General features: G+C 40.9%; 1 long non-coding RNA gene across 3 annotated transcripts; it reads left to right on the top strand.

Annotated features, from left to right (window-relative positions):
* Positions 1-34,492: 34,492 nt before the first annotated feature.
* Positions 34,493-50,178, top strand: LOC120379757. 3 transcript variants are annotated; one of them, XR_005587609.1, is made up of 4 exons: positions 34,493-34,544; positions 47,744-47,856; positions 48,380-48,578; positions 50,028-50,178. It is a non-coding gene; the product is annotated as an uncharacterized LOC120379757 (long non-coding RNA). The 3 variants fall into 3 exon arrangements; XR_005587592.1 differs by having other exon boundaries at positions 34,512-34,691; XR_005587602.1 differs by having other exon boundaries at positions 34,512-34,691; positions 50,023-50,178.
* Positions 50,179-72,089: the final 21,911 nt, after the last annotated feature.

Here is a 72,089-nt window from a genome sequence, read left to right as displayed (position 1 = left end):
GTACAATACTGTCTTAAATGTCTGATGGCATAACAATAAACAGCATTTTATAGGCAAAGCTGGTAGCCCTTTTCTGTGGTGCTCATTATTATAATATCTCAGTGCTTTGCAAACATTTATTAGTTTATTTTCACAAAAATCCTGTAACAAGGAGGTGTTATTAACCCAAACAGGGAGCAGCAGCACAGAGAAAGTAAGGCCAATATTGTGAAAAGTGTACGCTAATGTTGGGTCTCTAATTTGAGATGCCTAGTGCCAGATTTTCAGAGTATTTTGTAATATGCAGTGTTGCCTGATTTTGTATGCTGTAAGGATGCTAACTTGCTTTAGCTCTTTAATGGTCCCTTGCTCTTCTGCTTGGAGGGAGGCCACTTGTTCCAGTTGCCTTCAGGCTTGTCTGGCCAAGGCACAAAGCTGCAGAACAGCCTAGGGCTCTTGTCTCCACCCGAGGTGGAGCAAGGCCCCCCAGGTCCTTTTGTTCCCAGCCCCACAATAGGGCTGGGCACCAGCCAGCCATGGCCAGGCTTTAGCCTGGGCTTGCGGAGGCTCAAGCTGCCAGCAATTAAACAGTCTCCAAGGGGCTGGCTTTAGCCTGGGCGGGGCTCAGGCAGCCAGCAAAGCAACAGTCTATAAGGGAGCTGGTAAGGGAGGCTCCTTCTTCAGAGCAGGAGCTTCCCTGCACAGTGTAGGGAGTCAGCCACCCTGGGGTGGGGTGGCAGGGGGATGCGGGCCCACCCTACTCCATCGTGTCCCAGTCCAGAGCCCCAGAAGGGGAAGGATTGGCTGCCCCTGCATTGGCGGGGATCCAGTTGCAACACGCTGACTGAACCACACCTGGCTCCACAGCCGGCTACTCCATGGCTGCCCTGGGCCACTTTCTGCCTCCCTGGGGTTTGGTACCTCTCGCTTCCAGGGCTTGTCACGCTCCTCGGGGTAAACTGCGGCCAGTAGTCCGGGCCACTCCTCGTCAGGGTCTCCCACTTCTGCAGCTATCAGACAGCCGGGGGTAGGTTCTCCTCCTGGGCATGGCAGTAAGGCTGGAGCATCCTTCTCTGGGGATTTCACCACAACTGGACTGCAGGGCCTTCCTCTTATACTTCTGGCCCCACCACGGCACTTCCAGCGAAGCGGGTGGGGCAGGCTGGGCTCCGCCCACCAAGGGGAGCGAAGTGGATCCTTGCTCTCCTGCTCAGAGGGAGGCCTCTAGGCCTCACTACAAGCTCAACATACAGGATGTAGCCTGTACATTCCTTGCATTCCAAAATACTCTAGTATAAATCTATTATAAGAAAAAATACATAAGCAAGCAAGCAGGCTAGCCCTGTGGGCTACAATAGTACTTTGTATTTTCAAAGCACAGCTCCCACTGACTTCAGTTGCAGTTGGGAGTGCTCATCATTTCTGCAAATCAGACCCCCAAGGCCTTAAGTTGGGCACCCAGGAAGTGACGAACACACAATAAATAACCACTTGTGAAAAGTTTGCCTTAAATGATGTGCTCAACATAGTATAGGAACTGTGGCAGAAGCAAGGAAGGAACAGAATTCAGTTCTTCAGTGTAATATTCAACTCCTTCAATCATGAGATCCTCCTTTCTCTTCCAACAATTCGCTTCCTCACTCGCTACACATCTTCCAAATCTGCAGCAAATGGGGCAGGGATCATGCAGACAACAGCCTCCTGCCCTACCCTGATTCATCCCCAAGAGCAGGTCCATCCTGTGCACTGAATGAGGCAGGGTCCCATGTCAAAAATACTGAGCATGTAATTAAAGATTGTATTATAATGCTGATGCACAAGGAGTCTGAATTAAGGTTGCATAGGCTGCTTTCTGCAGTCCCTGAGGAAACTAGTGAGAGCAGCAGGTGAGAGCAGATTTTAACTTGGATTTGTGGCTAGGTTAATTAGCCTTCCAGCCAAATTATCTAGTGGCTCCTTTTAAAAAGTGAATTTATTATATACTTTGGCATCTGTTTATTGGTATCATTTACAGCTGATACATTTATTTGTCTATTTCATGCCCCCTCAGCACAGAGCTACAGTCTTGTTAGTTTGGCTTTGTTTATATAACAATGCTGGGATGCCTTTTCCAGATTCACGTTGTTGATTTTCATTTGATTTCCGGGCACTGGGGAAATATAAAACTAATAATTTTTTTTATGGCACGATGGTACTAAATTAAAGGAATAAAAGGGATTGCTGGTGAGTCTGCCGGAAGTGTACTATGGGATGGGGGACCAAGGTGATTACTCCATGAAACTGAAGCATTGGTGGAGAAAAGCCTGGATTTAAATGTGGTTCATTGTGTGCTGGCTGCCCCTCTTTTACATGATTGTAAATGTTATTTTATTGGTGTTACAGAGCCAAGAACCCAACTGGGATTGGGGGTGCTTTACGGACATCAACCAAAAGACAGCCTCTATTCCAAAGATCTTATTATCTAAGGCCCCAGTTGGGCAAAGCTCTAAAGTACATGCTTAAGTCTAGCACTATTCAACAATGGACTTAAGCATGTGCTTAAGTCTCATTGGCTTCAATGGGATTTAAGCATGTGCTTAGCTGACCTGCATGAGTGGGCCCTTGCGCTTGTGTGGAACCAGGGCTGGCTCCAGTCACCAGTTCAGGAAGCTGGTGCTTGGGGGTGCCTATTCAAAGGGGCGGCACATCTGGGTCTTTGGTGGGAATTCAGCGGCGGGTCCCTCATTCCCTCTTTGAGCTGCCACCGAAGAGCCGCCGAAGAGGAGGAGAGTGAAGGACCTGCCACCAAACACCCGTGCCGCCATTCGTCTTTTTTTTTTTTTTTTTTTTGCTGCTTGGGGCGGCAGAAAAGCTGGAGCCAGCCCTATGTGGAACCCCCTTGCTAGAACACAGATCTGAGCCTAAATATGCACAAGACACTGCAGACAGGTGTTGACTGCAGATGGGCACAGAATACCATGGAGAGGGAAGAGAAGGATGACAGTAATTGGAGTACAAGGTTGGACATATTAGCTAAAAATCTGATCCTGCTCCCATAGAAGCAGGTGAGTTGACTTCCATGGGGCAGGATCAGTCCTTTAGTATACATTTGGGAGGCATTGTAGTTCTATTTATTTTCTTAATTAAGTGGACAAGAGAGGTTAGCAACTCACTAACCGGCCACCGACTCCACCATTCATATTAGGTAATTGACTGTGATCATCACTGTAGCGGTGGGGATCTTAAAATATGTCACAGCTGTACATCTGTGTTAATGTATCCATATACAACACTGTATGCTGCTCCTTTTCATGGCATGTGGTGGGGATTAAAGGCATAAAGCTCTTTAAAATGTGGTAGTGGGTGCAGTTTGACTGTTGTTCTTTTCATGAGGGAGACAAGATGGGTGAGGTAATATCTTTTATTGAACCAAATTATATTGGGGGAAGAGACAGGCTTTCAAGGTATATTGCACTCTTCTTTGACTGATCTGACAAGCTTTTGAGCTACAGAGAATTCTTCTTCAGGTGACCTGAAGAAAAGCTCTGTGTATTTGAAAGCTTGTCTCTCTCACCAACAGAAGTTGGTCCAATAAAAGTATTACCTCGCCCACCTTGTCTCTCTAATATCCTGAGATCAGCCTGGCTACAGCAACTGCAAACAACACTCTTTTCATTCATCTAAGAAAAGAAATGGTTGATTTTTACCAATCCCTTTCTTGTCTTTGTTTTTATGGATTGAGGTGTTTTGATTTAATTTATTCTGTTATTCTAGAGTAATAGTCCAAAATATTAGGAGTAAAATTCTAGCCCCACTGAAGTCAATGAGACATGTGTGAAAGTAACTCTGGGTGTTTTGTAAAGCACAATAGGAACCTACTTTACAACCTTTCTGCAATAATCTATAGGAGTGGTATCGTTCGAATAATTAATATTCAACTGAGCTGGTCGAAAAGCATGAATAACATTCACTCAATATAACATCAAGGGGAAAAAATCTTATTTTTCCCCAAAAATGTGTTGGTCTAACATTTCCTCTCCACGTGTGATGGTTTAATTAGCTTTGTTAATAATATCTGAATGAGGGTTTTTTTCAGTGCCAGCTAATTACCAGCTTCTGATTTCTGCTCATGAGTGTGACATGTGCTCCAATTCATTCTGGGGGGTATTTTCCTTTTTGTCCTCTTCTCAGATTTCAAAACCTGCAGGGTTAAAGGCAGATTATAATGGTACCCTCAGGAGCAGTCTCCTTTGAAAGTTAAGACCAGGAGCTTTGATTTCAGGTTACCCCTCCCATGTGGCTGCCTTTAAAGTTCATCTAAATTAACATTCAGTGATATTTTTGGCAGCTTTGACTGCCAGCCAAATCATTACGGTGGAATAATAATGCAAATAAACTTTGCATAGCCCCATTAAATCATTAAATGCCACATTGTTCTGTAATGGGAGTGACATTTCATTATTTCTAAAGCATCAAACGCATCCCTGTGCTCGCTGCCAGTTATTATGTTTTCTGGTATTAAAATTGGTGGCAGAATGTGATAACGCTGGGACAAGCGAGGGGGTAATCTGAAGACTTGGGATATGCACTATAGATACCAGAAGTGATTGGAAAAGTACCGAGATAAGAGCATCATAAAAGAACTGCTACACATATCAGTGTGGGGCGTTTCAGAGCATGTTCTGCTAAAGCTTGATCTGTAATGTTAATGACCTGACATTCTGCCAGGCCCAGAATGAAAAGATTATTTGGGGTATATTTTCAAAGTCATTTGTAGCCACAATTCCCATGGACTTTTCTGGGCGCCAAGTGGTTACAAAAACCTGTGCAGCCTTTGAAAATGTACCCCAGAGTGCACTGTAGAGCCCAGGGCTTAAAAAGTAAAGCTGCAGGGCTTGGAAGGAAAGAGTTTTCTAAAGCCCAAAGGCATCCTTTGAGAAGGAGCCAGATTATTCAAAGGGATTTTAGGGCATTATTTGAGACTTTTGACTTGTAATGAATTGAATGGCAGTTCTACTGGGTAATTTTTTTTTTTTAAAAAGAGCAAAATATTGGATATTCCAAACAATGGCTGACCAAATTCTGTGATTTATAGAAAATCAGAAATTCTTATAATTTCAGTATGAACAGTACAGCAGGCTGGCTGGCCCTGAGAGAGCCTACAGAGCAGAGATCACAATCTGCCTGCCATCTGGGTAACGTCCGAGTAAGGTACGGCTGTAGCACAGGAAGGCAGACGTGTGCTAGCTTTGATCTAGCTGGTGCAGGTAACAATAGTAGTGAAGATATGGTGGCATGGGGCTTCCGTGTGGGCTAGTTGCCCCAGTACGAGCCTGCTGGGCATAGTGGGTGTGAACCCAGCTGTCTGTAGCTGCCTTATTGGATCTGGTCCTCCGAAGAACCAGTCCCTGCAGCTGCAGTGCTAAGGGCGAACCCACTGAAGTAAAGCCCCTCTCCACACATTCATCTGAGAAGCCTCCCCACATCTTGGCTCCCAGCAGAGGGTGAGGCTGGGGCAGGGAGCTTCAGAAACAAGTGAGCTGGGAACTGGCTCCTGGTAGGCAGAGCAGTGAGTCCATCCCTTTTAGACCGTGTACCAGCCAGCCAACCTATGGCAGCATGAGGGGGAGGATGTGCCACTTGGTAAAGAGGCGTAGATTAGTGCCCCCATCCCTGGAACAAGAGGGAGCAAGAAGGAATTGTGATTTCCCAGGATTCCTTGGGAGGTGCAGTTGTGTCCCTGTCAGAGGACTGGGCCTAAAGACACAAGTTAGCCCTAAATATCTGCAAGATTCATGCGTTTGGGGTTTTTTAGCTGAAAAGGCCTACCAAAAATAGGCAGCACTTTTACAGTTTTGCACCTGGCTGAGGGATTTGTTGTGGAAGAAAGAAAGATTCTAGGGCTGGAAGGGATCATTATGATAATCTAGTCTGATCTCCTGCATATCCAGACTGAAGGATTTCATCCAGCAATTCCGGCAGTGGAGGGAATTATTCTTTTCAGCTATGCCAGTGAAGTCTATCAAGCCCAATAAATTGTGGTGGAACTAAAGTTTATCTTTTAGAAACATCCAGCCTCCAATTAGACTGGAATTTGCAAAGGAGCTCAAGGGAGGTAGATGCCCAAATCCTATTGAAATGACCCCTTTGAAAATCCAAATCTTCAACTGAGGGTAAATCTACCACCTCCTCCTTGTTAAAAAGTTGCATCTTATTTCCCATTTGAATTGTTTTCAACTTCCAGCCATTGGCTCTTGTTATACTTTATTGCAAGGACACAGCTGTGCCACAGCTGCACCGTCATAGCTCCTGGAGAACTCTGATAGTGTCCTTTCCTTCCAGTGCCACATTGTCAAACTGACAGCGCTGTACAGCACTTAGCTAATGGCACAATTTATTGCACATGAAGAGGTGACTGTCTGTGAACTATTGATTTGGGCTCCCAGATATACAAAATTACTATTATGCTTTTATTGTGTCACAGATGTCAAACTGATTCCAGCATGATAACATCTTTATATTCAGGTGAGTGGAAACTGAATGGGCATTAATATATCCAATTCTCCCACAGGTCTGCTTGGTTCATCTTTTTTTTCTCTGACACAGAAAAATAAGGTGCCTACATTGTTAGCTGCATGAAGGTTCTGGGCTATCCTAGTTAAAAGGTACCAATTTCATCCACACTGTCATGGAAAAGCACCTCTGTGAGGTAACCCAGATTTGCAAATTCGGGAGGACGGGGCAAGAACTGACTGAACAAGAGCATCATATGGGTTTCCCTAATAGCTAATGATGAGGGTGCTGCCTCTTTTCTTAACACTAAGGCTCCGTACATACAACTAAAACACTTTGTCCTCTGGTCTTTGGCACTGTAATAAAGAAAAAGGAACCCTGCTGTGTGTGTTGTGGGGCTGTGCAACAGTCATACAGCTACGGAAAGAGGTGAACACAACAGTGAAAATAGTGCTTGGCTTCAGTAACCAAACCGCAGCTGAAAATCATATCCTAGGTTATGTACCAACTACTTTGGTTTTAACAACTCCAGAAAAAAGTTGGCTCTTGAGAGCTGCAATGATTACTGAGTTCATGATTTGATAAAAATGGAGGAGCAGGCATATGCCCAGAATAGAGCAATGGTATTCAGACCTGTCTGAGTTAGCAGCAAAAGAACTAGCAGCTTATTGACACAGAAAGCAATTTTATGAATTTGAAGAAATGTGGACCCGATTTCGTGATACATTTGGATAAAGCACGCTGAGATAGATCAGATAATACCCGGCTTCCACTCCAAAGGAGCTCTCTCCTTTTTCTCCTCCCTCTTCCTCCCCACACTCTGGTCCCCTCCTTCCCTTTCCTGCCGATTTGCATTTTTTCTTTTATTTTTACACCCAGACTAACATACTATATCAGTATAACATTGTCTGATTTTTGTATTGTTTTAGCTTGCAGCTTTGACCTGTTGTAAAGCTGTGTAATTGAATAATTGTACTGGCTATCCTGTGAAATGTGGAGTTTTCTGGTAACATAGACAAGCTGTAAGTTATCAGGGGGTAGCTGTATTCACCCACAAAAGCTCATGCTCCAATATGTCTGTTAGTCTATAAGGTGCCACAGGACTCTTTGAAGCTGTAAGTTGTTCTTCTTTTTATATTTGTTATTGTTTGTTTCCTTATGAAAATTAATTAAAAACATTGACTTGGTCACTATCACTAGACCTCCTTATTAGCTTTTGAATTGTAACTGTAATTGAATGATTAACTGTACTATATCGTTCAGCCACTAGGCGGTGCTGTGTGTAAGAAACCTTATTTTTGCTCCCCTCAGCCATACCTGGCAAGAGCATTAAAGGATGTTATGATGAACCCATCTGATGTGTATAAACAAGCTCTATGACCAGTCCATATCTGGTACAGACGTGCATGCCATGGTGTGAGTAGTGAGATAGGAATACTATGAGGTGTATGTACACTATATGGTTCAGCATTGCCTTCTTAAGTAACATAACTGACCCCCTAATGAACAGAACTATGCTGTTATCAAGAGGGAATGTTATGTTGTAGTTTGGGCTAATGAACAACGTAAGCCTTGTCTGTATAATAGGAAATTTAAGGTTCTAATGGAAACTCCCTGCTAATATGGTTGCACTGAGCCAAAAGGACCAATTCCAGACCATTATGCTGGAGCCTAGCTCCACAGGAGTACGACATGGATACAGTCCAGCACAACACCTGATGGAAGACAACTCAGAACGACTGTTCCAACACTGGAAAAGAACCTATTTCCAAAGTGGCCAGACATGAAGAGAGGCGTGTAATCAGATAAAAAGGCTAAAAGAGCTTATGAACACTTTTACAACAGATGTCACTCAGAGAACTGCCAGATATAGAATCTGGTGACAAATCTTATTTCAGATTACCTTAGCCAGGCCTGGTAGAGCATTAAAGGATCTTTTGATGAACACATCTGGTGTGTATAAGCGAGCTCTGTGACCAGTCCATATCTGGTACAGACGTAGGTGACAATAATAAATAGGAATTCTACTTGTAGCCTTTAAAGTTTTAAAAAAAAAGAGGCAGTTCGGCTGGTGTTGAATGCATTTCAGTATCTTACATACACCCGTGGGCCCTTGGTAGAAACTAAAATGGGGAACAAGCTGTATGTATTTAAGAACCTGTCACTGTGTATAAGACCCTGATACGGTAATTTACTTTTATTTTAGCCCACTTTTGCTTTGACATTGGAAGGCTGGAGTTGACATTTCTGAGAAATTCTATTGTCCACCAGAAGAAATTAAAAAGCTCTTTGATAGAATTGGACAATCTGAGTGTTATTTAGCCAAAAATTGACCTGTCAAAGTTTTGAGAACACCAGGCTTCTATTAGCCTGGTAATAACAGTTTCAGTGCTAGCAGCAGTGCATTGCCATTTCATAGATCACATATTAACCTTCAAAATCAGCTAAGCTTTAATTTCAGCTTGGCTTCTGGATGCTCCAAAGGAGAAGGAACTTTGCAAGCTTCTGGCAATGAGTCCCTAAGGTTTAAACCAGTGGGTCTCAAACTTTTTTACTTCACACCGCAAGCCTCTGAGTACGACCCTCCTAATAAATTAAACACCCTTTTTAATATATGCAACACCATTATAAATGCTGGAGGCAAGTGGGGCTTTGAGTGGAGGTTGACAGCTTGTGACCTCCCATGTAATGACCTCGTGACCCCCTGAGGGGTCCGAACCCCTGGTTTAAAGCCTGTGTATATGTTTCCATGGAACCTTGGCCTCCATGATATGCTTTCTATGACCGCTCCATCTCTTCTGCAACATTTCCTACCCTGCCTCTTAACATAATGATGTGGGATAATTACAGCCTTCTGAAGCAATGAATCTGTTCTCATAAGCTGTCCCTATCTTTACTTTTTTATGAATGGATGATGCTGCTAATAATGCACCTTTTTTCATCTGTAGATCTCACAGTGCTTTAAGACTAGGTAAGCATCATTACACTCATTTCACAGATAGGGAAATTGAGGCACAGAAATATGAGGTGTTTTGTGAAAGATGGTGGCAGAGCAGGGACTGAATCCAGGCCTCTTGACAACTGTAGATTTCTCATATCTGCCAGTTCATTTCCCTGTCTACTGGTTCACGATGATCATCTACCTCCCTTCTAAAGATTAATGTAGCAACTGAATGCAGAGGCAACCCAGAATTCCAGTTCTTGTATTCCACTGAATTCTGGTGTAACTCCAGGGATTTTATAAAGTAGCATCAGTGTGAGATTAGAATTGGGTCCCACAGCTCTGACAAACAACTGAGCTCTTTAGCCAAGCAGAAGTTTCTTAATAAATGGACTCATTGACTATCAGTCTCATGCCAGTATTTAGCCTTAGATGGAGTTTACCGCCCGCTTTGGGCTGCATTCCCAAGCAACCCGACTCCCAGAAGACCTGGTCCCGGCGTGCCGGGGGCCGCTACCGGCCTCACACCGTCCATGGGCTGTGCCTCGATCAGAAGGACTTGAACTCTCTTGAGTTCAAGTGGGGGACCAAGTCCTTCTGATCGAGGCACAGCCCATGGATAGTGTGAGGCCGGTAGCAGCCACCAGCACGCCGGGACCGGGTCTTCTCGGAGTCGGGTTGCTTGGGAATGCAGCCCAAAGCGGGTGGTAAACTCCATCTAAGGCTTAATAAATGGAGTCAATCATGATCTGTGCTAGGGTGTTATGGAACTTGCAGCGCAATAATATAAAACCCCAAATGACCTCAATTATTAGAATTAGAATTATTATTACTGAGAAGCCTCCTGGTACGGAGATGATATTCAAATTGACCGTTCGATTTATGTTGAAATATTTGACCTGGTCTGTCGCATCATAAAACATCCACTTGTGACAATTTGTCTTTATCCTATCAGACATCTTCTCATGCTTGAGGAAAAGTTGGGAAGAAAGTCCTGCATTGTATCTGGAGGTGGTTAGCCTGTGTTGCTTAAAGAGTGGTTCTGAACAGCGGTCCTTATTCTTCATCCAAGATAAAATAAAAAGATGGAATGTAAGGTTCACTAAGCTACATGTGTACAATTTTCACAAGAATTTATGTGATTTAGGAGTTTTTCCTATTTTCAGAAGTGACTTGGACAGATTCCTAAGGCCCATTGATTTCCAAAGTGCCATTTGAAATTGGGAGTAATGGGAAAAGGAGACCCAAATCCTGCTTTCTGTTGTTTACCTAATCTGTAACTTACTCTCAGAAGCTGGAGTTGAAAGACCATGTTCACTCCAGGCTCTGTGCTACTGGGGAAAGTTGTGATGCAGCCTCCCTTCTCCTGTGTGTCTCATTGGCAGCTAATGTCCTGCCAAAGTAGGCACTGATTGCTGGGGTTAAGCCATGCAATTTGCACTTGTATTTGCCAGTGGGGATGAATCTGGCCAGATGAGGTTTTCAGTGAATGGATCCTATTGTTACCAGAGTTTAATCTTGAAATGATTGGAAACAAAACCCACCGCTTTTAATCAGAACTATCTTTTTAGTCCTGTTGTGTATCCTAATTGGCATGGAACAGACTTAAGTATGGCAGTGGGCTCCTTGTAGCTCCAGTCTATGCAAGAACAATGCTGTAACGAGGTCTCACTGCAGGCTTCTGTGCTTTCCCAAACAGGACTAAGATCAAATAAATAAAAGTGAAATCACTCTCCTACTGTGCTGGGAGTAGGGAGAAAAAGCTGCCACAACAATCCTGCAAGGCACAGAAAACCTTTATTTGTCACACCAATACAAAGTGCATCAGCATCAGACCACCCATTAGGGGAGACTTAAATATCTTTTGAGTATTTTGAGAAATAATAGTAGTATGAGGAGCCCAATGTCTTAGCATAATAATGTGTATTAGCAAGGGACACTTGATGGTTCAGGGGCTTGACAACGGGCCCCAGAGCTTTTCATCTTTCGGTCATTGGTTCAAATGTGGCTCATGTCTGTAGTGACCAAATAGTGTTATCATCCATTTGCTGTTCAGCCGCCCCTGTGAAATAAAATAGCAAAGCCTCAGTCTAGGTCCACATTACAAAACTACTCTATAGCTGTCACTTGAGGTCTTTAAACCACGATTTGAGGACTTCGGTAACTCAGACATAGGTCAGGGGTTTGTTACAGGAGTGGGTGGGTGAGATTCTGTGGCCTGCATTGTGCAGGAGGTCAGACTAGAGGATCATAATGGTCCCTTCTGACCTTAAAGTCTGAGTCTATTTGTCCCCCTTGCTGGCAGTCACATGACCAAGGATAAAGACTGAATCAGCCTGGAGACTGAATCACATTATCACATGCAGAGGAGGCCTTTTAATGTCAGAGATGATTGAGGTCCATTGTTAAGACATGGGGAAAGTTGTTCTGATGCAAATCTGCCCTGTGTGTAGCAACCTGCATGGAACTTGGTGAGAGGATCACAGGTTGAAGGAGGTCAGAGGCTGGAAGAGGCAACAAGGAAGTGTGACCAGATGTCCTGATTTTATAGGGACAGTCCTGATTTTTGGGTCTTTTTCTTATATAGGCTTCTATTACCCCACCCCCACCCCCTGTCCCAATTTTTCACATTTGCTGTCTGGTCACCCTACATTTCACAGCAAGATTTATAGGGCCATATTCTCAACTGGTGTCAATCAGAAGGTAATGGAGCAATGCTCATTCCTGCCAGCTGACAAGCTGACCCACAGTGTCTAATTGCAATGGGGTTGGCAAAGACTCTTTCCCCTTGTTTATTTCCTTTTCAGAAAAGAAATGCACAAAGTTATGATCAAAAGTGAGAATATGACACATTCTTAGGGGGAAAAACGGCACGGCACCAGGGCAAATCTCTCTCCAGAATCCAGCTCTAAGTACAGTGATAACATAATGGATAAGTTTAACTACTCTTAAGTAAAAGAAATCATATTAGCATATTTAATAGAACGTACCCTCCAGCTCTCTTTCAAAATAGGCTCTTCTCCCAGCCAATGTGAGAACAAGGGAGAGCAAATTAAAAAAATACAATGCCTCATTATGCATCTACGCACCTGGGCCAATAGGGTTTTAGTACTGAGAAAATATCTATAGGTAGTTACTGTGGTGAACCAGCTCATTTTCAACTCTTCTTAGAAACCAGTGCTTGAGAGAAATTGTTCATGATAAAGCAAACAGATTAGTTAACATTTGCCTGGTTTTGTTATCTTCCCTGCTCAAATAAACAAACAAACAAACAATGCTTGCATAAACTGCATAGCTGGAAGAAGGGGAAATATGCCTGCAGCCCTGGTTGGTTTACTTGGTAGCAACAGCTGAGTAGCCTTTGAAAGCCTGCTCATCATGAAAGGATTGCTCTCTCCTCTTTGCCTTTAATCCTGCAGGAGAGATCTAAATTAGGTGCACTCAGTGAATCCAGGAGCTGATAAATAAATAGTTGGAAAGCTTTAGCCACTTTGTGGTCTTTCTTTCTCTAAAGATGAAATAGCTAGGCTTAAATGGTCCCTATTTCTACAATCACTGTGAAGGTCACAATGTAATTGTCCATATTAGAGGAGAGTGAATAGATTAATTGGATTTAGAGACTAAAATGTGAAGTCCCTCACAAATGGAAGGTTTGCAAGAGCCACACGCTGAGAAAGTCATATTCCGAACATTAACTGTTCAGCATTTCATCCCTGACTTCCTCACCATTCTTACCCTGAAGAGAGTTAAACAGCAGTGATTATGAAAAACAAGTCTCTGCTAACCCAGATGAAAGTAAACGACCATCTGAAACAAAGGTGAGAAGTAGGCCCAGAACCCAACAGCTCTGGATTAGCCAGCCATGTGCCTCTCACGAGCAATTTCTAGTGACATCTTTCTCCTTTTCCAATAGAAATATCTTCAAGTCATAAGATTTTGATCCAGACCTGATTTCAAACCTCCATATTTAACACATGCAGATTTTTAGCTTAGTAAAATAGATGGAATCCCAAGAGAAACTATGCCATAATACAAACATACTGGTAATTGTATTACAAGGGTAGTTTCCTCTTTGTTTTTCTAGTGACATTTTCTAAATAAGTTCTCTTATTTTCTGCATGCCATTAGATCTCATCTTGTGAACACACCAAAAGTCTGAGGAACAGGTGGTTGAATGGATCCAGTGTTTTGGTTTGGTCCATTATTACAGTAAGAGCCATTTTCAAAATTTGATCTGGAATTTTTGTTCAGGGAATTTTGGTATTTTGGAATCCCAAGCTTGGAATCCCAGTCTCTATTTTTAAGTTAACTTAAATTGCTTCAGGGGGGAGGGATAGCTCAGTGGTTTGAGCATTGGCCTGCTAAATCCAGCATTGTGAGTTCAATCCTTGAGGAGGACACTTAGGGATCTGGGGCAAAAACTGGTCCTGCCAGTGAAGGTAGGGGGCTGGACTCAATGACCTTTCAAGGTCCTTTCCAGTTCTAGGAGATTGGTATATCTCCAATTATTATTATTAGTTATAGTGCAATATAGAAGACAAATCTCTGCCCTGTGGAGTTTACAATATATTGTAATTCATACAAATACAACCAGAACAATAAAAATTGGGCACAAAAATCATAGAACAGCCTTTGCGCTGGTAAGGAATTTAGCACTGTAAAGATGAATGAAACTATTAGGATAGTTTTAAAGAGGGATGTGAAGGAGGAGAAGGCATGTGGGGAAAAATGAAGGTAATAGTGGGAATAAGAAACAAAGGGATGGATATAGGACAAAACTGGAGCAGAGATGTAGGTAGGAGTGGAGTTGAATAGAGCATAGAAAGTAAGAATGAAGAGCTGCGACTTAATATGGTAAAACAGACAATGCACACAGAGCTTGAGAGGGCGAGATAAATTCTTTAGCATATAGAAACAGACTCAACAATATTGAAAGAAAAGTAATTTACCAGGAATGAACAGTCCATATACCCCACAGATCTACAAACAATTTAAAACATGTAGACTGCAAGACCAGTTCAGCAGAGCTGGAATCCCAGTTGGTTCAAAACAGAAACCAGGCCATCAATAGTTACTTTATAAGTCGAGTTGCTCATGCTGTTGCGTGTCCTGGGACCAAATTGTCTCTTCCTTTTACTAAACTTCTAGATTTTGTCCTGTGGACAACTCAGCCAAGATATTCACTGCAGAATCTCACAGAAAAAAAGGTCCATTCCATTTTAGACCCCAGCTACTTTTTGGTCTAAAAAAAAAAAGAAGTAAAATAGTAAACCATCTTGTCCATTTGAAAATAATTTTGTTGGGAAGCCTTTTTCTTTGAAAATCAGCAGCCGATGGACCTTTACACAGATTGAAATATATGGATAAGTTTATGTACTGAATTTACTGTAAATAAGTAGCCGTCCCAGCTGCCCACAAAGTAAAAGCAGAAAACAAAATGAATTCATTAGCATCTTAGCTCTACCCTCAACTGGTAGATAAACTCTAGGGGAAGAATTCAGAAAGAATCATTTGATACATATAAAACAGAACCCAAAGAAAGAGATGGAGGAAAAATATAAAATATAAAATGATCAAAATCAATATAGATCAAATCAGCAACAGAGGTGCAAAAAATACATATTTACCCAGGAAAAACACATTTAGCTTAGCTTAACTTGAAGGGGTATGAGTGCCAGCCAAAATCTAGATTTCAATCTCTCATACAAATATGGAACTAAACTGTGCCCTGAGATATGCAGATGCAAAGACCATTGAAGTCAATTTAAGCTGCCATCATGAATTTAATAGCAGAATTTGCCCTATCACTGATATTCTCTTTCTGCAAGGATTGCTCAGTTGAATGGATCAGTCTGGCCAAAAGGGGGAACATGCTCACATGAAAAGTTAGGTCTGAGTAGAGCTGGTTGGAACATTTTTTGTTACATTTCATTCAATTTAGTCCGGGTGGAAGCATGAGGGAGGACAAGACTGGCTCGCAATGTGTAGCCTGGTGATTAGGACACTGAGCTGGGATGTGAGAGGCTCAGGTTTAAGTCATTCTTCTACCTGATTCAGAGTGCTCTGGAATGAAAAACTCTGCTCTACTATCCAGGCAACACAAATAGGACAGATCTCTTTTTTCCTTCTACTGTGTCAGACCGAACATACACTCCAAAGTTTTGTCGGCATAGATGTGTCAGTCAGGGGGGTGAACTTCCCCCTCTCCACAACTCTTCCCCCCAGCTGACATAGCTATGCCAGCAAAAACCTCAGTATAGATGCAGCTATGCTGTCAGAAAAGTGCTTCTGTCAGGATAACTAATGCCAGTCAGGGAGATGGTGTTATTATGCCAACAGTAAAACTACCAATATAAGCTGCATCTACACTAAGGACTCTGACACTATAGCTATACCAGCAAATCATCTTTAGTGTAGACAAGGCCTTAGTAATAATCATTCTACCAAATATCTAACTTTTGAATTAATTGAAGCTACCGATAGGTGACTCCATCATTCAAATACCCTCCCTACCACGTTGCAAACCCACCTTTAAAAGTTAAGGTGATTTCAGCCTATAAATTTATACTTTCTTTACTGCATAATGTCTGCAGGGGTCTTCAATCATACTTTGTAAGATATGTACTATATACATCCTGACTTTGGCATGAAAGATTCATAGGAAATGGTCCGATTACAGCACAGTCCTTTGTTGTTTAGTCTCCCATCACTAAGGTAACAGTCCTCTTGGAAATCACTAAAACCTGCTGTCATTAAATTACAGGTTCATAAGCATGTTGCTAAATAATTAAATGATCAGCTGCCCCAAAGGAATGATCATGTGCAAATATAAATCTCTGTGTAACATTTAATATCCAGATTCAAACGGAAGAAAAAACACATTTTTTTTTTTTGCCTTTCATGATAAAGCTTCTGTGAGTCTATCATAAAGTAGGAGTGAAGAGAGACCATTAACGTTTCAAGTGACTAAGTGATGTTAAAAAGCCAAACAGAGCAACAAAACCATAGCACCAATAGTAATATCTTGCTCTTTTACAGAGCCTTTTAGGGGAGGATCACACAGATCTTTACCAAGAATTAGACAAAGGTTGCCATTTTCCCTTGGGTAATCATGGTGTCATCATGAGTTTGCGTCAGTAGGAAGCAATGCAACTTGTTGATGTTGCTCACATTTTCGTTGCACACATAAATGTTCTTTGACCAGTGCTGGCTAAGACATAGGAATCTCTTGGAGAAAATGAGGATGCCTTAGAAAAACCCAGAATGGATAGCAGCCTTTACAATGTCTGGGGTGTGGGTGATCAGGCCTAGTGGTTGGAGCAGGAGTCAGGCGTAATGGTCAGAGTGGAGGGTCAAAACCATAGACAGCATCAGGTACCAGGCCAAAGGCCAGAGCTGAAGACGGAGTCAGGGGCCAAGCTAGGGATCAAAGCCAGAGACAGTTTCAGGGGCCAAGCCAAAGGTCAGAACCAGAGACATTATCAGGTGCCAGACCAGGGGTCAGAGACAGCGTCAGGGATAAGGGGAAGAAGCAGGGGCCTGGGGTAGGGCAGGAAGCAGGAACTGGGCATAGACAGGGGTCTGGGATGGGACAACAGGAACCAGGAGCAGGCAGGAATGCAGGGCTCCGGAGTCAGGTAAGCTGGAGGGGTCCAAAGTCGTAGCCAGCCAAGGATTCCTTGGGTTGCTCACACAACTTCCTGTTGTTACTTCTTGGTTTATGTAGAACTCCTTAGTGAAGCATGGGAACCAAATGTTTCCCCCAATTGGGATCTCTGGGGGTGGGACCCTCAGGAGCTAGCCCTTCCCTGGACCCTTATCTAGTTACTCAGTTAAGTTGGTGGGTGGGAATCATGGCCGGAGCACTGCCTGTGGGTCTGGATTCAAGGCCTGTGATCCCTGACAGCCTGTGGGCCAGGTAGGTATTACCAAACACACGGTGAGTAATGTCTTGCTCTGTAAATAGTCCCATTGTTTCTGCTCTCATTCACACTGGTGCAAATCTGGAGTAATTCTACTGAAGTCAACAGAGTTATGCTAGTATAACATCAATGAGAAAGGCGACTCAGGCCCAATGAGTCTAAATGGGAAGTAAGATACTACTTAGGGTGAGCAAATTAGGCAGACTCTGGCCCTTGAACTGTAAGCTCTTCGAGGCAGGGGCGATGTTTTCTGCTGAATCTGTAAAGCACCTAGCCCATGTTAGATGCTAAGCAAAATATGAATCCCATAAAAAGCCTTTATTGGATTTGTCTTAAGAGTGCACTAGATGACTGCAATTTTGAAGAGAAAAATTTGCAAATCAAAAATCTTCTTCTGCCCTTCTTAATACTATTTAAACACTGAAATAATTATGCTGTTCTTTTTAATTATTTTAATTAAAAGTTTTTGTCCTTTACTGAGATCTTAGAAAAATGTTCCTCAACAAACAGAACCTTTCCAAAAGATGTAATTTCAAGTAATCCTGCACTCTTCACCTGCAGGAAAATTGAAAGCTGTACAGGCTACTTTCCATGGCTGTAGGCCCCTGCATATACTTTCCCCTCATTAATTCATTGCCTTTTGTGTAATCATACTATGTGCTCTGTTTAGTGTTTTACTGATGTGGTTGTTTTGTTTTTCCTTTCAACTTTGGCCAGCATTCCATTTTCTTTTTACTTTATATAAAATATTGTTTGCAAATTTTGGAAAAGAATTTTCATGGACTAGATGACCTAATGAGCCTGGTTGTCCTTTTATTTACATTAGTCCACTGACTTGGACTCAATTCCCATTTACTCATGTGCAAAGAAAAGGTGGATCAGTCCTGAAAGCCAGATCATCAAAGGTATTTTGGTGCCCAGAACTCATTGAATTTAATGGGAGTTAGGTAGCTAAATAACTTTACAGATCTGGGCCTAAATGTTATTTTCCCCACACACTACAACAGGACTCCTTTGAAGTCAGAGGAATTACAGCGGTGTGGGAGGGGAGAGGAAGGCCTGAAATTCTAAATCAAATCTGGATTATGGTTTATTTCAAACAAACAAAATTTCTCATCACCCTTTTAGTCAAAACCATAAACCGTGTCAATAAATTCAGGACGTGAAAACCTGGCCCTGTTGAAGTCAATAGAAGTTTTGCCCTTGTCTTCAGTGGGGTCAGGATTTCACTCTTTTGAGACAATGAGATACAGATTCTCCAGATGATGGTTCTTCTTTGAGATGAGAACACTCTGGTGGCAACCAGCCAGATATTTACATCTAGGGACTATTGACTTGGACACTACAGCTGAATTCAACTGGCACAGTTGCATGTGGGGTGAGAAAAATGATCGTAGGTCCTAATACATGTGGGATTTTACAAATCAAAGTCAACCATTTAAATTTCATCTAGAGGCAAAGAGGAAGCCCGTGTAATTGCTGAACTGGTGAAATATGCCAATGATACTAAGTATTTTTGAGGAATAGCCTTCTGTAGCGTGCACTACAAGAATCAAGTCTAGGAGTCACTGTTTCATGGATAACTGAGGCAAAGTCCAGGTACTGAGGGAAATAGCTCGGTCAATTTACCAAAGGTAAGTGTAAAAGATGCCTTGGGCCTCTGATGGCACCTAGCAATCCCCAAGCTGCAATCCTTTCCCCAGCTAGCTGTCAGCCATGTGACTCACCAAATGGCTTCACCCCAAGATCTTAATATAACTGGACACAGGACTCAAGTACAGTATTTTGGTAAAACCTTTATTTTCAGAGAATTACTTTACATTATTTGATAAATAAAACTAAAATGAATGTGCTCAACATTTAGAAGTCTGATCTATTATATATTTATTCATTATTGGTTAAGGGCGGATTATTGTGCTCCCTAAGGACTTTAGATTCTATTTCTAAGGTCTCAGGTGTACCTGTAGGCGCAGTACTGAGAAAGACATGGTCCCAAAGGTCCAGGTAGACCACATGGAGACTTAAAAGGGGCTCTTACTCCCCCTTACGCCCTTGCATGAGTATGCAGTCCAAATCACCGTAGAGCCTTGAAATACCACGTGACAGGATGAAACAGCCAGGAAAGGGTTAAAGGCTACCTGCCTGTCATGTGATTCAACAGGGGATTAAGGGAAGGATGTGGCCTCTTCTGGGACAGCTAAGAGAGTCAAGGGAAAAGTATCTGGCGGCTGCCTTGGTCAGGGGAAGTGGTTTGTTTTGTGTTACTCCTGACTTTTGGTGTGTGTGAATGAGAAATTGTGACCTGAGGCAAGGGCTTGAAATAGACTTGGGTGTGGCACTGGTTCTTTCCTGTGGCTGGTGTGAGAAACAAATGGCTTACAGATCTCCAGACAAATACAGACAAAAATACACTTGGAGGCCAAGAAGTTGATGATAATTTAGGTGCGTGGGATTTTTTTATTAGTATTATTATTAAAAATGGGAGTGATAAAACAATGGCATGTTTAGCTGGGTTTAGGTCAGAAGGCCTGACAAAAGAGGTGAATTTTCAGGAAGGGTTTGAAAGAACACAGGATTAGATCTGACCCACTGAGATAGGCAGGTTGTTCTAGACTGGTGGAGTAGCATGGAAGAATGCATATGTGAGATTGCTGAAACATCTGAAACAGGAAAAAAATGTTAAACTGAAGGTCTCAAATAATTATAATTGCCCCTGCCCTGTTAGCACAGTAATTACATAGTTACTCTCCCAGGAACTTTCTATCAGGTTTTGAAGACACTTCCTGATGAAAAAAATATACACAGCGTCATCGATCATTTCAGGAACTGGTCCTGTTAAGAGTCAGATTTTCTATTTTAAACCATAGCTGAGCTCTTTTGATTTACATCTTGTATCTATATGCCAAGAAGGTACTTCATCCATTGTAATTAGCAGTTCCTTCTTTATCCTGATTTAAGCTCTCTCTCCCATACAGTATTAATTTCAATCTAAATTAAAGTTTTATTTATTTGATTGTACTTTTAATTAGTCTTGTCTTTTGACTTAGACATTTGATTCAACAGTCAGCTTCAACTACAGCTCTCAGAAATGCTTATATTAATAGTGCCATATAACCCAGTAGACTTCCATTTTTTTAAAACATCCAAGAGGTGCAGAGTACAGAGAGACTTTGCTTATCACCGATTTGAACAGTGCAACCTGTCAGGTACTTCCGGGTTTCTCTTGCCTCCAGGCATTCATTCTGGTTGCCAGCTATGAAGGCATTGCTGCTGAGCTTGTTTATTTTTAGAATAATATTGACAGCTAGAAAGGTCTCTGGAGGGAAATATATATCCAGGAGTTGATGTTAAAAAAAAAATCTTTTCTCAAACTGCCCAGATTGCAATGCTGTTGGCATGTAGGTACTTGCTCACTCATTGCAGGTGGTTATGGGCATATTAGTCATTAGAAAAAAGGGAAAAAAAGGCACAAATATGATTCAGGTAGCTTCAAAGTGGCTTGGAGTTATTGGCTCCACAGGTGTGAGCAGCATATGTAATTGCCTACTGCCCAGCATTTAGCAGTTGCTAGTGATTTTAATAATAGGAGTACCCATTAATGTGCAGAATTTTTAGGAGCATTGCAATCTTTCTGTATAAAGAAAAAAAGGATTTAGCTGAGCTAAAGACTTTGGTCGTGACATTTACAATCACCCTTTCTCAGAGTCACTCAGTATTATTCTAAAGAAGGTTGTATTGTTACAGCTTGGGAAAAGATTATGCAACCTTACTAGGATGCTGCCTCTTACTGGAAGTAAAGTGTATTTTTAAGAATGAGATATTTCTGCACAACAGTCCATTAAAAATCAGTTACAAATATATATATTTTTAAAAGGAAGAAAAGAAAAACTTCTGAAACATTTTTGGGAAAAAAAGAGAGAGACTTTTAAAAGGTTACATGAAATAGATGCAAGCAAAAGTGAAAGTCAAATGTTGGGCCCACTATAATTTCCAGTATTCTTTTCCCACTGGTTAATAGAGCTGGTCATAAATTTTGACAAATATTTTCCACTTATTTTTTAAAATGTTCTTTTTCTGTCTTTTGGCCAGCTTTTATGATGGCTGAAACTTTTTGAAATCTGACCAAAAAATTCAGACATTTTTCTGCATCTTTGAACCAGCTCTATTTGTTAATGCAGATGTATGGGAAATAATAGCTATAGAACCAGTTGTGACAGGTTCCCCAGGGTGCAACCTCAAACTGGGATACCGCTGAGCCCTCTGGCTTACCAACCAGGGCTCCCTCTCACACTGTGATGTTGTGACAAGCTGCAAACCTCTCCAGGTACTGCACTTACACAGACATCCACAGGCAGGGACACACCAAACTGTACTGAGCTACATGAATGGTTTGGCCAGCCACTCATGAACTGACAATAGATAGGCTCCAGCCAATTCCCCCAGCTGCCCAGCCTTGTACCCCAGAGCTGTACCAGTGTACGTTTATTACCCAGTCTGCCACTTCTACAAAGAAAAGTGGATGTGCTCCAACCCTTGCAACCTGAGCAGATTTCCCAAGCATTTCAACCAAAACCCACTGTTTTAGGTAAAATATAAAACAGATTTATTAACTACAGAAAGATAGATTTTAAGTGATTATGAGTAATAAGTGTGCAGATGAAAGTTGGTTATCTAAGAAATGAAAGTAAAATCACAATATGAGTTCTATAAACTAGACAGGATTTGAATCAAGCAGGGTCTCACCCTGGTAGATGGTATAGTTCTTTAATAGAGTCTGAGATTGTCCTTTCCAGCCTGAGACCACCTTCCCAGCTCAGTCTTTTTCCTCCAGATATGTTTCCAGGTGTTGAGTTGTAGGGGGAGTGAGGCCAAGTGATGATGTCACCTCCCCTCTTTTATAGCTTCTTCCAGATTGCTGGAAAGAGCCTTTGCTATGACATGGGTCAAGCAGTCTCCATTATCTATGTGCTATCTCTGAGAACTCTCCATTGTATATGGTTCCTGGTATAGTCCTTGGTAGTGTGGATTCCTTTAATGGGCCATAACCACATATAGGTCCTCCATTGATGCACCTAAAAGGCTGGTTGTGGGTGTTCCCAACCTTGCAACATATTTCAGTAACACACACATAGCAAAACTTCATAACTTCACATACAATGAGAGCACATACAGTCCAACAGGATATTAATGTTCAACAGATCAAGACTTGTAAAAGATACCTCACAAGGCATACTTGGTAGAAAACATATCATAAGTATATGACAGTGGTGAATATGGGGGTTCCAGGTTGCTGCTTTTGAAGCATAGTGTGCCACACCAGTGCTAAAAGTTATCCCTCTCCTTACCTCAATATGTGCCTAATTCAGCCAAATATCTATAGCTGGTTTATCACCTCCAAGATTAAAACCAAGAAAAATACATTTGAAGTCAATGAACAACATATAAAAAAAGTCCTCATTTCTCTTTCTGTCCAGGTAATATATGTCTATGTAAGCTTTGTAAGTCCAAGATGATGCTGCATATATCTGCAGTAACCACTCAGCTGCCACAAACCATCTAATCTTTAGCAATCAAGTGGCTGACATGCCCACATCACAGAAAGCCAAGTGAAGTGGCAGGATGGAGCTATTTTATATAACCATGAATAACAGAAAATGGGAGACCTGCTTATAAGGCTGTGTGGGAAGGGGAGAAAACAAATGAACTGGTGATTTTAAAAGGAACAGAACATGCAGAAGCTGCAGTATGAACTCATATAAAATCCATGCAAATTAGACCCAACTACAGGAGCACTCTGCTCAGGTATTAAGCTTCAGATGCCACATTGTGGTAGCCAACATGGAAATTATATACTTTAGTACCATGAAGCATACTTTTAAGCACAGCATAACAAAAGATATTTCCTGAAATGCCCTCTTCATTTTGATACTTCTTTTCACCTCCACAAGTGTGGCAGGAAAGGATCACATGCAGTAACTGAAGTTTGTGCACTACAGATAGCCAAGCCCTGAACTGCTTCACTTCTCATTTGTTTGGACATTGCTAATAGATCTAAAATGATCACATGGTAAAAGTTCCTAATCTAATACTAGAATGTCTGAAATCTTGACTGCATGTAGAACAAAGGGCTTGGATACATACAGAAAATCTCTCTTCCAATTGCTTTCCACTGACAGCTATATACATTCTTCTTTGATGCATGAGCCACACTCTCATTAGTAGTTAGTGGAAGTCTTGGATGTGCATGAAGGGAAAAAAGTTAGAGATGTGTGAAGAGGTTTGAACAGAATAACAAACAAGTTGAACCTTTAACTCAAGTATACACTGAACATTTTTTTAGGTCCATGGAGTTTTGGTTTAATTTTTAAGTTTTACTCCTAAATCTGTTGAGCCAAATCTCCAACTAGAAGAGGCAGATTAAATTTTTTCTATGAAAATGTATGACTCAAATAAAAAAAATTGTGAACATTTTCATTTTAGTTGAAATTTTCTGGGTTTTGGTTTGTTTAGATGAAAAACCAAAAAGGATTTATTTTTTCTGGTTTTGAAAAACTGAATAGATAACCAAAATATTTTTCAGGAAGTTAAAAAAAAATGTCCTGTTTAAAATAACTGATTTTTTTTATCACCTCAATTAGCTAGTATAAACCTGTGTAACTCCACTGAAATGAATAGAGCTATACCAAATTATGCCAGGTGAAGAACTGACCCATCATTTTTTGGTCTAGTCTGCCTGGTTAAAACACTGATTTCAAGGATCTTTTATGTCTTGGGACCCCAGTTTTCCCAGGCGAGTACTCTGAATTTGAGGTAATTATTCCTTGCAATTTGAAAAATAGATATATCCATTTTCCATCCCTTCTCCCCCTACTTCCAATTCCCTCTCCTCTGCCTTCTGGGAAAAACAGGTTGTCAAGGAGCAAAATTGATGTGCATTTTCAGCTAGTTTCCTCCAGAGCATCTGCTGTATTTTAGGTTGAAGACAACTGATTTCCATTCTGTGACTTTTTCCCTTTATTCAATTGCTGTGTTGCAGCTTTCACTATCAGGTAACTTGTCCTCAGTGAAACGTTAGACAGAGATAGTGTATATTGTCTTTACAACCCTTGTGGATTAAAAGAAATTGGCTGCTATATTAAAAATGTTCATCCAATTTGTTACTCAAACAAAATGAGTGGAAGAACAAATGTATAACTAATATCAACATCTGATAAGCCAGTTGTTTCAAGTTAGGAAGATGATGGAATGTAAGCTACATAAAGTAATGCAATTGATGTTCAAATAAATCTGCTGAGCTCTGTTTTCCCCTTTGCCTTGTCATAGTGACATTATATTGTTGACTGATAAGGGTTTAAATGATCATATTAGCAATAAACAATTGAATTACCACAGATAATAAAAGGCACTTTGATTTCTCTGCTGCATTAGAACCTGAGCATATCTTTGCTCTATCACCACATTTTGTGTCTCATTTTATACTTCTCTGCTGTTGTTGTATTTGCAAGAAAACTGAATTATTAAGGAGCTGAGAAAGGTGGGTCATTAGAAGAGAGGATATTTTCCCTAAGTGATTGGTACTTTAAATTATAGAACAGGAAACCCGAAAAGACCAGTGATTCGTCTCTTTCTGTTCAACTTTTATCAGTTATGCTATAGTCATATTGCTACAAGACCTATCAGGGGCAATTTGTTCAGTTCATTAAGCTCCTTTGAATATGAAATAATAATATTTCTATGTGAAATATTCACCTGTTTTGTTCCCCTTTCTTTCTTTCTTTCTTTCTTTCTTTCTTTCTTTCTTTCTTTCTCAGACATGCACACACACATTTTGCAACAAAGTTATGTGATGTCTCTACTAATCACACATAACAATCATTTTTAAAATGTTTTAACTATAGCACAGTTTCAACTACTTAAGTATGACACAATGTGAGATGACATGCAACTAGAATCGTCAAATGCTTTCAGCATTAGCAATGGTCCACAGGCCTGATCCAAAGCCATTTGATGTCTACAGAAAGGCTTTCATTGATTTCAGTGTGCTCTGGATCAGATGGTAAGAGAGTAACCTACATATCACTTTAAAATGTAGGACTACATTGTCCACTACTTTTAGGTAACTCCATTTCTGGGTGCTCAGTTTGAAACACCTGAGCCCTGATTTTCAGAAGCACCAGGCAATTAAAACACCAAATAAAGCCACCGGGAGCTGTGGCTGCTTTCATCTCTGTAAATCAAGTGGTAGAGATCTCAGATCGGATGACCAAAAATTGATACACACCCTAAATTAGTGGAGAATGTAGGCTTCAGTGCTTGTGTAGTCTTCTTAGGTCCTGTAATAGCCATTCTTGTTTGGTTTGCTTCTTTCTGCTTAACTATATCATTGTTAATCTGTTATTACAGCACAATATTACTTCAGTTATACAAATGTTATCAGGGAATTTGAATAATTATGGATAGTAAACGTTTCAAATAATAAAAAAAATTCAATGTAATATTTAGATGCTAGAGTACGCGATATAATTGAGAGTTGAGTTTGGATAAACACTGTGGAGCAGTAAAATATTTTACATACTTTGAGATATAAATTTATCTAATAATATTAAAAACTTTTCATGATCATGCATTTTGGAAAAGAAACTAAGCCAAATAACTATGCCCCTTGTTGTTCAGCTCCATGCTCCAATAGGGCACCACTGTGAAAGAAAACTAATCTTTTGATGAATTCCTACATTATTTATAAATAATAATTTGAACTTAGCGCATATTACAGTAGTATAAACAAAACATAAAAAGAAAGGTTCCAACGGGAGATACATGCATATAAAACAAATATGCATATAAAATCAACACCATTGACTTCTTTGTGGAACCTACAGATTGAAAGTGTCAGGCAATTTAGAATTAAATATGATTTAAAAAAATCCAGTGAATGCAGCTCATATTTTATGTGGTGTAAAGGCAAGCAAAACTTACAGGCATAATCAGTGGCAGGGGAGTAGCATCTCATTCAGTCTGTGGTACTAAGATGTACTAAAGGCTAGTGAACCCGTTCTGGGAATACTTATATAACATTTTAGCCCCATTATCCCAATTCAGCCATAAATTTCTTAGCATCAGAAGCACACCAGAGAAAAATAATTTCCCCTTGAAAACAAATGATGAGTTGATTTTCTGTTAACAGATTCCACATGGGATGCAATTTAAACCACAAAAAGTTATTTGATTTAAATTGGTTTGTTTCAAACAGGGCTCCACATGTAATAGAAGACAATGCCTCACTGTGACTGCATGGCCGTGACTGGAAAAGAATTTGGCCCTTGAAGAGTTAATACATATTTTGGGGTTTTGGTCTCAGTGTTTTGATATTTTTTTTCCCTCTTATGGAGTGTGCAGTTCCTTAAAGGCCTCAGTCACCAAACCTTGTCTGAAGTACATGTAGAACCAGATTCTCTTGTGCCTTGTGCAGCCATTTATATCACAGCCATTGTCCAAAATGGGTATAAAATGCTGCCCTTCTGATACAGTTACTTTTTATGCCCCTTTGTTCATTTGAGACTAATTGCACAATGTGCAAGGCTACAGTGAATCAGGCTGATGCTGATTTCAGTAGAGTAAATGTAGATTTAGGCCCTGATCTGCAAACACACATGTACTTAACATTATTCTCATAAGCATTCCAATGTCCATGATAATGCAGAAAAGGCAGAAGTGTTCAGTTAATATTTCTGTTCTGTATTGGGGGGAGGGGAGATGCTATAGTCAAATTATATGTGATGAAACACTTTCCATTCCAAAAATAACTCAGGAGGATGTTAAACAACAGCTACTATGACATTTTTAAAACAGCAGATCCAAATAACTTGCATACAAGAGGTTTGAAAGAGCTGGCCAAGGAGCTTGCTGGCTTGCTATTGTTGATTTTAAATAATTCTTGGAACACTGATGAAGTTCTAGAAGACTGGAAGAATGCTCATCTGCCAATATTTAAAAAGGGTAAATGGGACAACCCAGTTAGTTATAGGCCTGTCAGTTTGACATCAATCCTAGGCAAAATAATTGTGCAGCTGATGCAGGACTTGATTAATAAAGAATGAAAGAAAATGTGGGTTTATAGAAAATAGATTTTGTCAAACTAACTTATTTTTTATGAGATTACAAGTTTGGTCGATAAAGATAATAGTGTTGATGTAAGATAAAGGTAATAGTGTTGCCTTCATTATATTCTGCCTTTATTATATTCAGCAGTAGTGCAAGGGACCTACAGGCCTGTACCCTGTAAGACATAAGCTTCATCAGTTACCATAAAGCTTGATGCCTATGAATTTTGGCAGAGATAAATGGCCCAATGGTAACTCTCAAGTTTTGGGGTACTGAGAATAGAGTGTATAAGGGGAAATTTTGTCAGAATTTACAATGATGACATCAGCCAATCTCTGGAACATGAGCTAACATCCACAGATCTCTGACCACAGGAGAGCCATGGCAACGAATTGACATATATGGTAATAAGTTGAGATCAATTATATACTAACCTTTAGGAAAAGACACACCAACATTAGTAGGGTCAGGAAATGCAAATAAGGAAGAGGGGAGAAATCATTACTGAATATGCATTAGACATAGTGGTGTCAGCGTAATGTATTATAAAAGTTTTATCCCAGGCTGGGTGCAGGAGAGAGTTATGTAGTCCTTGGGAGCTGCCAGAATGATGGCCACTGATGATGCGGAGGAAGATGATGGTGATGAAGTAGACAATGGGTAACATTTCAGGTTGTTCTGCAAGGGATGGTGTGAGCATATGGATGTTCAGATATACATTCTGCATTATCTGTATCTACCTTGTTGGGTTAGAGTGTTTGTGGCTTTGCTAAATGTATTAATAAACTATTGTAAATACAGAAGGGTTCCTATAGAGTGAGTTTTACAATTGTGCACATCAGGATTCCCAACTATATAGTAGTTTTAATAATATTGGGCCTGATCTTGGGACAAGAACCTGTCAACCCTCAAAGCAATAACTGGGAATTATTAAGTAATCAATATAATTAATCTATAATCTATAGGACTACAGGCTACACTCTTCAATTGGGTTTGTTTGTAGTAGGGTCCCAAAGGGATTGGCTCTTGGCCCTTCACTATTTACTATTTTTATCAGTGACCTGGAAGAAAACATAAAATCATCACTGACTAAATTTTCAGATGACACAAAAAATGGAGGAACAGTAAACTATGAAGAGGACGCTAATACACAACTATATGGATCGCTTGGTAAGCTGGAGCAAAAGCAAACTAAATGCTTTTGAATATGGCCAAACGTAAAGTTATATATCTAGGAACAAAGAATATAGGCCATATTTCCAGTAAAGGATTCTTTATATGGGGAAGAAGTGAGCCTGAAGAAGACGTGGAGGTAATGGTTTGATAATCAGCTGAGCATGCGTTCCTGGTGCGAGGCAGTGGCTAAAAGAGCTAATTCAATCTTTGAAGGCAAAGTAGGGAATTTATATTACCTCTGATTTGGCACTGATGCAACTGCTACTAGAATAGGGATAGCTCAGTGGTTTGAGCAGTGGCCTGCTAAACCCAGGATTGTGAGTTCAATCCTTGAGGAGGCCACTTAGGGATCTAGGGCAAAAATTGGTCCTGCTAGTGAAGGCAGGGGGCTGGACTCAATGACCTTTCAAGGTCCCTTCCAGTTCTAGGAGATTGGTATATCTCCAATTATTACCTTTTTTTTTAAATAGTGTGTCCAGTGCTATACTCACAATTCAAGAAGGATGTTTATAAATTGAAGATGGTTCAGAGAAGAGCCACAAGAATGAACAAAGGACTGAAAAATATGCCTTATAGTGAGAGATTCAAGGAGCTCAACCTAGTTAGCTTAGCAAAGTAAAGGCTAAGGGATGACTTGATCAGTCTGTAAGTATCTACTTGGGGAACAAATGTTTGACAGAGGACTCTTCAATCTAGCAGACACAGGTGTAAACAGATCCAGTGGCCGGACATTGAAGCTAGACAAATTCAGACTGAAAGTAAGGAGTAAATTTTTTAACAGTGAGGGTAATTAATCATTGGAACAATTTACCCAGAGTTGTGGTGGATTCTCCATCACAGGCAATTATTAAGTAAAGATCAGATGTTTTTCTAAAAGATTTATGAATAGTTCAAACAGGAATTATTTTGGGGACGTTTTATGGCCTGTTATATAAGAGGCTGGACTCGATGACTGTGTTGCCTTCTGGCCTTAGAATGTATGAATATATAACTTCAGTGGGATTGAATGTTGAGCCTTATGGAGTTGTGAATGACTGCATGGGCTTACCATTTGCAGTTTTCAATAGAGAAAATGGCCTTATAGCTAAAAATGAGACCTCTAATAAAAATGTATTTCTGATGCTTTTGGAGAGGTTATTTTGCAATTGTCCAATTGTTTAAAAACCTTTCATTTTGGATGGTAACAATTGTTTTTTATTGGTTAAAACAGAATAGCTTCTGTACACATATTCCAAAATATGGGTGACACTACTATGGATTTAGGGGATGTTTTTTCTACAAATGTAATATATATTGTGTTTCAGAAGATCAGGTATTTAAAAAGCTGCTGGTTTTCAGTTTTGCAAAGATTTCAACCATTGCTTTAGCCTGGCTAGCAGCCTTGCCAACAGCATTCTCTGTAGAATACTAATTTATTTCATTTAAATGACTTTGACTTATAAACACCTGATCCCAACATTAGAAACTAATTAGTGAGTTAGAGATTTTACATGAAGTGGGTAATTTTTTATACCCAGGAATAGTTCTGAATTTAATGCCAACTTTTTTTCTAATTATGACTAACACAAAGGAATGTCAGAGGGTTAGAAAGCATATTGTATGTCTTTAAAGGAGATAAAATACCAAGCAGTGTATCATCGGCTACATATTTGTTTATTTAACCAGAACATAAAAGCTCATGTTTACTTTTATTTTCCAGAGCTAAAGAATCTGGGGATTAAAAATGAATAAAGAAAGAAAAATAGAAAGTGCTCACTCAGCTTTAATAGGATAATCCTGATTAAATCTCCAGATTGAAATATTTCTAGAATTTGAAGTGAAGGGAGCTAGAAATTGGAGTCTGAATTTGTAGCATGCTGCAGTCTCCTCAGATCAGGATTCAGGCATGTTGGCAGAACATTCTGCAGCTGTTCAGACCATTCTGTACCTGTTCTGTAATAAACAGACAACTTTATTATGGAAATCATTGACCTTGCCTCCTGTTGCCTCAGGGTGAATTTGGTCCAGTTGGACAGTTACACCCTCTTAGTAATACATAACATACCTCACCTTACATATCACTGTCTTTGATTCAACACAGTTATGTGATGGACAGAAGCCCCTTGTTAAAATTCTGTCATCAGGAAAGTTTGGCTTTGATCTCCCTGCAGCCTGTAGCCTTTATCCCCTCTCTGATATTCCTGGCACAGAGGATTTAACTCTGACACTTGTAAAGGAGCAAATTCTTTGCCTTTGGATTAGGCCAGGCTGCAACAAACATTTTTTAGGGAAGAAGATTCTGGATCACCCTACAAGATCCTCAGCCCCTCTTCACCAACCCTCCAAATTACCTCAGCTGAAGACTGTGAGATGCTGCACCTATAGTCATTTTTCAGAACCAGAGTAAAAACATTATGGATGAAATTTTGGCCACATTGAAATTAATGAGAGTTTTGCCATTGGTTCAGTGGAGACTACATTTTATCCTATCAGCACTTCCATCAAAATGCATCTTAATACCAATTGCTTGGCTTCGTGCTGCTGCCCCATTTCCTGGTTATGGTTAAGACAAAGTATTTTTGTTTAAATGAAAAATAACAAAGGATTTACCACTTCATAACTCAGCCATGCTCCTTAAGGGGCCTGTCCCAAAGCCCACTGAAGTCAAATGAGAGTCTTTCCATGAACTCTCACAGCAGAGCTGGCAAGAAGACAATAATTCTGTTTCATGACAACTGTTAAGGCTTTGAAGTTTGTTTTTGTTCTGCACTGGAATGGAAGCAAAAGCTTTTGAACATTTGCACAAATTAGAATTGTGAGGAAACATCTATTTTCATATCGAAATGGTCAGGTTTTCAATTCACGTCTCTCTCTCTCTCGTTCTCTTTCATCAGAGGTGATCACACCTCAGAAACCTCCCTGCGAAAAGCTTTGCCATCATCAGTAAGTCTCCATAAAATATTTCAGCTTCCACAGGCTTTGGATCAAGCCATATGAGTATACACCTCTTTGTGGCACATGGGCGTATTGCAAGCTAAGGGGGAGAGGTTTGTGGAAGTACCTTGTTAAAATATTGTCAGCCTCTCACTGACTCAGCATCAGGCAATATTTGTTTACTCTCCTTCCATTGCCTGGAAAGGAGACAAACCAGTAAGAGGAGGTGCTGGTCCTGGAACATTGCCAATAACACCATAATCAATATAGATGTACTGAGAGGATAAAGCCATTTCATTTTTTTCCCTGTCAGCTTTATAGATGAATGCCTCATAACAATGTTGTATGATATGAAAGCCTTGTCAGGGAGCTGGAAAAGGAGTGCTTTTGAAAATCTTTCAGCTTCTTGGTAAGAGTGCTGCAGACACCAATATTTCTTCATGCTGGAGAAATGTGAACCTAATGTTAATGTCATGATACTCCTCAATTAATCTCAAACAGCTTTCAACACAAGCAATTGCTAAGCATAGTTTATATTTACATTTCTCCTTTCATTCCCTCCCCCTCTCCCAGGATCACAAATTGGCTTGCAAACTAGATATAGGATTAATTTCACTCACCACTGAAATACAGCCAGTTCCAGGATGAGATACAGCAGCTGTTTAACGCACAACACTCAACAATAGCTAATAAGAAGAAAATGAAAATGAATAATGTAACTGAGTAAAACTGCAAAAAGGCTCTTTCACTCTCAGATATTATTCCATTCTAACTGCAGTGAGAAAGCACGATTGGTAATTTCTATCTCAAAGACTTTTTAATATGAAGCTGCTATTTTAAGTTTTATTTTGAATTATTAATTGTGTATTAGTATCTGTCTCTCTTGGGCCCAACATTTTCCCTCAGATGTGTGTGCACACAAATCTTTTTGACTTTAAAATGTACCTGAATGTGGGCCTTTGGGGGGAAAAACAAGGAGTAAATACCCTCTGGCTTTCTGTATAGTCGCCCACTAATCACACTGTAAAATGAAAGCACAAATCTTACTATATCAAAGCTACATAATATTACTCACACAAAACCTTTTTTCAAAATCAGCTCAGGTTAGTTCAGTGCAACATCTGCCCAATGCAAACTGGGACAACATACCTTAAAGTAGCACCCTGGAGCTCCTATATTCACCACTGTGATATGATTATGGTGTTTTTTTGTAGAAACTATGCCTTGTGAGGTATCATTTTAAAAGTCTTAATCTGTTGAACATTAATATCCTGTTGGATTGTACATGCTATAATTATATGTGAAGTTATGAAATATTGCTATATGTGTTACTGAAATATGTTATGAGATTGGAAACATCCACAACCAGCCTTTCAGTTACAATAAAGGAATAGCCATCTATAGCCAGATGGCTTTAATGGCTCATCAACACACAATCCACTATCCCAGAGACTTCTCAGAGAAGGCATGTACACCATAAGGGTGGACTAACCAACATCACAGCAAAGATCTTTCCAGCAAGCTGAAAGAAAGTATAAAAGAGACAATGACATCATCACTTGGCCTCTCCCCCCCGACCCCAGTTCAACACCTGGAAAAATGTCTGGAGGACAAAAACTTTGAACTAGGGAAGTTTGGTCCCAGGCTGAAAGGTAGTTCCTGCCTGTGTATTGAGGAACTGTAACCTGCTTGTACTACTTGTCAGGGTGAGAAAGGCTGTTTAATTCAACTCTTGCTTAGGGCTTGGCTACACTTACAAATTTGCAGCGCTGCAGCAGGGTGTGAAAACACACACCTGCAGCTGTGCAAAAATGCGCGCGCCGCCCAAGCGCCAGTGTAGCCCAGCGCGCGCTGCGCAGCTCCAGCGCCTGTCCCCATATTCCCCACAGGAGAGCTGGAGGGAGACAGCGCTTTCTTTTTTCCCAGCGCGGCGCGCTGACTACACTTACGCGCGCGCGCGGCGCTGCGCGGCGCGCGCGCAGCGCAGCGCTTTAAGTAAGCCATAGACTAAAAGTTTAGGATTTAGAATGCATGTTTCTATTTTTATTTCTTAAGGTAACTATCTATGACCTTTATGCCTACCACTTATAATTACTTAATCTATCTTTCTGGAGTTAATAAACTTATTTTAATGTTTTATCCTTACCAGCAAGTTTGTCTAAAGTGCTTGGGAAATTAGCTCATGTTACAAAGGCTGGTGCATGTCCACTTTCCTGTGATGTGGCGAACTAAGTAATGAACTTACAGTGATCAGGCTTCTGACCAGTGCAAGATGGTACGGTTCTGGGATGCAAGACTGAGGAGTTGCGGGGTGGGTTATCGAGTGGCTGGAACAGAGGTGTGTCCGTGCCTGTGGATGTCTGTGTAACTGTAATGTCTATCAGAGATTTGTAGCTTGACATCAGCATCACGGTATGTGAGGCCACCCAGGTTGATGGGTTGGAGGACTCAGTGGTCCCAAGTTTCATCCCGGGGACCCTGTCACACAAATCCCTAAGAGAAAGGAAATGCCAAGTCATGGGGCAACTTTTAGTTGTACCTTAGTGCATACACACAGCACAGGACAGATCCTCAGTGACTATAAATCAGCATATTACTTATTATATCAAAAAAAGTGGAATAAAAAGGGGCACCTATTCAAGGCTGTAGGTGCCCTGCCATGAAATTAGAAAACAAAATTAGATCGTCCACGGAACACCAAATTTCCCATAGCATAGCTCATTAGTTTCCATGGACAATGACAGACTCTGCAGCTGCACACAGAACTTCCCTATGCCTCCAGCAGATAAGGAAACATGCTTCACCCAACCCATTAATCTTAAAATTTTAATTTCACCCTGAACAACACAGCATTAACCTATGTGCAGACTGTGAGGATGCAGGGCATTATGTTTGTAAGAGAAGTATGAGGTCATAATTGAGGTGTGACATTATACAGGGAGATTAATGTATTGTGTGCCCTGTGTTTGCTGTCTCCGTCATTCAGACTGAGGAAACACAAAGTGAAGGAACCTGTGACAGTAGGTGACACCCTATAAACAGGGGATAATCACTTATTCCTGTCCAAAATTACCCTAGATTATATTTTTCAAAAATTCCTTGGGTTTGGCGTACTCTTTGCTTTTGGGAAAACCAACCATCTGAATGTCATTCTAGTGACATGCTCTGTAAGTCACTTATCATGACCCAGTAGATATTTACCTCTTTCTATCCATGGGATATAAAAACTCATAGCTTCCAGTAAACGGGTCCTGTCTTCTACAAACCCCCAGTCCTTTGTTCTACCTCCATAACTCCCCCAACTCTTACAAAATAGAGTCCCAAACTGATGAGCCCCCTCCCACTCCATACACTTCCTGTTTTGATCTACTTTGTCTGCTGGTTTGTGCTGACAGGATGTGTCCATATTATAGGTCCAAGGTGGAGGGGGTAGGTTCAGTTACCTGCACCAGCTCCCACAATCTATGACTTTTGGAAGGATGACTGGGCTGTCATTGTTTTCTGGTGACATTGTACTGAACAGGAAGGAGGCAAAAGAATTGTCGGAGTAAAAATCAGTTCTCACTTTCTGGTTGGGTGCAGCAAAGTCAGATACTTTATTTCTCAAGCAATTGCATAGAGGGAGAGAGTGCCCTAGGACACAGGGTTTCCCCCTCCCAGGCAGGTCTCTCTACAGATAAACAATTACAACAAGCATTTATACTTTTTGTTACATACAATAATAAGCAACAGCTGCATTTTGTTTACACATAGGTCATCTTGATATATTATTTTTCTCACTTCTATTTAGACTCTAGTCTGCATTCCATATTTATTGACACAAGGTCGCAACAACTTTGCACACAGTTCTTTCCCACTCACTTCACACCATCCTCGCTTCTACAAATCTCGCGTTATTAAGGTTACAGCTAGCCTAACTCTTGCTAACAGAGACTGTCATGCATTGAAATCCCCTTCAAATCCCTGTCAGTTCTTTCTCTACTTCCACAGAATTGACTGCCAACTGGGAACAGATGTTTCATTTTAGCATCTGCCTATCAGCTTGGGGCAAGTATGCTTAGCAGAAGGGTTCTGAGCTAAGATAGGTAATAGAGCTATAACTTGAGCAAGGAAGAGAGCATCTCTTGATCTTCTACTCCTTAGTTTTAAATCTCATGTAAAAGCATGCCCCTCCACCAACAGTGCCTCCTAAAACCATACTGCAACACTGGTCTAAGGACTAAGGAAACAGTGCATCCCTGAAGCAACTCAATCACTAGCATCCCATCCTGCAGCCTTTGGGTACCTCCCAGGAAGTCTCCCATCTTAGCCCAAACCAATTTAGCATGTGAGAGCTGATCAGCTCACAACTGAACGTGGTAAGGGAACTCCTCTGTGTGGCTGCCACTTGCCAAAGAGTCAAGGTGGGATTTTCAAAAGTGCTCAATGTTGGACAAAATGGGAGTTTTACCATTGACTGTTCGGACAACCCTGAGCACCTCTGAAAATCCCATTCTCCGTTCTTAAATCTCTACCTCTCTATTTCTGCACTACTCTGTGTGCATGTGTTGACTCTCTGCCTTCCCCTCTCCCCTGCCACCACCACTTTTCCAATCTTTTTCAACATATAACAACTCCAAACCCACCCAGGCTCTGCGTGTGTTACTTTGTTCCTGGCTAAATTGTTTTTCTTCTCTGTTTGAGAATGCATTTCATGGGTGTTTCCTCAGCAACTACAATGGGTGCAGTTTTTGTAAGTCTCTGCAATAGGCAATGTAATGATACTATAATTCAGAGAAAAATCATGCAGTAGTGGATTCAAATAGCATGCAAACATTTCACAAGGGTGAATTAGCCTTCTCACACTGCTCTTTTAAAGTTGGCTCTGTAGCGATCACAATAACAAGCTGGAAAAAAACAAAGTAAAGCCAAACACGCATTTGCTCTTTAAGCTTTAATAGCATCTTGGCTGCTGTGTGATCTTTCTTACACCAATGGATACAACGTGCAGCTTGTATACAAAAGCTGCCATCAGTGGCTAAGATGAATGAGCTTTGGAATGACACCCAGTGAGCTGCTGCATTCATGCAATCAAGTGTTTTTCTACATCTCAGTTATTATGTGAATATGTTCATTACTCTCTCAAGTCCTGCATTATAAAACTAGACACTGTACTGTATGCCTATTGCTCTGTGTACTTTGCAATATATGTTTACTGCGTTTTCTTAAAGTCCAGCACTATAAACAGCCAATGTTATCAAAGCCTGTAAAACATCTGGGACAGCTGCTTTCCATGTATGCAATGCAATTAATATTGCTAACTTAAGGGGTTGCAAGCAATGGTTTCTGACATTATTTTTCACTTAGTTATTGCAGGCAGGGTTAGGGTTAGGGTTAGGGTTAGGGATGGCTGGTTGCAAAACTTGAGAACAGACCTTTAGCTCATCCAGTCTAAAATTATTTCTCCCTAAGCTCATCCTGAAGCTATAAGCTTTGTTGCTGCACCAGTTCATCCATTACTCGTAATACCATCCCATGACTCAAATCTCACATTTAGAAATTACCCAGATGCCTGTCATTCACCAGCTGTGCTTGGCTCTGTGTGCCTCACTAGTGGTTGGAAAGTGTGATGACGATTTAGTCACAATCACTGTTGCTGTGTGGATACAATAACCTGGTGGAAGAACGAGAGTTGCATTGAACTGTTTCATTCAATGAATGTTCCTTGCTTAGTGTGGATGGGCCCAACAAGTCTTTCAAACCCACCACTGAGCACCAAAGGGTGCTGCAACAAGTGCATGCTGATGAAGTACAGTTCACGTCCAAAAACCAGCAGAAAAGTGTTAGGAATCAAGAATGCATGAGCAGGCTTGTGATTAAGAGTGTGTCTTACTGTAAAGTACTGGTAAACTGCAGGCCTGGAGCATGTTTTTTGTCAAAAATCTATTTAAAAGTCATTTAGAGGGGAGAAATGGTATCAAGATTTCCCTTGGCTGTCCCGCTCCAGAATACACATCATTGGGCCCTACATTTTGCTGCAACTATGCTGGTCTAGGGTTTGGTCTCTGCGTTTGCAGTGTTTTCTCTAATATCTTCATATAAAGTCCCCAATTACACTATTTAAGTAGAATTGTCCCTGTGTGTCAGTAGCAGCAGCTTTGTCTCTCAAGCCCAGGGAGTAGCCTCTTTTAAGATCAGTGATTGAGCTATATAAAATTAGTAGCAATAATGGATGCCCAAAAGTGATATGTTAATCACATGTGCTGCAGTACTTCCACTGCTCCTACCCTGAGGTTTGAGAGTTGAGTAGTTAAATCAAACCCACTTTTCTCATGTATAGTATGTCAAGATACTAGCTTTACTATCAGGCTAGCCAATTTAATACATTGCAGTAAGACACCAGCAGGGACAGAGAGGTGGGATTGGGATATGCATAGGACTGCTCAGGGAAACTCAACTCCAGTCTCTGAGGCTCTCCACACCTGCCTATGCCCACTCTCCTTTCACCTTGCTCTGACTATTTGCAGGAACAGTTGCCTCAGTCCAGCCTCTTCACATGGTGGTTTGGGGAAAATTAACCTCTTAATGCAATGTAAACTGGGCCCAGGATATGGTCCAATATCCGTTACTGAAACCACACTCTCTTGACCTATTGCAAGATTCACCTTTCTGATATTTGAATTTTAATTTTTTTGTCTCACAGTAGTGCCAATATTATCCATTCCATACCATTTCTTACTGAGGCCCTCACCGAATAGTCAAATAACATTGCTAAGGGCCTGAGTCAAAGCCCATTAAGACAACAGAAAGACTCCAATTGACAGTGGGTCAAACATTTAGTCGAATAATATCTAATAGTTCATAACTACACCCAAGAATCTTGTTTCTTGTCTTCCAGTAGGTTATATGGGGACAAATCCAAGTCATCCGTGTACAAAATCTTCTCTCTGATGTGCCTTGCCAACATTGGCCTGATGCTCTATATCAGACTTAAATGATAAACATTTGCTTTATAATTATTTAAATTGCCCTAGTGCTCAAAATATTGTAGCTTTTATTCTATTTAATGTTAATTATACACCAGTGGGTTCCGCTCTGGTGGCTACAGTCGCAAGTTCAACAGAGTTATCTCTGTTCTCTGGATCTAGAGCCCAAAGGAACACATGAAACCATAGGCAAAGAACACAAACACTTACAAGAACATCTATCTTTTAGCAGTTTTATTAAAGTTCCCAACAGAATCATAAATGTCACAGCATATACAATTCCTGAAGATAAGTACCATGTAGTGTTGGTGGGCTTCAAGCTCCCTCCTCCCTCTCAGTTCGCAGACACAGTTCGCTGGAAAATAACAGTCCAGTCTGCAGGCAATTTGATGGGTTTATTGGGGCTAAACAAGCAAGCTTATTCCGAAGCCCTTCATACCAGTTGAGCTTATATCTATACGCAGATAGAGTGGTCCTCTTCCACTCCCTCTTCTACTGTTCTATACACCGGTAGAATCCTTTCTCCTAACCTCTAGCTCCACACACCGACGGAGCTCCCTCTTCCCCTCCCTATTCTTGGCAAACTTAATTATAGTTGTTGTGCCCCTCCCCTGGTACCACCCCTTCCAATATATGGTCATGTTCTCTTCTGGGGGGTCTTGGATCTGGGGGCGATGAAACCATCTCTTGTGTACCTGATGGGAGGGATAAGGAGCGGGGTTACTTTTGGCCATGGTCATTTTCTTGCAGACTTTGTGTCTCCTCCTTACACCTTCCCCTCCCTTCCAGCTGCTTGGTTACCATAGCAACCCCTTGCTGGATTAGCCCCTTATCTTCAAGGCTGAGGGGGGGGGTGGAGGGGAGGGGGAAGGAGTGGGGAGGTCTTGTGCTTTCACTTACATTCTCTTGTTTGCTTTTAGCTTAACCAGGCTGAATAAGCAAGGTCAGAAGCAAGATTATTATTGTTTAGGGTCTACACTATTTATTTCACATTCTCCTGATATGTACCAGTTATACCTACAGACATACTCACATCCTCCTCGATGGTGTTAGAGTCTGTTGGCCCTCTCATGGATTGATCATCAATACGGGAGTGGTTCCTGCTAGAGTTTCCCATAGGAAGCTCAATTTTACTGTTCTGGGCACCCTTTTTTATACTATGATTCTGTCTATACCAACATTTTGCACATGTACATGAAAGTATCAACCATCTCTTTCTTATTGGTCTGTGTCCCCTAGAAACACAAGGGACCCCGAATTCTATAGGCTGTGTAGGTTCTCATTAACATTGACTTTACCACCTTTATCTTGCCGTTAGGCACTTGTTGGAGACAATATTTGTTGCAGCATTTTATAAATTAAATTTAATCTTCTCAGCTATATTTTCCAATATTACCAGTTGGTACCTCTTTTCCTATAATCTTTCAAGTTATTTCTCGGTCATTGATTTATGCCATCATTTCTTGTCTCCAAGTCCTAAAATAGTTAAACTAAAGTCTTGCAGGCCTCAACCTACAGTTTCTTTCACTTTAGCTTCTGTCTTATGTCTATTACATAGTTTTTCTAAATACTGATCAGTCTTATACTTTTGTAATCCTACAAATCAACTCTAATTACCATACAATTAATATATATGGTATAAGATATTGATTAATCATAACATCACACAATAAATGGACACTAAACTAAGATCATTGGCTGTGCTCACATTAACGCAAGGAAAGATTCTATTTAACAGTTGAAGGTGGAATTTCAGAAGCAGCCATTTTTGGCCTAACTCTGGTCAGACTCCCAATGGAAACAGCCAGGACAAAGTTGTGAAAATCCCACCCTACATTTTTTTAAATTCCTACATTTCATAAGTCTAATCACACAGAAACCCAAAGCTCTCTGTTCTGCTTGACAGTTCAGAGCCCCACCTGCCAATACAGAAGGTCACAAGCCCTGGCACAACGATAACAGTATCTCCACATGTTGTAGGAGCCACACTAACACATAGGATAGCACAATCTCTGCCCCCAAAGAGCTGGCAATGTGTTAGTCTTTGTTGTATGTTTGCCAAAGGTTTGCTAGAGTAACTACAGTTTTATTTTAATTTTTTGAGTAAAAAAATAAATTTAGTAGGCTGTTTCCGCCCCTCCTCCCCACCCCGGTGAATCATCATGGTCATAATAAACATTTGAATTTCCTCTTCACCAACCACTTTAACATTTTTCTTTGAAGAATGACCTCTTCTGATGTCAGAAAGAAGAGCCGTTTTCATGATTAAAAACCTTTGAAGAAGTCCCCACCATCACAACAACAAAGCATGAACAAGAATATCCATCCTGTGTGACCTTTTCCCCTTGTTTTGAAGTGTCTGAAATGCCAATCAGCAAAGAGCATATTTCTAATCAAAGAAAAGTTCATCAACTAGGATCCCACTCCAACCCTTCATTTGTAACCTAGATTTGCTTTAGACAACAGAGTGAAATACTTTAGGTAGCTTCTGGACGAGCCTAAAGGCATCCTGCTGAGGGAAAAAAACCTACTGTTGTTAAGATTAATTCCATAGTGGACATTAATGGGAGTCATTGCTGTGGCAGGTATGGAGCTGAATATTGACATGTGATGTTATGAATACTGTATGCGACTTGGTCAGGGAGGTGAAGTTCCTGTATAATTGTCTTGGTCTACTTTAATAAGGGGCTGTAGAAAAAAAAAGTAGGAAAACAACACAATGGAGCTAGATAAGCAACCACCCAAAAAACACTTGGGGGAAGGGAGCAACTACAGAACAATGGCCTCCTTTCAGGCTCCAACCCAAAGCTGCACATTGGTTATGCCAGTGCTAGGAGCTAACAGATCGCATCAGATCAGATGAACAGTTAAAAAGTGACTTAGTCTCTGGTTGCATGAGGGGGTGATCAAAAAGATTGAGCAGTTTTTAAAGGATACTCTCCCTGAAGCAGACAGGAGTGAACTGTTTTGTTAATTAAAGGCAGAGGCTATGCAACCTGACCCTAGCATTCTTGCAGGGATCTATAGGAAGCTGAGATGAATAGGTACCTGGTAAACTAGACATGTGTATAGCTTGTTTACTGTTTTAAAATCAGTTTTCTCTAATACCCTTTGGTACTAAATGAATATAATACTGGGCTTTCAGAAGGCTGTCTGGTCACTGTATTAAACACCAGTCACTGCTCCTGGAGGGAGCCGGACTGCAGCTAGTGAACGTAAGTCAGGCCTGCTGACGAAATTACAGGTAGCACTAAGACCCAGTCTAAGAATGGGAGAATCATGTGATTCCACCCTAAGAGAGAGATGATGGCCCCAGGAATGAGACCTGAGAGGCAGTGCATTCAAAAAGATCAGAAGAGATCAGAGATTCAGTTATCCCTGCAACTGTGACCATTGCCTAAATCCCAGTGTAGTGCTATGAAAATGCAGGATTTATTGTCTATTATCTCTTGAGGTTATATATTTGCAAACTATGTGACTGTTGCCCTGACATGGCTGCCATTTTCATTCCAACCCTAGCTAGTGCAGGTCCCTCCTGGGCTGTGAGGGCAAGAGTTGGTGCACAGTATCCTGGGCACAGAAATCTGGACACTGAAAAGCCTGAGAACACCAGATTGAATTCTTGGGTTCTCTGTATTAAAGAAAGAGGGTGAAGGCTTTAGAAGGAAAGCTCTTTGGCCAAATTCTCAAGGAAGTTCCAGCTCCTTTGCACTAAGGTGGTGCAGGGGGTCTGTAATCTGGCTGAAAATTTCTAGCAAGGAATTTGCTGTTTGCACATTTTTGTCAGATTCAGATCTGCATCTCTGCCTTTTCCTGTAGCTTTATAACAGACAATCCCAGAAGAGGCAATACACAGCTAGGGTATGCTGCACCAATCCTCTCTTGGTATGGGGTCCATGAAGGACATTAGGCCAATGACACAACTTCTTAGACTTAGAGCATCCCAGCAGCAGCTCTGGGTGGTGTCAGGACCAAGGCCAGTTCTCAGGAAAAGGGAACTTTAACAAACTCTCCTCTAGAGGGGAGCAGAGCTCTGGCACAGTGGAGAATCTGGCCAATTTATTGGATAGGCTGATAATCTGAAAGCTGTGACAAGTTTGAAACATCAGTCTCATAGACTCATAGACTTTAAGGTCAGAAGAGACCATTATGATAATCTAGTCTGACCTCCTGCACAACGCAGGCCACAGAATCTCACCCACCCACTCCTGTAACAAACCCCTAACCTATGTCTGAGTTATTGAAGTCCTCAAATCACGGTTTAAAGACCTCAAGGTGCAGAGAATCCTCCAGCAAGTGACCCATGCCCCATGCTGCAGAGGAAGGCGAAAAACCTCCAGGGCCTCTTCCAATCTGCCCTGGAGGAAAATTCCTTCCCGACTCCAAATATGGCGATCAGTTAAACCCTGAGCATGTAGGCAAGACTCACCAGCCAGCACCCAGGAAAGAATTCTCTGTAGTAACTCAGATCCCACCCCATCACAGACCACTGGGCATACATACCTTCTCTGTTTAGATTCTTAAATTGGTGTCCATTATCATGCGATTTATATGGGATAAAAAAAAACAGCCTTGCTTCTCACACAGGACCCTTAAAAATCCTGGACAACTGGAGGTATGAGGTTTCCAGATTTGTATCTATATTATCTAGCATTACAAATATGTCCTATTGTAAGGTGGTTCCCCCGCAGTAGCTCTGTATGCACATCACCCTGGTCTCAGATAGAAAAAAATCTTAGTTGTGCTACTTGGTTCCCTCTCTTCTTTTATATATTAAAGATGCTACCTACACCCTTAAGGAAAAATCCAGTCTTTCCAAGATGATTACAACATCCGATCTTACTAATTCTCTTCTCTTACCACAATGGGATCACCTGTGCCTCAGGATCAAGGCCAGCTCCACACTTAAGACAATTTGGATAGAAAAAGGATTAACAAAAATTAAAGATATAATCCAAGATGATAGACTGGATTCCTACAATTACACGTGTAACAAATATCAGCTACCACTGTCTCACAGTTCCTTCTTTCAGTGGCTATGCTCAAGGAGTCATGCAAGGATAGGGGACAATTGGTCTGTTTCAACTCTCTCACCTGTAGAAGAACATGTTAAGAAATAGGGAAACAAAAGGCACTTTGTAGGAATTACTTATAGGTGGCTTAATGCTCTGCATTAGCCTCTCAATCTCAGTCTCAAAGAAAAATGGGGAAAATAACTTAGCCTTAGTATCACAACAGAAACGTGGGAGGACATCTGGCTTATTGTAAAAGATATTTTATCCTTGCAATTCTCCCAGAACAAAATATTACACAGAATGTTTGCTTAAGGTTAAGGAACACAGTATTTGCTGGAGATGCAAACAGCCACATGCCAACCTCTCACATATCTTCTATACCTGTCAAAAATGCATGTGTTCTGGAATGCCACATTTAGTGCTCTCTCAAAAACTGTAAGTGTTGCTATACTACTTCTCCAAGCCTGTGTATTTTAGGGGTGCTGGATGAGTTGCTATTACCAGTTAACATTAAGAAATGGATTGAAGTAACTGTTTTAGTGGCCAAAAGAGTTATTTTGAGAAAATGAAAATCTGCAATTCCTCTGTCATACACAGACTGACTTAGCGAGCTCTCTACTACTGAATTAATGAGGAAAAATTACTCTCTTAAATAGAAACACTTTGAAAAAATATGAGGATGTTTTGTCACACGTGATACTATTGCATACTTTTGCAGTTTAGTATATATTAGTCCCTGATACTCATAGGTTATATTCTCACATATTTATCTATTTAGTTACTTTAATAACTGATACCCTGCATGACCTCAATGGTGCCAGCTTTTTGATTTTTCATTTGTTTTAGTTTTGTTATTTTCCAGGTTTTACAAATAGTGAGCATTGAAGTTTGTTATTTCCATCTTGTGCATGTATTTACATATGTTTTGTTCCATGTTTATGTTTCATACTAGATAGTAAAAATAAAGTTTAAAAAGAATCTAAGCACCTCCCAAGAGTAAAAACAACAATCCCTCTCTCTTCTTCCTTTCTCAGTAAGAGACAGGTTTAGGGATGGCAGTTTTTAAAATTGGATATAGGAGTGTAAGTGTTGGAAAAAAATTATTTGCAAGCTTTAATGTTTGTAACTCTGAGCTGAATGGGTAAGAAATTGCCCAACTTTTTCATTCTCCAGTTTGCTTGTTGAAAGTTGCCAGTTCTTTTCCAGCTTTGTACTTAGAATAGTAGAGCCTTATCCAGCACCGTATTACTCCATTAGCGGATTTAAACCAGTGTAAAACTGGTGGAAAGCAGTGAAGCGGGCCCATAGCATATAGCAATTGCTTTCTTCAAAGTACTTTTCAAATATCAGCTACCTGGGTTACTTAATGGTCACAACTAGCTTGTTGGGTAGGTGATTATTATATCCACTAATCAATGAAGGAACTGAAGCAAAGCAGTTAAGTGCCCTGCACAAGGCCACAGAGGGTGTCAGTGTACAAATGGGATTATAAATCAGGAGTGTACTGCAATCCTGTGTTCAGGTCACAAGACCACACCTCTTCTCTGAATCACAAAGGTCAGGCAAAGTGAATGAAATGAATGAAATGACAATTACACGGGCAGGCAGAAGTCTCAGAGGAAAGCAAAGGTACAATGTATTAAGAGTAAAATTACAGCCCAGGTTTTCAAAAAAGCCCATCTCTCAGCAGTAAACTTTTTTTTCCCACAGAACATTTTGATTTTTCATCAAAAAAACAAAAACCGCAAAATTGTTTTTCAGTTTTCAGTCAAAATTTTTAAGTTTGGTGAGGTTTCTGACCAAAAAAATAAATAAAAATAAATGAAAGCCAACATTTTCTACAAAAATTTCATTAATTTGAAAATCCAATTTTCCATCAGAAAATAATCTTGACAGGAAGTTTTTGACCAGCCCTACTTAGTAGCTTCTAGGGTGACATTTATGGCAATTTTCAACAGAGCTCTGCACCCAACATGCTTAGTTCTTTTGAAAATCTGGCCATTTATTTTGCTGCCTCCAAAGGGGAACTGAGCTTTTTTTGAAAATCTGGCTAAGCACTTCTGAAAATTCTGGAACATGGTGTTCCTGAGAGAGGCCACAGGTAGGACATGATTAGCTGCTGGTTTGTCTAACCTGCAAAGATCAGAACTTATCCTGAGCTACAGTATCTGTAATTACACTATACAGCATGTTGTGCATTAATATTCTGTTATTGATTTATACAACTGACTATAAAATTTAACCGTCCTCACCGATCAAAACAAACCAAGAAGAAAGCATCCCTGAGTACCTAAGGAGCAGATACTATTCTGTCCCAGTATTCCACACAACTTTTCATTTAGCCATCAGTATAAAGATGCCTAGTTTCTATAGTAACTGGTACATCAATTATTCTTTTTATTAAATGGCACCTCTTAGATACAGAACACCTTCTGATCCAAGAATATAAATGCTAACGAATTACCTGCATTCTTTATAATTTGAGAAAAAGATGTTCTATAGAACATACAACTGATCTCCTTTTGCCTTTAAAGGTATAACTGGTGTTGCAGCAACTCTTCTTATGCTACCTGTCCCCAGATATGTTAAATAACTTGTGGGCTGATTCCTAGAGCTGAAGGCCAGAAGGGACCATTAGAACATCTAGTCTCACCTTCAGTATATCACAAGTCATTACATTTCACCCAGTTATCCCTGTATTGAGCCCAAAAACTTGTGTTTGGCTAAAACATCTTTTTTCAGAAAGGCATCCAGTTTGTATTTGATGACATCAAAGAGATGGAGAATCCACCACTTCCCTTGAGAATTTGTTCCAGTATTAATCACCCTCACTATTAAAAATGTGTGCCTAATTTCTAATTCGAATTTTGCTGGCATTAGCTTCCAGACATTGATTCTTGTTATGCCTTTTTCCGCTAGACAAGAGTCCTTTAGTACCCACTATTTTCTCCCCCTGAAGGCACCCATACTCTGTAATGAAGTCATCTCTCAAGTTTCTTTTTGATTAGCTAAACCTATTAAGCTCTTTATGTCTCTTGCTATAAGGCATTTTCTCTAGCCCTCAAATTATATTTTGTGGCTCTTTTCTCCAATTTTTCAACATCTTTTTAAAAAATTGGAAACCAGAACTATATGCAGTATTCCAGTATCAGTCTGACCCAGGCCATATAGATGTAAAATCACCTCCTTACTCCTACTTACTCCTCCCCTGTTTATACAGCTAAGAAACTCATTAGCCCCTTTTGCCACAGAATAGCCATGAGTCCTCATGTTCAGTTGCTTGTCCACTATTACCCTTCAATCCTTTTCAGAGTCATTGCTTTCCAGTATACAGTCCCCCTTTTTATAGCTATGGCCGGCATTCTTTGTTCCTAGATGTATAACCTTGCATTGTATTTGAATGGGCCCAGCTTATCAAACAACCTGGACCTCTCTGTATGACTGCCCCTCTGACAAACTGTGTGCTATCCACATATTTTATCAGCAGTGATTTTATATTGACGTCCAGATCTCTGGTGAAAATGTTGAATAGCATCAGGCCCAGTACCAATCCCTGCAAAACTCCACTAGATACACCACGATTCAATGATTCCCCCATTGACTACTCCCACTTTGAGATCTCTCATGTAGTCAGTTCTTAATCCATTAAATGTGTGCTCTTTTTATATTGCATAGCACTAATTTTAAAATCAGAATATCATGTGATACTAAGTCAAATGCCTTACAAAAATATTTAATATTACCTACAAATATATGCAAGTATATTACATCTATGCAGTTACCTTTGTCAACAAAACTTGTAATCTCAAAGAATGAAATCAGGTTCTTTGATAAGACCTACTTTCTCTGTAGTTTTCTGTTTCATTCCTCCAGAGATAGGTTCCTCAGTAGTTGACGCACTGAATATCTGATTATGATTCCATACTTTTAGCTGGGTTTCCTGTTTTGCTTCCTCCTCTTAGTCACAAATCACCAGTCTACTTAGGGAGACCAGACAGCAAGTGTGAAAAATCGGGTCAGGGGGTGGGGGTGGGGGCGTAATAGGAGCCTATATAAGAAAAAGATCCAAAAATCAGGACTGTCCCTATAAAATCGGGACATCTGGTCACCCTAAGTCCACTCCTTTGGTTTCTACTCTCTCCAGAGCCCTTATTGCTGATCCTTCCCCTTGTGGTGTCTGTGGCAATGACTTCCAAATCTTGTTGTCCAAGAAGTCTTTTTTTCTCATATGCCACCCAGTGCTGAAACCTGTGCTTCCAGACCACGCATCTTCTCCTCCAATGTGCCCAGCAGTTTGCCCTTTATATACATGAAATATCTTCTGGCAGAAAGGAGAACATAGCACATCCAAGGTAGGTCACAGAAGTTGAGCCATGGTTAAACTGAAAGAACCACACTCCCTTCTTTAAATGCCCCTTTTTGCTGCTCCTGTTTGCTTGTTCAAAAGTTTGCTTGCAGCTGATTTATATCCTAAGTCTCACTGCCTAATTCCATACCCTTGCTAACAGGGAGGGATTAACCACTCAGAGATTTCAAAAACTGTGTCCAGTCAATGACCGAAGGGTCCCAGCCACACACATGATCCTGCTCTTACACCAGATTTATATCAGTGTATCTCCACTGGCTTCAGTGGAGTTAGCTGAGATTTATAATGGTACAAGTTAGAGAAGAACCAGGCCTTTGTTTGTAATCCACACATAATTATTAATAAGGACAGTATGTGGAAGGGGGACCCTGAAAAGCACAAAGACTCATTGCATTTCCTCACTGCAGTCCACTCTTTGTTTCAGACAAAGCACTAGGTTCTCAGTGGAACTACTCCTATTTATACCAGCTGAGAATCTGGGCCTAAGTATATTTTTGTCGTCCTTCCAGCTAGAGTCACAGGAACAGAGGAATTGTTATTGCAAAGCCATGTCCTGTCTTTGATAGTGGTCAGTTCCAGATGCTTTCTGAGGACAGTGCAACAAACACAATAAAGGACAATTATGGAATGATACACCCACTCAGAATTTCCACCCTGATGCCAATCTCTTGACTTTGCCTCGGAAAATTTTATGTCAGAGCGGCCATGGTATGTACATATACCAGTTATGCCTAGTATAAACCTTGCTGGGGATAAATGCTGTCAGGCAAGTTTCTATAAGCAGATTTTCAAAATCACTTTTTAGTGCTTTGAAAACAGGGCCTTTTTGGATGCGTACAAGTGAACATTTGAAATGGACACTAAGGACTTGATCAAAGACCCACTGAAGACAGTGGAAGTCTTTCCATTGGCTTGAATGAGCATTGAATCAGGCCCTTGTTGGACAACATGCTAACATATTTTTGAAAATGTAGCCCAAAAAGTTCACTTCTTTCATTAGCGTTTTATGATTAATGAAGTGGGATCGTGTTTACTGCAGATACTTCTGAGTAAATTCCACAAATGACATGACCTTTCTGAAAAACATTTATTGCCATATCATCAGGGTTTTAAAATTAATCATAAGTATAGATGATAGCACTTGGGAATGGGAAAAAATTGGTATCTTTGTATTTGCTTTATGGATTATGTACTTTAAAATTGAATAAAGAAAGGAAGATTTATTTAGGGCTGGCACAATATGGTTTCTGTAATTAATCACCTCAGAGTCCTAGAACATGCAAAATGCATGCTCAGATGGCTCTATAACTGGCGATGATGCAATATCATTACAAAAGAGTACAGCGAGGGCAATCCTATTGGAGATGGCCAAGATGGCAGTTCTGAAAGCATTGGCATAAACTTTATATGTAATTGACTGGGCTTGGGCCAGGTTGATTTTGGCTTCTACAGTTGTGAACTCTGATGCGGAGCCCTGGCATTGGATAGTCCGCTAGGGAGGAGGATATGGCAGTTAAAATGGTCTACAAACCTCAGCGGGGGAGATGGGGCTGTAGGGAGCCCCCTCAGTCCTAAAAGTATGCAGAGCTGCAAAGTTAAGCATTCTGCTCAGGGCAGCCAGGGGATGTGTGCATTAAAATATTAATAAATTAAGTTTCAACACACCTCTGTGAGATAGGTAAGTCACCCTATCCCCATAGTAAAGAACCAAGGCATAGAAAGGTTAACGCCAAATATTTGTACTAATTTTGGGTGTCTCAGTAATTTAAAGCAACTGTTCCCCAGCTTGGGATTTCAAATTTAGACCCCAAGTCCTGGGCTGATTGCCCACTCTTCTCCTAAATGAACTTTCCTCCTGTCCTTAGAAGCAGCTGTTTTATGGCTCCTCGCTGGAGTATCTGTGTAAGCCAGGTTTGGTTTTAGCCCACTGTGTTCCAGGGCCTAATTCGTGCTGCACCCAGTCACAGAAACCTTCAGCAAAAGTGTTAATGTAAAGGCTATAGCAGCAGAACTGTCACTGTCCCTGAACGGTTTAGGCCTAATACTCTGCTTAATGCATTCGGATGGAGTAGTTGAAATTAGTCCACCTATTGTATCAAAAAGCAGAAGTGCCTTTCAACTGTAACAGGTTGTAATGACTTCTTTTTGTTAGAACAGGGCACCTGCCTGAGCTACCATCACTTTCTTGAATGGCCTTGACTGACAGACCAAACACAGAAGATCTATAATGTGTTTAGAGCAAGGTAAGATGGACACAGTCCGGCAAAGAAGTACTGTATCTGGGGAGGGAGAAGAGAAGGACTCAGGCTGGAGATTTTGAATATATAAACTGCATGTGGCTTTACTATCTTTGTTCAAGAGTGTAAATGCTTGTGACTAAAACAGATTAGCAATGGAGTATTTTTAGGTCTCTGTCAGCTCATTTATCTCCCATCAATATGCTCCATAAATGCCCCTCTTCTTTGACTATTCTGAAGTTGGGACAATTCCTTATCCAATTGCGTGACCCAGGCAAAAGAAGTGTCATAAAGGGAAGTGTTCTGCTTGTCTTGTAATTCACAGTTATAGCTGCTGCCCATTATAAAAGGAGTCATAGCAAATTTTCAGCTCATGATTTATTCCATCCCAGTATTCCAGAGTTTTCTAGTAATTGGCTTCCAGGCAGTAGTCAGTGCAATCAGGATGTGTTTGACAGCACAGTGGCTATCATATCTGGATGGTATGAGTAAATCTGTAGAAGAAGTCATCTAAAAAATGAGAGTTAAAATCCTTCTATAGCTATAGTCATTCCTGAGCATAGTTTGATTTCATGGTATTCTCCAAGAATGACCAATTAAAGATTTTTCTTACCATACTGAGCTGAGTCAACTAAAGTTACTGTTGAACTTTATCACTTTCTAAAGAAACCAGATTAATTTCTTATTCACAGTGGCATTTTGGCATTATAGAAGCAGGGATCTATTTTAATTAATACATAATGGATTTCTTTACATAGTTATGACCTCTTTTGAGGTGCTTGCTAGCGTAGCAGGAGGCAAATGGTTTTCTCCATATTAAATAAAATGTTCTCTGGATCATTAGCCAATGAATCAGTCCCGTTAAAGGATTGCAGTATGCTCCTGTATGCTTCCCTTAAAGTTAATCTGGAAGCTGCAGCAGTTATCAAACTGGCTAGCCATCTGCTCCTTAATATAGGTGCAGAGATGTCAGTGACATGCTCACAGAAAGCTCCTGTATCTGCTGGTATGCTGAAGAATTTACTTCAAGGATGTATTACTGATATATAAAGCCCTTAATAATCTAAGAGAAAGGTACTCTCAAGATCTTTCCTCTTATGTCCCACCAAGACAACTTAGCTTGGTTGGCTTGTCCTTCTTTACTATACCAAGTCTCAACCTAGACTGGCCTAGACGCTGGGTTTTTGGTCTCATATTAGGGATGGGTAAACTGCAAAAGGCTTACAGCTCGGTTTTCTTTCTGAATAGACATTCAAAATTCTGGTTGCTTATTCAAACCACCACAATCTTTTCCAGCGCTGTGGCCCAGAAGTCCCACATGGAATCCTCCTCTTCATCCCAATAAACATTGAGATAATTCCCCTTCCCATCCATCCCAACAAGTCCCAACTCCCCCTCTCTGCTTTCAGGTCTTACTGGGAGAAGCCTACTATCCCAGTTCCATGGTGGGTCTCCCTTATGATGGGGAGACCAGGTGGATATGGACACTCTTCTCCAGAGTTCTCAGAAAGCAGCCAGCTGGCCTGCTCCTACCTGCATGTTCAGGGTGAAACACTATCATTCTGTCTCCTGCTGCTTTTGTGGTTGCTGGCTGGCCTCTCTTCTTCTCACTGCTGCTCCCACCTATCATTGAGAAGTCAGACCCAGCATTTGGTTTCTGGGTTCATAAGAACAGCCATCCTGGGTCATACCAATGATCGTTCTAGCCCAGTACCCTGTCTTCCAACAGTGGCCAATGCCAGATGCTTCAGAGGTATTGAACTGAACAGGACAGGTATCAAGTGATCCACTTCCTATTGTCCAGTCCCTGCTTCTGGTAGTCAGAAGCATAGGGACACCCAGATCATGAGGTTGCGCCCCTGAATAAGGTCCTCATGATAGGTCCATCAATTCTATTAGCCAGATCTTGGCTAATAGCATTGATGGACCTATCCTCCAGGAATTTATCTAATCCTTTTTTGGAACCCAATTATACTTTTGGCCTTCACAACATCCCCTGGCAATGAGTTCCACAGATTGACTGTGTGTTGTGTGAAGAAATACTTCCATTTGTTTGTTTTAAACCTGCCCTATTAATTTAATCAGGTGACTCCTGGTTCTTGTGTTATGTGAAGGGGTAAATAGCAGTTCTCTTCACTTTATCTACTCTACTGCTTCTGCTTTAACTTTGCAGCATTCTTTGTCTCAGAAGTCTGAAAATACAAATGAGGTCTTAGTAAAAAAAGGTGACCTGAATTCTGAGCTGGAATTTGGATGATTATTTATTTATCTAAAGTAATTAGCCTATCCCTGTTTATATCCTTTATAGCTACAGATGCAGGTGAAATACAAATCCACCTGATAGTGGAAGTCAAATGTCTATGGGCATGATCCTAAGAACTTTGACATAAATGGGAGTCTTTCCAATGGGAGTCTTTAAGGGTATGTCAACACTGAAATTAAACGCCCGCAGCTGGCCCATATCAGCTGACTGGGGCTCACGTGGCTCAGGCTAGGGTGCTGTTTAACTGCAGTGGAGTTGTTTGGGCTTGGGCTGAAGACCAGGCTCTGGGACTCTTCCTTCTCATGGGGACCCAGATCCCAGGTTCCAGCCCAAGCCCCAATGTGTACACTGCAATTAAACAGCCCACGAGCCTTAGTCAGATGACAAGGGCCAGCTGCAGGTGTTAACTGCAATGTAATCATACCCTAAATAGGCCCGATACTCGGATCAATAAAACAGCGTCAGGATGCAAAGGTGGTAAAGCCTGAGATTGGTGGGGAAAAAATGAGCCCAGAAATGTTCGGGGCATCTATGAATAAAGATGAGCTGTAGAACTGGGCCCAGCATATTCCAACATAGGCTGTCTATTGCACGTACTGTAGATTCATTTTTAATTTCTACCTATTGAAGAGATTTCATAAAACACTAGTGGTGGAGCCACAAGGGAGTATTAAAAAGTTAATAACCCAGGAAATGAGAGAGATTGTCCATGATAATTGCATTATTTGAATTCATCAACATTTTAAGGGCTTTTGTGTCTGAAAATAAAATTTTAAATAGCCTCAGCTACGTGTACATGTAAGAAATCATCACTAAAAACTACAGCCATGGATTTTTGCAGTTCCATACTTCCAAAATTATCCATTTAAACATACTACATCAAGGGTATTTTATATTTACATTTTCTCTAAAAATAATAATTAATAAGCCATTGTAAAAGCAGAACATAAAGACAAAAATGATAGAAAATAATAATTGGGTAGTGGATGAATTCGAGAACTCAGCAAATATTATACAATTTTTTTCATAAATATTTGCTCTTATTTTTAAATTGACTCACTTCATTTAGGCGGTTCCTTTCTAAGATCTAGTTTACCTGGTTCATATCCTTAAGGAAACTGGATTTCAAAGGTGCCTAGAATCTGTATTACAGATTCACTTGGCATAGTATCCACACCAGAAATATGGATACATAATACACAAACCACACCACACCATAATACACAATCCACACCAGAAGTGTGGATACATAATACACAAACCCATGTGACTTTTCTGACCAACCACAACCAAATAGCAAACAGCAGAGAGCTATTCACTAACAATATGCAAAATGAAAGAAATTCTAAATCAAATGTAAAAGACTTTCAAATAAAGAATAAATCTGTGGGAATGGTGATATATTTATGCATTTTCCATGAGCAGAAATAGGATAAATTAATTATTGCAAATAATTCATTCAGGTCTAATGAATTCCAGTGATTCGGGATATAAATTTAGAGGCTTTGAAAATGTTTCCATACAAAATATTTCTCATTCAGATCTGTTTTCTTTTCAGTGTCCATGTATAAATTCCTATGATTGGCTTCTCTTGTAGTATTTTAGAAAAGACCTTTGATTTCATTCCCTCCACTGGACTATTAAAGCGGTCTCATCCATTAAGATCCAATGAGCATATCTCACACAAACAGTTTGTGGCAATTATAGGATAAGATAGGTGCTGCCTTGTATGTAAACATTGTTGGACATCAGTTGGTGATTTCTATCTTCTTCTATTATATTCATCAGTGATACTAACAGTTATAGCTAAGCATCAAGAGGGGAGTAGATCAGTTAGCTGGTGTGTGGGTCTCACAGTAAGTTTGATTCACATCCTGGCTCAATTTAAATCAATGGCAAGACTCCCCTTGATTTTAATGGAGCCAGTGTTTCTCCCATGGAATTCGGTTATCTTGTAATATAAATTGACTGTATAGCATGCAATGTATGATATGCCCCTGATCTCCCTCAAAATGGTCCATACCACTATACTCCAGAGGAGTGGAGAGGAGATAATAATGGAGATTGATACATATATACTGAAAATAAAACAGTCCTTTGAATGACGTGATAGAGAACATATTCACAAATATGTTTGTTCTAGCATTTTCACAACCTCTAGATTGAGGTACATCATTGTATATGTGTGTCGATATATCAGTGAGACCTCTGACTTGTGTAAAATTAGGCACATGCTTAATTACCTTGCTGAATTTGGGACCTAATGTGGATCTTATCTACTAGAAGTGCTGTTCTGATTTTTAAAATGCAATGGTTTATTTCCCATTTTATTTTAATCTGATACCTATTCCAGGTTTTCCAGTCCCAATTCTGTTACATTTTTGTTTGTTTGCCCTAGTTAAAACTAACTAAACTGAAGGAAAAGGTACAACACACATACAGTAGGTTGATAAAGATCACAGAATTCATGTGCTGAAACTGAACTGAGTTTTTCCCCTCACAGTGAAACAGGAATTATTAATCCCCTAAATTTCCCCATGGAGACCATACACAGTCTGATCGCACTGTTGCTGCAGCTAGGGATGGTTCAGAAAATGCCACTGACAAGTACTATGGAAAGTGAGCTTAGACACTGAGCCTGCAATAATTCTTCAATACCTAAAGGGACAGAACTACTACAGTTTTGACAAGAGGAGAGCACAAGAAAAATAGGTGACATTTCCCTTCAATGTTGTCCTGATGGACTCCTAAAGTGCAGCCAATTTTGCTTCTTCATACACCTTAGCATGCTGTCAGCCAGCAGCATGAGGAGAAAATGATGAGTTCTGCTGTTTGATCAATCAGTGAGAGATTAGGTTGGCCCACCTTTATCCAAGCTATATGACTGCTCCGAGCTGTTAATGACAGTTACCAAATACCTTATTGATGAGAGGGTCTTGGATTTGTGGATAGCTCAATTGATGGGCAAAATACAAAGTTTCCTTATAACAGACCACCTCATCTTCAAGTCAAGAAATCTGAATAACATTTGTATCTATATTAACGATCCTCTTTGCTTTTTGGAAAAACAAGTATTATTATTATTCTTTATTCCTTGTTTTCTTTCACTCTTTTTAAAAAGGAAATTCAGTTTTGTAGTTAATATAGACTAGACTTCCTTAACACAGTTATGAATAAGTAGAGAATAAAGAACGGCAGATTTTTAAATCCTACCAATGTGCAACATGGATTGTGATAGAATGGGGTTATTAATACTAATTGGTTGTTGAAGTAGAAGGAGTAACCTTACATTAGAAGTGACTAGCAAATTTGTGGTTGCTGAGACAGTTCTGCAAGACTCTCTGTGATATAGTGTATCTGCAACATTCAGGACAAATTCTACACTGTGTCAGAATATTCCTCAAAAGAATTGGATGCTACCCATCTGTGTACCTATTCTGCCCTGGCCCTGCAGTGGTTAACTGTGCATTGCAGGCTGAGGAAACCACATGCCTTCACCTCTGCTGGGCATGCTCAGCCTGGAGGCAAGATATAAAAGGAATCAGCCCAGCTCAGTCTGGGTGGGCTGCTGAAGGGAGAGGACACAGACTGTAGGTAGCCTCTAAATGACCCAACCCCAGAGCCAAGATAGGCAGAGCCCAAGATGGACTCCAGGCTGCCTGACAAACCCAGAAAAGAGACCTGCCATCAAGAGCTACACTGCCTGAAGACCCCAGAGACCCATGGGAACCATGGACCATTGCTGGAGAAGACAGGATAGGAAGCAGCCTATGGGACTTGGACTTTGCTCCAGGGGGTGAACTGGGGAATCAGTCAGAGTTTTTTGGGAGGATCCCTGCTGACTTAGTGGCGAGTAACTCCACCCCTGCCAGGGCTCTGGGCTGGGGCTCGGAGGAGCAGGGAGGGCCCGAGTCCCCCTACCTGTGTGCCACACACCCCTGAGTGATGCCCCACTTCCCAAACAGGCCAAGAGACCACACAATCCCTCAGAGGGGTGCAACCTTATTGACTCTGGCCATTAGACCACACTGCCCTGTCTATAATTGTTGCTTCATGATTCTGGCCATTAGGCCATGCTACCCTGAGTGGAAGGGTGACTTTATTGACTCTGGCCACTAGGCCATACTGACATGTTTTATAGTAAGGGTCATCAGCATAGTTATTTGTATACAAAAACTTAAGCTCTTTGGGCGCAATTTGGGATAGAATTGAGTGTGGAGTCAGTTATATTCATTGAGTGAAAAGTGTTTTGAAATGCTCACATGTAGGGTATGCTAAGAAGGAGGCCAATAGATTGATTCATAGTATGTCTCTCCATTGATGCTGCTGTGACAAGGAACCAGCAGCATCTACTCTTCTTTATTATTACTACCGTGCTGTGTTCATTTTTCATTTCTGGTAATGCTGAGGGTAACCAGAAGTCCCGATATTTGTGCCAATTGCCCCCCATCCCCATCCTGAATTTTCACCTTTGCTATCTGGTCACCCTAGTAATGCCAATAATGTGTTACGACTCTGTGCAAACACAAAACAGACCCCAGCCCTGGACATCTTACAATCTAAATTTAATTGCAGATCCCATTCTGAGAAAGGTAGTATTTAGGAACAGCCATTAAACATACAATATATAGATTTTCATTGCTTTACTATTTCAGTATGCAACTGCTCTAAAGTTCTAAATACAAAGAGAAGACACATAACTCGGGCCAGTATATAGATATAGATATTTTTAACTTTCCATTAGTCACTGAGAATTTTGACACTGGAAAAAAAAGTTGTGAATAAAGATTTTTCAAGAGAAAGTTCCTAGTTCCTCAGTTTTTTACCCAAGAGGGTTGTGGGCACATTCCTTGGTATCTCAGACTGAGCCCTAATGATCAGCCCATAATACTCCTGTTTTAATAGAACCCTGTCACTCCCATTCTTACCATCAAAGATTCCTATTGTTGCTACTGTTTTTCCAGCTGCAGAAATGGGGCTCCCTTGGTTTCCAATCAGTACCACTCCAGAGGCTTGTGCATCAAGTGTGAAGTGATAAAAGCAACTTTGTCCACTTCCTAGCAGTTGAATGTGCTGCCCCCCGCCCCCCCCCCCCACTCCACAGGACTGTTTTGTGCTGGATGGGTGTGGGAGAGAGAAACCATTAGCTGATTCTAAATGTCATGTCTGGCAGTGTAGAGTACAATCACTAGGCCATCAGTCTGCACTTAGTATCGCAGGCAGCGTGAGGGCTGAAATAGCAATACTCTGGTTGCATGCTGTCCTAGGGCATCCTCCACTCACTAGAGGAATTCCAACTTGAGGTTGTGGGGAGAGGGAATATCAATCTCCTTTCCAAACCTATCACAAGCAAAAGTGGCATAAAAAGAACCAGGGGCATTTTCAACCAATTTCATTCAAAGCAGCCTGAGAACTTCTCTCCAAATATATTTGTGGACTGTAGAACAGCACAGGAAATATTCCCTACATTCTTGCAGCCAAGTTCATCTTTCATACAGGAAACACAGAAAAGGTTACCAAGCCTTTGTAAAGAGCCTCATTGCCTGGGAATAAATAAATAACGCTTTAGTTAAAAGCCAGTCTGCAAGCATATCTGTTGTCAAGACTTTACTGCTAGAATCTTGAAAACCAATCAGTTGCTGAGATGGCAAGTAATTAAAGAACAAAGTATGAAAGCCACAATGTCTGCCAAAAAGAAACTAACTAACAAAGAGCTGGAGCATTGGCATTGTTTGGATTAATGCACAGATAGGGGAATTCATCCAAGGAAGAAGCATGTGATTCGCTTCAGATAAATCAGCTACTGATATACAGATTTTTTTTCTATTTTCTCTCTCTAATTCTTGACAAAACACGATAACACACAAAAAAGTACAATAGCTGAGTTAGAATAGTATAGTCTTATGTGACTATTTTCTCTCCCTCCCTTTCTCTCTCTGCTTAGGAGTAAAGGAGTTTGTGCATTCAGCATTTTATTACAAGGAGTGCTTTATATAAGTGAGTTTATTACAGGATTGCATGGAGTTAGCAATAATAATTCTAAGTAAAGGTGCCTAATTATCATCCTCAGAAAGGTCCTACTAAATGGAATCAAGCCTATTTTAAATAGGATGTGTTAATTAAAAAAAACAACTATAATTTACAGACAAGCTGATTTTCTCATAGCTTGAGTTCCAGCTTTGTCTCCCTCATTTTACAAGGAAACACACTCTGTCTGTAAGTTTCATTGCGTTCCTACAATACCATCCAATTGTGGATGGAGGAGGCATATAGGTATGTATAAGGCTTGTGCATGTGAGTTGTATATTGGGTGTTCAGAGACTATGGCCTGGTCTACCCTGGGATGGGGGAGGAAATTGATCTAAGATACGCAACTTCAGCTATGAGAATAGCTGTGTGTGTGTGTGAAGTCGACGTATCTTAGATCAACTTAGATTGACTTACTTCTCATCCTCACAGCGCGGGATCGACGGCCACCGCTCCCCCATTGACTCTACTTCCACCTCTCACCCTGCTGGAGTTCTGGAGTCGACAGGGAGCACGTTCGGGGATCGATGTATCGCGTCTAGACGAGATGCGATCGATCTATCGGGGATCGATGTATCACTATATGCCAGATCAGCGGGTAGTATAGACATACTATATGGTATGGGAGCCATATAATTACAGAGACAGATAAATAGGCAGAATGGGGACATGGTACAGGGGAGCATGTCCTGCATGCTCCCTTAGGGCACCACAAAAGAACTGCAAACAGAGTACTAGTCAAAGCAGCTCTGATGTCTTTCATTTGTATACATCCCCTTGTACCCAAAGACTCTTAGTAATATCAGGAGGGACATGTCAGACACTATGTCTTGCTCATGCCACAGAATTGGCCCACATTCACAACACTAGAGGAATAGTGCGGTGTGCTAATTCTTACTAAACCACCTTGTTACATATTGCCAACAGCAAGGGTAGTTACTATCACCGTTTGACTGTGGTGCCATATGTGTAGTTACCTTTGGCAACTACACTGATTGAAGGCACTGTGCCATATTTTCTTGGCCAGTGTCAGTGCTTGTGAATATTTCTTCTCATGGAGTCGATGGATCCATTGGTTCAGTTCCATCATTAGTACGGTTCCCAGATGATGTCATTCTTGCCTCTTGTTATCATAAGAACTGCAGTAATAGAAAGAACAGTTTGGCAGTTCAGACCCAGCTCTTCATCATTACTATGGCCTAGGAAATAGTTGAACCAAATATCCACCATAATCTCTGTACATTTAAGCATATTACAGCCTTCTCCACTATTGTAGGCCTTGTCTACACACAAACTTACACCTGTTTCATTAAAACGGTGAACACTAATGTATGACACTTTTATTAAGATGTGGGTGAATAACAGATTTGTTGGTTTGCTAGCAATTCTAAAAAATTCAGAGAAAAAATGTTTTGATTTCATCCAAAAGTGTGTGTGTGTATAGATGCGTCAGTGAAATTGAAAGTAAAAAATAAATACATAAAAATTCTCTTATTGAATGAAATGTTTTGTTCAACCGAAAACTAAATATTTTGTTTCAATTTTCAACATTTTTAATGCTTTTGAGTTCTTTTAAATAAAGTTAAAGGAAATATTAAACAAAAAGCTGTTTGAACCAAAACAAATCAAAATGTTTCATTTAAGAAATGTCAAAATGCAACACTTTCACCTTTTAATTTATTTTTTGGTATGAACAATTTAGTGAAACAAACAGTAGTTCACAAAACATTTTGGTCCCACTGAATCCAGATTTTTCACTGAAAAAGTTTTTGGGCAAAACATTTCACCAAGCATTACTCTCATTCCTCTTTAAGAATGGCTTATTTCAATACAGTTTAAGCCTGATCCTTAGCAATTTAAGTTAAGTAGAAATGAGTCTGATTTAATCTGAAAAAAAGAGGGTTCACACAGCCTTTTATACCTAAACCAGTTTCAATTAACACCTTAAGTGAAACTGGACTAACTGGAAAGGGCGAGAGGGGATGGATCACTGGATGATGAGCACCTGGCATTGGCCACTGTCGGAAGACAGGATTCTGGGCTGAGCAGCTCAATCATTATTACTAAGTCTTAAAAATTTGCTTTACCTGGTTTATTTTTTTTTCTTTTCTTTTCAGACAAAGGCTTTTATTACATTTTCTTCTCATTGCAGCTGTTCAGTGGTGTGCAGGAGGTGCTGGGAGGGAGGGGGAGGAGCAGGAAAGGGGCGTGTTTGGGGGAGGGGCGGAAAGAGGTGGGGAAGAGGAGGGGCAGAGATGGAGCGGGAGCAGGAAGAGGTGGGGTGGGGCCTTCGCGAAGGGGTGAAGTGTGGGCAGGGCCTGGGGCTGAGTGGGGGTTTGGGTGTCCGTGAAAGATTTTAAATCAAAATGCGGGTCCTCGGGTTGCTAAAGTTTGAGAACCGCTGATCTATGCCATCCTGCTTTGGAGATGGAGTGGTGTATAGCTAATATTTGCATGAAAAGGTTCTTTTCTTGAAATCAGTAGGTGAAATCCTAAGTTCTTCTGGACACTGATTTCTTTAAACTTCTGAATGACCCAGTCCTATAGGGAAGATCTAGCCTCCAATTCAGATGTCTGGTCATTCAGCAGTGTCACAGTGCCTTGAGTGGGTCACAGCTGAGAATGCTAAACTCAGGACAGACTGTCAGAACAGAGAGCAGCCACTCCCACACTGGTGATATATTCTATAATTAAACTTAACAACACCAACCACAACTGTATTGCTACACTAGCTGAACAGGGAGTCACAAACAGTCTCCCTCAGGCACTCCAGCCCCTATTTCTTAACATAACCAAGCAGTTTTATGTGTGTATTCCACATAAGTAACATTATCAGACATTTTAAGATGTCTAAATATCAATCTATAAGACTCAGGGGTGATTTTAAACCTCTTCAATACATTTTCTTCAAAGATTTTATATACCATAGCATCTTTCACCTCCATTTCATGAAATATGTCTGGCTTTTCCAGTCAATCTGGTAAAGAGGATTAGCATAAATCATTCCCTGGAATCGTATGGATTTCACAGTCGCTCAAAGGTGGATAAAATCTCCTCATTTTCATGACAAATTGGACAGGTTTTTTCCCATTCTCTGTTGCTGAAAGGGGATGGTCCTCCAGGCTGTGGCAGATTCTTTTGCTTGTCTGGGACTCGGAGCTGCAGCTCCTACCTACCTTAACAGCCTCCAGATGCTCCCTGCATCTTTTGTGAGCCTCCTTGGTTCTCTCCTCAGCTTCCTTTTCCATTGCTTCTCCCTCACTCAGAGTTCTGCCATTTTTCTTCATGCTCAAACTGTTGCGTGTTTGGCAGCATCTGCATTCGGATTGCCGCTGCTGCTGCTGCTGCATCTGCTTTTTGGTCCTGGCCCATGGCAAATCTCTCATCTCCTGATCTGAGATGTCCCCTTTAAGAGCGATTTTTCTATTTTTATGTAATTTGTAAAGGTTTTTTTTAAGACAAGATCCACATATGACTGTGGTTCAGCCGTTGCAACTAATCTTTAACCCTTAAAACTCTCAATATCAAATTTAAATTTTAAACAGCAGTGGGTTCTGATCCAAAGCCCAATTGATCTGTGGTACGTGGATCCTACTATGACAACACCAAATGTCATGCTGCCTGGTATGCGACACAGCTAAGAATGCCAATTTCAGGTCAGACTGCCAGAAAACAGGGCGTGTACCCTAAACGGGTGGTATACCCTATCATAAGACTTCACCAAGCCAGTAACAAATTGTGTGTTTCCAAATTACTATACTAGTTATTGTGAAGCCACAGACCCTTCAAGCCCTCTAGACCCTCATGCACCACCCAGGCAAACCGGATTCTATGAAGAAAGGCTGTTAAACCCCCAAATTCATCACTATTAGTTTCTTCCAGCTCCAGAGAGTCAGCCACTCACCCCAGGTCCATATGTATTTCAAGATCTCACCCCAAAACCATGCTGGTAGCCAATCCTTTAGTAAACTGAAACTAAAGGTTTATTAATACAAAAAAAGAAAAGAAGAGCGTTACTAATAGGTTAAAGTGAATCACATACATTGCAGTTGATTTCAGAGTCTGTAGATCCAGGTAATAGCAGTGATGTTAAATCTGCTAGTTTGCTATAAGCCTCCTGGGTCACCTCAAAGATTGGAGTCTTCAGTCGATTGTTCAAAGTGCCCCTTGTTAGAAACCACAGTCCAGAGATGTGGGGCAGGAATGAGGCAACAAGGTGATATCACAGTCTCCAATTTATACCCCTAGTCCATGTGCGTTGAAAAATACTGGATCAAACATGGAGTATCACATGTTCTATGTGCCTTGCTGAGTCATGGGGCATCCATTGCCTATGTGCTCTCTGAGGCATCTTCAGGAGGGGCCCACTGAAGGAGCTGATTCTCTAATGGCCCATCAACACATGGCTGGCTGCTCTTGATGTAAATGTCTTGTGGGTGTTACCCAGGAACACAACACATTTTGTAAAAGTAAAATTTCATAACTTCATACACAACTATGATACACATATTTAAACAAGATAACATTGTTCAACAGATTACAACTTTTCCAATGATACCTTACGAGGCGCACTTTGTATAAGATTTATCACTATTGTGCCACATTGGTGACAACATTGGTGTAGACGGCTACCTTTCTTTTTACATAGTATCACAAGCAGCATGAGCTGTTTGTCTCCTGACATCATTTCCATGATACCAAAAGCCATAGGTGGCAATTGGGCTTAGCCTGCCTCTACCCCTGGGAAGACTGTTGTCTTTGTGAGCCATAAAAAGTCTAATCTAGTTTTCTACATCCACTAAAAGCAGGAGGTATATTGCTGTATGAATATAGAGCATCCACTGCAACTACAAGCAGGAGGGTAATTTGTAACAGAATAGGCCCTATAGCAGGGGGGGTGGAAAGGAAAGAAGACTTCCTGAAAATCAACTAGTTTTTCAGGCAGATGAAAATGTAATGTAGCCTGTCATTGACTTGTCAAAACAAAACAAAAAGATCAATGGGGCAGAACAAGTTTCTAAATGGGAATTTAATGTAGGCAGTGAAACAATAACATCACTGTAAATATTTGTATTCAGCTAGAAATCAGCAGCAGCCCACAACTGAATCAATATAGTGAAATGTATTTTAGATGGGTATTATTCAGTATGAAGGACCAAACCCTGAGATGCACATAGGATCCTTACTCCTAGGTTCTTAACAGCCTCTGTGGGCCTCCAGTCCCACCTGACAGCTCTGCCTTAAGAATGCCTCTTCCCTGTACATCTGCTGACGTGTGTCACAGTTAGGCAAAGTCATTAACTTGACCTCTGAAGGAAGGGATAGGACTGGGGGTGGCCAACCAGCTCTACAGCCACTGCTTACAGCCCGCTGCCCATCAAGATTTGATGACAGCTCTGCAGGAGTGGTCCCTATAAAAATCTCAAATCACTGAAACCTACACTCCTTTTGCAGACCTAGTGAATGCTGCATTAGTGCTAGTTATGCTACTGTTTCCCTTACAAACACCCCACTTTTACAAGTAACTTACATCTATGTAAATGTAACATTACTTACCTCACCATTTTCATCCCTTTTCAGATAGACCCCTTCATTCATCTTTCTTCTGATCCCACTATACTTTACTTTCACCAGATGAACCTTCCTTCAGTACTGGAGAATACTTCTACCTCTCTTTGCAGACCATATCTCACTCAGTGTTAATGCATTCATATGAGAAATCTGAACAGACCTTTTTTCTTTTTCCTTCTGTACAAGTTTTTCCTTATTTGTTACACTTTATATTAAAGGTACACCTGTGAAGAGTTTATAAAGAGTTAATAAGATTAACAAATATTTTAATACCTGGGTAATCAATTGTTATGTAGTCCAACAGGACAACAGGCTGCTAATAACCATCTATAACCCAGCCTACTGACTTGCTCACGATCATCTGTAACATATACTGCTTATATCTGTAACCATAAGAACATAAGAATGGCCATACTGGGTCAGACCAAAGGTCCATCCAGCCCAGTATCCTGTCTACCAACAATGGCCAATGCCAGGTGCCCCAGAGGGAGTGAACCTAACAGGTAATGGTCAAGTGATCTCTCTCCTGCCATCCATCTCCACCCTCAGACAAACAGAGGCTAGGGACACTATTCCTTGCCCATCCTGGCTAATAGCCATTAATAGACTTAACCTCTATGAATTTCTCTAATTCTCTTTTAAACCCTGTTATAGTCCTAGCCTTCACAACCTCCTCAGGCAAGGAGTTCCACAGGTTGACTGTGTGCTGTGTGAAGAAGAACTACTTTTTATTTGTTTTAAACCTGCTGCCCATTAATTTCATTTGGTGGCCCCTAGTTCTTATATTATGGGAACAAGTAAATAACTTTTCCTTATTCACTTTCTCCACACCACTCATGATTTTATGTACCTCTATCATATCCCCCCTTAGTCTCCTCTTTTCCAAGCTGAAAAGTCCTAGCCTCTTTAATCGCTCTTCATATGGGACCCCTTCCAAACTCCTAATCATTTTAGTAGCCCTTTTCTGAACTTTTTCTAATGCCAGTATATCTTTTTTGAGATGAGAAGACCACATCTGTACACAGTATTCAATATGTGGGCGTACCATGTATTTATATAAGGGCAATAAGATATTCTCCATCTTATTCTCGATCCCTTTTTTAATGATTCCTAACATCCTGTTTGCTTTTTTGACTGCCTATGCACACTGCGTGGACATCTTCAGAGAACTATCGACGATGACGCCAAGATCTCTTTCCTGATTAGTTATAGCTAAATTAGCCCCCATCATATTGTATGTATAGGTGGGGTTATTTTTTCCAATATGCATTACTTTACATTTATCCACATTAAATTTCATTTGCCATTTTGTTGTCCAATCACTTAGTTTTGTGAGATCTTCTTGAAGTTCTTCACAGTCTGCTTTGGTCTTAACTATCTTGAGCAGTTTAGTATCATTTGCAAGCTTTGCCACCTCACTGTTTACCCCTTTCTCCAGATCATTTATGAATAAGTTGAATAAGATTGGTCCCAGGAGTGATCCTTGGGGAACACCACTAGTTACCCCTTTCCATTCTGAAAATTTACCATTTATTCCTAGCCTTTGTTCCCTGTCTTTTAATCAGTTCTCAATTCATGAAAGGATCTTCCCTCTTTTCCCATGACAACTTAATTTACAAAAGAGCCTTTGGTGAGGGACCTTGTCAAAGGCGTTCTGGAAATCTAAGTACACTATGTCCACTGGATCCTCCTTGTCCACAAGTTTGTTGACCCCTTCAAAGAACTCTAATAGATTAGTAAGACACGATTTCCTGTTACAGAAACCATGTTGATTTTTGGCCAACAAGTTATGTTCTTCTATGTGTTTGACAATTTTATTCTTTACTATTGTTTCAACTAATTTGCCTGGTACTGATGTTAGACTTACCGGTCTGTAATTGATGGGATCATCTCTAGAGCCCTTTTTAAATATTGGCGTTACATTAGCTATCTTCCAGTCATTGGGTACAGAAGCTGATTTAAAGAACAGGTTACGACCATAGTTAATAGTTCCACAATTTCACATTTGAGTTCTTTCAGAACTCTTGGGTGAATGCCATCTGGTCCCAGTGACTTGTTACTGTTAAGTTTATCAGTTAATTACAAAACCTCCTCTAGTGACACTTCAATATGTGACAATTCCTCAGATTTGTCACCTACAAAGGACGGCTCAGGTTTAGGACTCTCCCTAACAGCCTCAGCCATGAAGACTGAAGCAAAGAATCCATTTAGTTTTTCCACAATGACTTTATCATTTTTAAGTGCTCCTTTTGTATCTCGATCGTCCAGGGGCCCCACTGGTTGTTTAGCAGGCTTCCTGCTTCTGATGTACTTAAAAAACATGTTGTTATTACCTTTGGAGTTTTTGAATAGCTGTTCTTCAAACTCCTTTTTGGCATTTCTTATTACATTTTTACACTTAATTTGGCAGTGTTTATGCTCCTTTCCATTTACCTCACTAGGATTTGACTTCCACTTTTTAAAATAAGACTTTTTATCTCTCACTGCTTCTTTTACATGGTTGTTAAGCCACGGTGACTCTTTTTAAGTTCTTTTACTTTGTTTTTTAATTTGGGGTATACATTTAAGTTGGGCCTTTATTATGGTGTCTTTGAAAAGTGTCCATGCAGCTTGCAGGGATTTCACTCTAGTCACTGTACCTTTTAATTTCTGTGTAACTAACCTCCTCATTTTTGCATAGTTCCCCTTTCTGAAATTAAACACCACAGTGTTGGGCTGTTGAGGTGTTCTTTCCACCACAGGAATGTTAAATGTTATTATAATATGGTCACTATTTCCAAGTGGTTCTGTTATAGTTACCTCTTGAACCAGACCCTGCACTCCACTCAGGACTAAATCAAGAATTGCCTCTCCCCTTGTGGGTTCCTGTACCAGCTGCACCAAGAAGCAGTCATTTCAAGTATCGAGAAATTTTGTCTCTGTATTTCATCCTGAGGTGACATGTGTAACCCTTCTGCCCATCTGAGTTGGTAGCAACAAGGGCCGGGTTCAGTATCTAGGCGTTCCATTTCAATAACACGATGCAAAACTGGCTTGAGCCCCCACCCAGTTACCTGGGAAAATTACATACCACCACCACCCCCGGCATCTCTAAGAGGCAATACTTCCCCTCTCACAAGCACAGAGTCTGAGTGTAGCAAAATCCTTTTAATAAAGGAGGGAAACAATGCGGCATTATGTTGGGGAAACACCAGAAACAGGATTCATAACATAAACCATGACCAAAAGACCCACCCCCAAGTAAGTTTGGCAGTGTCCTTTTCCCCTCAAGGTCTCAAGTCCAGCAACACAAAAAATCACCCAAAGTCCCAAAAGTCCAACAACCCAAAAGTCTTTGTCCTTGGTCAGTGCAGCCGCATAGTTCAAAAGTTTATCTGCAGAGTTTTACTTCCCAGCCTGGGTGGGGGGAGGTGTGGCGGTATTAAGGGGCACCTTACGTGGTCCGAGGCCAATTGCCCCACCTCTCCATGGGGTTCTGATGCAGCCTTCACCGCCAACCACTCCACTCCACCAGCCATCCCGTGAGCTGCTCCAGCTGTTCCGTGAACTGCTCCGCTCTGCCAGCCACTCCACTCTACCAGCCATCCCGTGAGCCACTCCAGCCATCCCACAAACTACTCCACTCCGCCAGCCACTCCACTCCACCAGCCATGCCATGAGCTACTCCAGTCATCCCACAAACTGATCTGCCAGCTGTTCAGCAACATATCTTCAGCCCCCACCCAGCACTCAGTGATTTCAGCTCTTAGTAATTTTAGCTCTTTAGTGATTTCAACTTGTAGTAGAGGAGCCTCAGTGCTGGTGCACCATTAGCCCAAGTGAATTCAGCTCAGCAGCCTGTAACTAGACTCCTAATGGAATCAAAATTAGCTCTGATATTCCACAGTGGAGAAAGGAGGTGCAATTGGTGTTTCAGACCCTCAAAGGTGACCCATAGCATCAGGTACAAATACCTGTTCTCAGCCCCTCTCAATTCACTGGGTTTTGGAACCCATGTCCCTTGTCTAGAGAGTGCTACTTAGTTGATGATGAGTCCCTCTGTCATAAAACAGTTCCACTGTCCTTGATTCACATAATCAGAGTAACAACACTTTATTCTTCCTGCCCCAATAACAGAGAAACCATTTGGGCTGCTGTGGGCTCATGCTAGGCAGGGTGGGTGTGCCTATGCAAACAAGATCAGCCTCTAAAGTTCACCACCAGATGTCAGGGTAGAGCTCATCCTGACTCTGCTTACACACGTACCCAGTCAATATGGGGATAATTGAAATCCCCCACTATTACTGAGTTCTTTATTTTGAAAACCTCTCTAATCTCCCTTAGCATTTCATTGTCACTATCACTGTCCTGGTCAGATGGTCGATAATAGATCCCTACTGTTATATTCTTGTTAGAGCATGGAATTACTATCCATAGAGATTCTATGGAACATGTGGATTCATTTAAGATTTTTACTTCATTTGAGTCTACATTTTCTTTCACATATAGTGCCATAACCCCCCCCCCCCAACACACACACACACACACACACACACACACACATGACCTGTTCTGGCCTTTCGAAATATTTTGTACCCTGGAATGATTGTGCCCCATTGATTGTCTCCACTACACCAGGTTTCTGTGAAGTCTATTATATCAATATCCTCCTTTAAGACAAGGCACTCTAGTTCACCCATCTTATTATTTAGACTTCTAGCATTTGTGTACAAGCACTTTAAAAACGTGTCACTGTTTATTTGTCTGCCCTTTTCTGATGTGTCAGATTCTTTATGTGAATGTTTCTTGTCTGATATGGCCCATACTTTATCCTTTTCCATCCATTCCTCCTGACTAGGACCTAGAGAATCTCTATCAATAGACTCTCCGCTAAGAGAAATCTCTGTCCGATCCACGTGCTCTGCTGCAGCAGTTGGCTTTCCCCCATCTCTTAGTTTAAAAACTGCTCTGCAACCTTTTTAATGTTAAGTGCCAGCAGTATGGACCAACTTTGGTTTAGGTGGAGCCCATCATTCCTGTATAGGCTCCCCCTACCCCAAAAGTTTCCCCAGTTCCTAATAAATCTAAACCCCTCCTCTCTACACCATCGTCTCATCCATGCATTGAGACTCTGAAGTTCTGCCTGCCTACTTGGCCCTGCGCATGGAACAGTCTCTTTCCTAGCAGCCTGAATTTGGCCTCCAGGATGTCTCTTCTACCCTTCCCTATGTCATTGGTACCTACATGTACCACAACCACCAGCTCCTCCCCAGCACTACACATAAGTCTATCCAGATGCCTCAAGAGATCCGTAACCTTTGCACCAGAAGGAAAGTCACCATATGGTTCTCCCAATCATCACAAACCTGGCTATCTATGTTTGAATAAAATCCTCCTAGCTTTTATTCTTTATTGATTAACCTTTTATAAACTCATTATAAACGTATCCTTAATTTAACGTATAAGCATTTAATTAATGACATTTACAAATATCTTGATTTAATAATGGAAAAGCCATTTCAAATTAATACTCAATAGTTGACAAATACGCAGCTGTCAGATGTTTGACACCTGGAAGATTTGGGGGGGGAGCGGGGCAAAAGTGCCTGCTCTGCTCTATGATCCCTCAAGAGTCATGTTAAAAATGTAAATACTTCAGTTTCCATGGTCAATAATTTCAAATTATAAATAAAACAAATTTAAGCACAGCTATCACTACAGCTCCATCTAGAATGTTTTTAACCATTTTGGATGGAATTGAAACAAATAACGCAGACCATGCTACCCAAGAGATCCATCCATTTTCTACTCCACAATTGTAAAGTGTCACTTTTATGCCACAAATCTATTTCCCACTGACGCGCTTTATGTAAAGCATTTTCTCCAAGGCAACTAGTGTTCTTACGTCCCATGTGTACTTTATGCACTTATTCATGATTCCAAAATTAAACTCTGATGCTGCCAGCAGGTGTACTAAAAGCAGGGTTTTTATTATGCTCCCCCAATTAATCACATACACAACATAAATGTATTAGACCCAGCTGGATTGTTACTATTGTCATTTCAGAGAAAGAAGCAAAATTGTGATGATAATTAGCACATGTAGTACAATGCTTTAAAATCTTTCAGCCATTTAACCTTCTTACTTACAGTCACAAATATCTGACTTAGATGAAGCCCAATTAAAGAGCTACTGACTGAGTCCAGTAAGGTACACTATGTAACTGTGTTTGCTGTGTGCAGTTGTGCTTCACATTGAAGCAAATATGATGAATGCCACCAGTGTTTCATGGGCCAAATTTTCACCTGGGTGTGTACCAGACCTCCACTTGTATGAGTGTCAAAGTGCATGCAAATATACACATGCCCATTTTTAGCAGGTAGAAGTATTTTATACCCATTTTGCACAGGTCTTTCCCTGGCCCACTGACTATTCCAATGTGGATAAATACTTAAACAATCACTGGGTGCATGAGAGAGAGAGAGAGAGAGAGAGAGAGAGAGAAATGGGACTGACTCTCTAGTCCAGTGGTTAGGGCCCTCACCACCCTAAGTCTAGTTCCCCTGCTTGAATCACTCTTTCTTTCTCTATCCAGAGTGCAACAGCTTTAACAGGAGAGCCTGAGGGAGCCCCACATCAGAATATTCCATTTCCACGGGTTAGAGCACTCTCCTGACAGGTTAGAAACTCCTCTTCAAATCCTTTCTCCCTTCTGGAAGAGATGAAGGAACTGTACCTATTTTTTCCACATCCCAGCTGAGTGCTCAAACCTATAAGGTGAGCAGCACAACCACCTCCTCAGGCCATTTTGTATGGAGTGAGGCAGGCGTCTAACTCATTCCCTCAAAAAATGGCTTAAGCACCTATGCTGCATGACTCCAGGAGGCAGATTCTCATTCATGGAATGCTAAGCTAACACAGGTGCCTCCCGGAAGCCTGGACGTAGGTATCTATCTCTAGGGGTACGTGCATACTACCCGCCCGGATCGGCGGGTAGCAATCGACTTCTCAGAGTTCGATATATCGCGTCTCATCTAGACGCGATATATCGAACTCCGAACGCGCTCCCGCCGACTCCGGAACTCCACCACCGTGAATGGCGGTGGCAGAGTCAACGGGGGAGCCGCGGACGTTGAACCCGCGCCGTGAGGACGGGTAAGTAGTTCGAACTAAGGTAGTTCGACTTCAGCTATGCTATTCGCATAGCTGAAGTTGCGTACCTTAGGTCGACCCCCTCCCCCCCAGTGTAGACCAGGCCTGAGAGAGGTTCAAGGCTAAGCACACACCTCTCTCCTTGCCATCTCCCATTGCCTAGTTTAGACAGGGAGCCACCTACTGTGCTGGCTTTTGTGGATGACATACTTAGGTGCCAGTCTCTCCCCATTCATTGCATCAGGAGCCTAGGCACCTAATTCAGCTTTGTAGATCACGGTGTAATCCCTGTGATTTTCTAGATGCCTAAAAGTTATGTGTTGTGATTCTCACTATTACAATGTGTAAGTCCCTTTGTGGAACCCACCCCCTCAGTGATGACACAAGTTGTAAGGCAGTGAAGAACCATGACCCAATTCACAAAATACAGAAATCCCTGTTTATTTCCAAAAGGGAATGATAGAATAATTGAAAACACTAAAGACAATCACAACCCTAATTCCAACCCCCTGGAATTTTGGAGGGAAGAAGAAAGAATCAAGTCTTTTGTATTTATCCTTCACAGTAGTGATGTAATGCTTGGTGAGGATTCTACTACTGGATTTTTATTTTCCTTTTTTCTATTTTTTTAAAGTCTCCAGCAAGAGAGGAGCAACGTATCACACTGCCAGACTTAGCAAGCAGAAGTTGCAGTACAATACACCAGAGTGACAGTTAATTAGGAGCCATATATTGAAATCTGCCTTAATACCATGCTATGAAGACTATCTTCTGTGTGCAAATTGGCTTAATTAGTGCCACAGTCTTAACTGATTATGAAGGAGAATAACAATAAATGAGTGTAGGTTTACCTACAGAATAACAGCAAATCATAATTAAAACAAACTTCCCTGAAGAAGAGAAACGTAGAGAAAGATATTGCCTTTAAAACACTTGCATTGTAAACCAGAACTGCATGTCATCCCTTGTCAATAATTTGCCTTATTCTC

Source organism: Mauremys reevesii, linkage group 1, assembly GCF_016161935.1.
Source record: "Mauremys reevesii isolate NIE-2019 linkage group 1, ASM1616193v1, whole genome shotgun sequence".
NCBI classification, from domain to species: domain Eukaryota; kingdom Metazoa; phylum Chordata; order Testudines; family Geoemydidae; genus Mauremys; species Mauremys reevesii.
Note: the sequence above shows the minus strand (reverse complement) of the source record. Positions and strands in the feature narration are given on the sequence as shown.